At 39.8% G+C, this 72089-nt stretch overlaps 2 protein-coding genes across 2 annotated transcripts; one reads left to right on the forward strand and one right to left on the reverse strand.

Annotated features, from left to right (window-relative positions):
• Window positions 1-20041: 20041 nt before the first annotated feature.
• On the forward strand, window positions 20042-20383 carry LOC111920194 (uncharacterized). Its single transcript, XM_023915792.1, has one exon. It carries the CDS (start codon window positions 20042-20044, stop codon window positions 20381-20383), a length of 342 nt encoding a protein of 113 aa, XP_023771560.1.
• A 44323-nt stretch (window positions 20384-64706) lies between these two features.
• Window positions 64707-66733, reverse strand: LOC111920180 (bidirectional sugar transporter SWEET14). The gene is made up of 6 exons (XM_023915779.3): window positions 66556-66733; window positions 66248-66284; window positions 65932-66142; window positions 65498-65659; window positions 65269-65388; window positions 64707-65183 (listed from the first exon to the last, which is right to left on the reverse strand). The coding sequence occupies exons 1-6, from the start codon at window positions 66605-66607 to the stop codon at window positions 64914-64916; spliced, it is 852 nt and encodes a 283-aa protein (XP_023771547.1). The 5' UTR covers window positions 66608-66733; the 3' UTR covers window positions 64707-64913.
• Window positions 66734-72089: the final 5356 nt, after the last annotated feature.

The following is a 72089-nucleotide window of genomic DNA, read 5'->3' on the forward strand; positions in this document are numbered from 1 at the left end:
CAGGGACGGAAGTCCCCTGAGACACATGGACCGGAAGGTCAAGGCCTGGAAAGGCGTATGTGCGTAAGTTGTATATTGGGGAACTCACTAAGCATTTATGCTTACAGTTGTTATATATGTGTTTCAGGTACTAGCGAGGACCGTGGGAAGGCGCCGGCGTGATCGATACACACTGAAGGATGTTTTTATGATCTTGGGATTTAGACAATTTGTATTTGACATGATACTTAAATTATTTATGCCTTGTTTTGAATGGAAATACTTTATTTTTAAAATGAAAAATTTATTTGAAAATTTGCGTTGTTACAAGGTTTATCAAATCATTTCTGAAGAAATGTATTTCATTTAAACCTTGGGATGTCATTTTCGATACAAATCAAAAGCATAAACAGTACAATATAAGCCTTACAACATTTATTGATATCTACATGACTATAATCTGTAATCCCTCATCCAAACATCACATCTATGCTCGAGTGCCACTACCTGTAATACAAGAAACTGAGTGGGTCAGGCTTGGGAGCTTGGTGAGCACATAGGGTTTTCAACCCACAATAAATAATTTTATTAATTTCATCACCCAATAATAACTTGATTACCCGTTCCCGTTATCCTCACTTTACGTCCCTAAAACACCTATGATAAGGGACTTAGCCTAAGGATCATCATCGGGATGTACACTACTGCTAAGGGGTTCCTCAACAATAACTGTCCTTAAGGCAACCATGAGGGGGATGGAGTACACCAGTGAACACATCGTTCACAAACACCTAAAGGTTGCGAGTCTGCTAGCGTTCCACTGGACTGTCTAGAAAAGTCCGTGGTCGTCATCTATACTCCGCTAGATGACTGGAAACATCGTCAACATCGAGGCCTCTCATCAGTTTATCGCACATCGTCTATTTCATCTACCCATGTTTTACCCGAATATTTTTGTAGATATAAAATACATATACAGTTTAAATCATTTAAAACTTGTAAAATAAAAAATGTTCATCCAGCATAGATATCAAATAAACAAAAGATATGCACATATAGCACGTAATTAGTATAAAATACTTCATATCTATGTGTAAGATGAAAGTGACTATGCACTCATTTGTTAAAGTGACGACTCAAAATTTGAGCAGCGCTTCGCTTCTTAACAATATGATTTCCTTCGACGAAACCTAGTACTATTACCACTAGATTTTAGTCTAATATTTATTGCGACTAATTATTAGTCTAGATTCGTCATTAACTCGGAGTCTACTTCATGATCTATCAAGTAAGGTTCAGCCACGCAAGATGGTTTGGAGGCAGGACCATTTTGGCATATAGCTTTTCTGAAATCCAACAACCAAACCCAACATGACCATTCTAGACACCTCTCCCGTAAGTAGTTCAATCAGTATAATGACTTTGAATCAATGATAAATCTTATTTATAGGTTTATAATAACGATATTATATTTATATATAAGCTATATTTAAAGTATGGTAGGCATATCTCACTTTAGCGAGTTTTTATTAAAAAAACCGGGCTTCACTGGAGTAGCGTTTCCGAGCCAAAAAGCTCTTTTTCTCGGAGCCTTCGGGAGCTCCGAGGCTTCCTTCGGGTGCTAGGGGGTACCCTATGCTTTGGGGGGTTTCAGGGTAGGCTAGAGAGATGTTAGAGAAAGAAAGAGATTGGTTTTGGTGTGGTTTAGTCGGTTGCCCTCACACCTCTATTTATAAGTGCGAGGCTGTTGAGTACGTTGTGCGCTCATCGGATCTACGCAACGTGTTCGGTCTACGCATGGCGCACTCCTCGCACGCGATGCGTTCATATTGCCACACGTCCGATGTATGTTGGGGCTACGTGGTTACCTCCAGAGCCAAGTCCTCGCAAACGCGGGGCATTCGTCCTTCTTGCGTGGGGCGCTCCTCGGACAACACTCGCATTTTCCTTTCCCGACTTCTAAAATTCATAACTTTCACATACGAGCTCCGTTTTCGATGTTCTTAATATCCACGTATAGGCGGACCGTACTCTATAACTTTCGTTTAGACTTCGTTGGCTAATTTTGACTTTTATTTTTAAAGTTATATTTTTAACAGGCTAGGACAGGAATAGTCCGTTAAAAATTCATAACTTCTTCGTCTGACGTCCGTTTTCATCCGTCTTTTTACCGTTACGCTAATATTAACGAGATCTTCGATTCTTGTTTAAGTTATGTTGACTAAAAATTGAACGACCTAATATTTGAACTTCGGGTTGTGTACTACTGATCCGGAACTTAGAAAAATCATAACTTAGTTATACGAAGTCAAATTTGGGCGTTCTTTTTATGCACGCTATCGGTTTAACGTATACTATGACTTTCGTTTACATCGGTAAGGCCAAAATCACTCTATCAAAAATTCACTATTTATGTCGCGTAGTGTCGTGCCGGTTTTGTCGTGAAACTTCGCCAGGCCATAACTTCTTCGTTATAACTCGGATTTCGGCATTCATTATAGATCTGGAATCCTTGTCACAATCACTACAACTTCCTTTATCAATATCGGGTTTATATCACACTTTATTTTTGACACTTATTTTTATCCTTTATTTATTATATCATAATAAATAAGTACAAAGCACATAAATTCACATAATATTCAAGTAATTCATTTGTATTACTTCAAAATATGTTACAATAGTTGACCTTGACTATTACATCATTATACTAATGCGTAGCCCAGACACACGAGCGTTACAATTCTCCCCCCCTTAGGATGATTCCGTCCCGGAATCATGCATTAGCAAACAGATGTGCGTAGCGACTCATCATGTCACTTTCTGTTTCCTAGGTGAGATTTGGCCCATTCGTATGTTTCCAACGGAGAAGAACTAAGTCGACCATCTTGTGTTGTAACTTCTTAGTCTTACAGTCATCGATTACCTCAGGCTCTTAGATTAGCCTCTTATTCTCATCCATTCTTAACTCTGAGATTGGAATTATGTCAGGAACTTTTCCCGTGATCTTCCTCAATAACACACATGGAAGGTTTTGTGAATACCATCTAGTTCTTCGGGTAATTCGAGCTTGTACGCTTGATTCCCAATCTTTAGAAGAACATTGAACGGTCCTATAAACCTTAGACTCAACTTTCCTCATTTCCCAAATCTAATAAGTCCCTTCCACGGTGAGACTTTAAGCAAAACTGAATCTCCAACTTCAAATGTCATAGGTCGTCTTTTCTTGTCAGCATAGCTCTTTTGGCGATCCCGATCTGCTAACATTCTTTCCTTGATCACCTTCAACTTTTCAGCAATCTGATGGACCATTCCGGGTCCCATAAACTGCTTTTCTCCAGCTTCAATCCAACAAGACAGCGTACGACACTTCTATCCGTACAAAGCTTGATAAGGTGACATCTTGATGCTCGAGTAGAAACTGTTATTGTAGGAAAACTCTACCAGAGGTAAGTGCTCATCCTAGTTACTTTGGAATTCCAGGGTACATGCTCTTAGCATATCTTCAAGTGTTTGAATCATTTTTCACTCTGACCAATAGTCTGCAGATGGTAAGCCATACTTAAACACAATTTCATACCCAATTCCTCTTGTAGACTTCTCCAAAACCTTGACGTGAAACGACTATCACAATCTGATACGATCGTTAAAGGAACACTGTGAAGTGTGCACTCTTAGTGAAATGACCCACGACCACCCAAATCATGTCCTGACTGTTCTTCGTATTGGGAATTTTAGTCACAAAATCTATAGTGATGTCTTCCCATTTACCCATGGGTACAGGTAAAGGTTCTAAATCCCATATCGTTTCTGATGTTATGCCTTAACCCTTGCACAAGTTACACACTCGGCCACATACTTTGCAACATCAAGCTTCATCGTCCGCCACCAGTAGTAGGGTTTTAGATTCTTATACATTTTAGTGCTACCAGGATGAATCGAGTACATGGTCTTGTGGGATTCTTTCATCAGAAGATCTCTTACCCTCCTGTCTCAGGTAGCCAAATCCTATCTTGGAATACCTTCAATCCTTGACTATTTGTACCGAACATTAATTTTTTCCCTAAACGTTCTTCCTTCTGGTCATTTTTCTCTAAAGCTTTTTCCTGAGCTTTCTTGGTACTTTCCACAATAGTCGAGACAACTTCTATTCTCAACGCTCTTGGCCTTTTTCTTTCAAGGTTGACTTTTCGGCTTAGAGCATCTGCAACAACATTTTCTTTACAAGGGTAGTAAAGTGTCTTACAGTCATAGTCTTTGAGTAACTCTAGCCAACGTTGTTGTCTCATATTCAATTCCTTCTGATTAAAGAGATACTGAAGACTCTTATGATCAGTGAAAAGTTTTCACTTTGAGCCATAGAGATAATGCCTCCATATCCTTAGGGAAAATACTACCGTTGCAAACTCCAAAACATGAGTGGGGTAGTTCATTTCATGTTCTTTCAATTGTCGAGATACATATGCTATCACCTTTTCTCTTTGAGTTAGACCACATCCGAACCCGACACCCGACGCATCGCTATACACTACGAAGTCTTCAACTCCATCGGGTAGAGAAAGAATTTGTGCTTCACATAATTTATTCTTTAGCTTCTCGAATGCTTCTTCATGCTTCTCGCTCCAAGTATATGAAGCTCCTTTGTGGGTCAAAGCTGTCAATGGAGCAGCTATCAAAGAAAATCCTTGGATAAACCTTCGATAATATCCAGCTAATCCCCGAATGCTTCGAATCTCTGTGGGACTTTTCGGTTGTTCCCACTTCATCACAGCTTTGATCTTTGCTAGGTCAACCATTATCCCTTCTTGGTTAACCACATGACCCAAGAATTGGACTTTTCGGATCCAAAAATTGCATTTGTAGAACTTTGCATAGTGCTTTTCCCTCTTCAACACCTCCAACACTTTAATTTGACTTTATTTCTAAAGTTATATTTTTAACAGGCCCGGACAGCAGTAGTCCGTTAAAAATTCATAACTTCTTTGTCTGACATCCATTTTTGTCTGTCTTTTTACCGTTACGCTACTATTAACTATATCTTCGATTCTAGCATAGGTTGTGTCGGCCAAAAGTCGACCGATCTAATATTCGAACTTCGGGTTGTGTACTGATGATCCGAAACTTAGAAAAATCATTACTTCCTCATACGAAGTCAGATTTGGGCATTCTTTTTATACACGCTCTCAATTTAACATATACTATCAGTTTCGTTTAGATCGCTAAGGCCAAAAATCACTCGATCATAAATTCACTATTTACGTCACGCAGTGTCGTGCGGGTTTTGTCGCGAAACTTCGACAGGCCATAACTTCTTCGTTATAACTCGGATTTTTCCGTTCTTTATATATCCAAAATCCTTATCACGACCACTACAACTTCCTTTATCGATATCGGGTTTATCTCACACTTTATTTTTTACGCTTATTTTTATCCTTTATTTATTATATCATTATAAACAAGTATAAAGCACATAAATTCACATAATTCACATAATATTCATGTAATTCATCTTTATTACTTCAAAATAGGTTACAATGGTTGAACTTGACTATTATATCATTATACTAATGCGTAGCCCAGAAACGCGGGCATCACATATATAGATGCGAGTTTCCAGACTGCAAGGGACAATTCATGTTCACAGTCAGGATGGGTATTCTTACTTAATGGATGAGCGTTCTCTTGGAAAAGTTCCAAGCAGCCGACAGTGGCATACTCTACGTGCAAGTCCGAGTATATAGCGGCTAGCGAAGCTGTTAAAGAAGCTACATGGTTGAAGAATTTCATTGATGATCTTGGTGTCGTTCCGAGCATCAAGGATCCCTTGGAAATATGACAACAAGGGTCCAACCACATTGACTAAAGAACCTAAGGACCATGGTAATTAAAGAAACATACTTAGGAAATTCCACTATGTGAGACATCGAGTAAAGGATGGAGATATTGCCGTGAGCAGAGTATCGTGGGAAGAGAATCTATCTGATTCGTTCACTAATCTATTATCAAGGATCAAGCATGATAGTCATACTTGATCTGTAGGCATTAGATTTGCAAATGATATGGTGTAATTGTTTGGTTGTTTTGTTTGATAATCTTTGAAACATTTAGCAGTATGAATCTGTAACTGAATTGATGTTTATTTTGTGGAGAGTTAATAAAGTGCTAGTGATGCTATCATTTCTGTTAATTTATTATTGTGTTTCACTTTCGCATCTTAAGAACCCACTTCCCGAGTATTAGTTTACTCAAACTTCCACAGTCGGTCATACTCTTGGAAGTAAATAGTGATTCAAGACTGTCATGAGTATTGGTGGATTGTCCATTCTGCTTGGGCATAGCAGATTGATTGCGCTAATGCTCGTTAAAGCATGATGGTGATTTAAGTATTGGAACAACCCGCACTTAGGGATTACTTCATGAATATAGTCACGAGTAATTCTAAGATGATAATATCTTTTGTACTTCAAACTCAGATACATGAGAAGTTTTTCTCTATGATTCTGGTGTGCATTGGTGTACTCCAACGCTATTCGTAACTGGTAGCTATGACAGGTATATTCATGTATGACATGATGAAATAGACAAAAAAACTATGTAGTTAAAGTTTATTCATTCCTTATGCCTTAATAAGAGAAGCGATGTGTTCAATTTAGTAGTCAACTGCAGTCGTCACAAGTCTTTATCGGGAAACATAATATTGAATTCTGAGATTGACCATTATCCATGTCTCGAATTCATACAGGTATCATGAGGATGAAGGAATAACCGATCACTTATCTTAGAGTTGAAACTGATTAGATCAGAGTTTGGTAGATGTATTGGATGGCATTCTCTCTGTTGATTATTAGAGAAATATAGGACCATATATAGTTGATGACTTGTCTAAGTGGGGGACTGTTGGAAGTGTGACCAAGTTCATTAACTATTTGTGATATTTATAATAATAGCAGGGTCCTCTTGGGTTGCCCTCAAGACTCAAATCAAGTAGAACAAATATAGGAGGAATTAGTCTATTAATTATTATGGTTTAATAATTAATTAGAAACTAATTGGAAAACATTTCGGAATTAATTAACAGTTTAATTAGTAGAAGGGTTGAATATCAATTAATCAACAGTTGGTTAATCATGAATATTCCAGGACCCTAGGAAGAAGGGTGGCAGACGAAAATTCCCTTTGGATAAGGGAAATTTTGTTCATAGGGTTATCCCATTCCACATGGGCTTGAGGATAAAACTCTAGGAGGTATCCAAGACAATAAATATGGCCTTAGGGATTCATTCCTCCTTGATCATTCTTGGCTTGAATTTTCTCCACCTTCTTTCTCCCTCCTTGTGGAAGAACTCTCCTTATAGTTCATCCGCTCTTAGTTAGTTTTTGATTCTACTCTTTTGAGTTCATTAGGTGTGAACGAAGAGAGGGATTCTGGTTTGGATCCTTATCATCCAAACAAGGTGGCACACATGAGGAGTAAAGCGCGAAGATCTTTGGTTGCACAAGAGGTATGTGTTCTTCCTTTGTATTGTCTAGTTCATATGGTAGAAGTAATAGAATGAAACCCTAGATCCATAGGTTGCATGTAGACTTAGGTATATCATTGTTGTTTCGATTTTACCGCTACCTTGTCTAAGTGTATTTGACGCTTGTATAACCTAACAGTGGTGTCAGAGCCATTGGTTCATAATTACATTCACCCAAATCCATGTTTTCTGAAAATGATTTTTTGAAATTGAATGATAGAAGAATAATTGAAAAATTCGTAATTGTTAAAACACTTGTCGCAGCTCACGATGTGAGAGCTAGGAGCTCACAATGTGAGCTCGACAGAATTAGGGTTTCAAATTTTCTTCCATTTTTCAAATATAAAGGTTTATTAAATATGGATAAATACCAAATTTAAAATGTTTTAAATCTAGAAAAAATATAAATATTATTTAAATGTGTTTATTTGAATTTGAATATTTTTATTTATTATTTAATTAGTGAATTTAAATATTTAATATTATAAATTGTTATATTACATCATTGTGATTAATTGGAATTAATAAATAGACAACTAATTTAAAGAGTTTTAAATTTAACCCTTGTATATATGTAAGATCCATATCTATTGTATGTATAAGAAAATTACAATATGCGTCCTCGCATATTTTAAATATTGACATTGTCAGTCTTACTGCGACTAGGCTCGTCCGTTCTAATGTAGGGGTTTAGGGAGGTCTCTATGATTCATAATGAGGTCAATTTATAATATGCTTCGTGCTTACCACCCTCACCGCCCTATTTCATTTTGAGAATGGAGTTACCGAAAGGGTTTGATAGTGATAATGGTCAATAAAAAAGTATTCTTAATACAAGTATAAAACAAAATCCTGTTTTATTTATTTGAAAGTGAATCTTATGTTGTCCATAAAAATTTCACATTCTCTTTATAACTTATCAATGGAGCTCGTGTGGTTAACCGGCACGTTAATTTGATAGTATAGGTAGATAATGATGTGCGACTTGAGAATCTCAAGGATAACTTGAGTCGGGGACCACACAATTTTGTATGAGTGATTCAACATCTATTCGATGATCCGCGACATCCCCGTCATTGAATTTGAGATGAACATAATCTGAGATTAATATGCTATTGATAGTCAATGAATCTCAAAGATCTAGGAATTTCATAGTGATTGAAATTTACAAAGAGTTTTGTCTATCTAAAATAAATTTTTGGTGTGTTTACGAAATCCCTTTACACATCATGGAGCCAAATATGGATCCTAGCCTTAATATAATAATTTTTTTAGGGTGATTAACTAATTAAGGATTTATATCAAAGTAATTGAAATCTTATCTTTTGTAGATGTCAATCCCAGTCAATAACAACAACAACAATCCTCCTCCTCTAATTCCAAACTCAAGCTTCTCTCTAATGTTAGTTCTAAACAGGGAAAGGTTCAATGATGATGGATACAACTATCTGATTGGGCATAGCATAGTGATTGCGCCAACACTCGTGAATGCTTAATGGTGATTTAAGTATTGGAACAACACACACTTGGAGATTACTTCATGAATATAGTCACAAGTAATTCTAAGATGATAATATCTTCTATTCTTCAAACTCAACTACAAGAGGAGTTTTGCTCTATGATTATGTTGTGCATTGGTGTACTCCAACGTTATCCGTAACTTGTTGGTATAATGGGTATATTCATGTATGACATAATGAAATAAACAAAAAAAACTATGTAGTTAAAGTTTACTCATCCCTTTTTCCTTAATAGGAGAAGCGATATCTATGGGCCCCTCGATGATTTGGTGCTGACATTTGGTGCTGACATCTGAAATACGTTATCCATAACTTGTAGGTATAATGGGTATATTCATGTATGACATGATGAAATAAACAAAAAAACTATGTAGTTAAAGTTTACTCATCCCTTTTTCCTTAATAGGAGAAGTGATATCTATGGGCCCCTCGATGATTTAGTGCTGACATCTGAAATACTTGGCCGGGTCCTGACCGAAATTGATGTGTTCAATTTAGTAGTCAGATGCAGTCATCACAAGTCTATATCGTGAAACATAATCTTGAATTATGATATTCACAATTATCCATGTCTTGAATTCATATAGATATCATGAGGATGGAGGAATAATTGATCACTTATCTGAAGGCTAAAACAGATAAGATCAGATTTCGGGAGATGCACTGGATGACATTCTCTTTGTTGATTATTAGAGAAATATAGGACCATATATAGTTGACGACTTGTTTAAGTGAGGGACTGTTGGAAGTGCGTGCAAGGTCATTAACTATTGGTGGTATTTCTAATAATAGCAGGGTCCCCTTGGGTTGTCCTCAAGATTGTAACACCTTGTTCCGGTGTTGGTTGGAAAGTTGCCAACTTGCGGAGGTTTTATGCATGGATTCGGCGAGTTGCGGGATCAACTCGTCGAGTAGAGTCGAGACATTTTGGACGCGGGTCGGAACTGACTCGGCGAGTCGGAAGGCCCGACTCGGCAAGTCAGAGCTGTTTAGAGAAAACCCTAGTTTTGGGGTTTTCCCCCTATATAAACATCATTATAGGCATTTGTAGCCTTCCTTAACGTCATAAAAGAGCGTTTATGGCCGCAAACCCGCAAGGGTGTGAAGTAAGAACATTTGGGAGCTTATCTTTGGGATTGTGGAAGGGATTCCAAGCTTGAAGAAGAGGTATCAAGGGGAGGACGCTAGATTGTGACAACCCGGAATTTTCATTCGGTCAAACCCTAGAAGTAAATCATTTCTTATTATAAGTTAATGTCATCATTTCTTATTTTAACAAATTTAGAGTTCGTTTGATTATTTTAATATTATTCTTTAAATGAAGGGATGTGAGAAAGTGTCGTCTCGGGTTTTGAATTTTAAAAACCGCAAACACCTCGCGTCTTAGAAGTTCCTGGCCAAACTATTTCGTTTGGGTCGAAAAATCATACCAAGATCCGTAAACTCATGCTTATCCATGAGTTTACTCCCTAAGTCTAGTCAATATGAGTTTACTCCCCATTTATCCAAAAGAGTAAACTCCCAAAAGAATAAACTCAAGAAACACTCTCAAGTAGCAAACTAGAAACAATTCAAGATCTTCTAAGTTGTAAGTGTTCTATCCATTTCAATTTGATTAAACACTTAATCTAGTGTTTGTGCATCTATTCATCCATTCACTTTTGTGTTTTTGATTAGATTTCCAAAAACACCAAGAACACCAAGAACACACACTAAGTGTTCTTGGACTTTTAGCATACTTCAAGCTTCCTTATAGTAAGTACTTCACTCCTTGAGTCTTATTGAGTTAGTATTACAAGTTAGCATCAAGAAAATATGCCAAGAACACATGGAACAAGGTGTTCACGGTCCCAGAAGGTTCTTGGGCCATAAACACCATATAAGGCACCAAAGTGTGCCTAAGTCACAAATCTAAGCCCTAGTTGGATGTTTAAGCCTTCCTTAACATGTTTGAACCTTCCCTTGATGAGTTAGGGACTTGAAAAAAATAACAATACCAGTTTCCATATGGGTTTAAGGTAGTAAACCCAAAGAGAAATGACCATAAGGCCGTAAACACCTAACAAGGGGTGTTTTGTTACCCTAGTCCTTTCCAAAGTCCAAACCACCAAGTAGAAATGCCTTTAAGGACTTGCAAATCCTCAAAACAACATATGGTAAAAAGAAGAGGAGTTTCCGACCGTAAACTCTGAGTTTACGACCATAAACTCATTAGGTCAAGGTCATGAAAACCGTAAACTCCAAGGGAGTTTACCCTTGAACCCCAAACACATTAGCAAGGTCCTTTAGCACTTAGATGCAATCCTTATGGCTTGTATCACTTATATAAGGTGTTTTACATGCCTCAGGATGTCTTAACTTTGTCAATTAGTGGTTTAAAGTCTAATTGGATACATATATGTGTGATTATATGTTAACTAGGATCATTGAGTGTGAACAAGTCTTCACTTGTCACCTAGCTATCCTACACCGTTTAGTACATCCAAACCACCATCTACAGGTGAGTTCATACCCCTTAATCAATGTTTAAATGATTTTAAATGCTTTAAGAGGGGGAATACAAGTAGAAAACAACATGTTATCAAATCTTTCATATGTATTTATAACTGTGTTTTCATCCAGCAGATTTCACATACTACAAAATGTGATGCATGAAATGGTTTTCTATCTTAGAAATACTTTGTTATCAAATGTATTACGTTTGAAATGTTTATTAAAACGACATCAAGTCATTGTTACTTATTGTTCAAAACTATTAGATGTTTTACAAAACCATTTTTAACCTACTTGAAGAAACAATTACCTTCCAGTTAACTATTATAGGGATAGTTAGAAGATACAAAACATTATTCCTATTACAAGGAATTACATCAGAGTCAGTTCATTAATGAGTCTATGCTATACATTACATGAGTACCTTACATGAACACATTACATGAATACATTACATGAGTACCTTACATGAATACATTACATGAGTACCTTACCTAAATACATTACATGAGTACCTTACATGAATACATTACATGAGTACCTTACATGAATACATTACATGAGTACCTTTACGTAGATACATTTTCCTGTATACATTTACATGGATACTTGTACCTCGATTCATTAGGATGATTTATTAGTACCTTCTGTGTAAATTGTCCTGCCTATCCCAGTTCAACGGGATATCTAGATGGGACTAACCATTCCGAATCCCAGCTGTTAGCACCAGTGGTTGATGAACATCTACGGATGCATACGGTTATTACTTATACTAGGAGTACCTCTACAGGACTAACCATTCCTCGGGCCTACTGTTCGCTACAGAGGTCGATGAACATCTACGGATGCCTACGGTTAATACTTATACTAGGAGTACCTTTACAGAACTAACCCTTTCTCCGCCCTGCTGCTGCTACAGAGGACAATTGAACAATCTTCGGATGTTCATTAGGTTATACATTTCGCTTTCTGCGATGTCGTGTTAATCCTAATACAAAAGGATAACAATTACATGATAACATTATTCCTATTACTTTATTTTGTGATACATTCACATAAACGATGAGTTAGACTAAGTACTGTTTGTAATAGTCAAAAAGAAGGAAAAACTATCATTTTCATAGCAAAACATTCGGGTCTTGGTAGAAGACTACATTTCATACTAGTAGGAAATACGGTATTTTCTAGGGTTTTCATACTTATATCAGTTGTTTCATGTAAATATTTACAAGGAATTCATAACAGTTTTCCAAATCAAGACAATGACACTTAAATAATTATGAATTCACCAGCTTTAGGCTGATACTTGCTTTCAAAATAACTTGTATTCTCAGGTCACTAGTAGACAGGTACGATGGCCAGGTTTTGAGAAGACGGAGCACAAAAAAGACTCGTCTTTTATTTTGATTGTATTTTTGGTGTCTTATTACATTGAAAGAACACACATGTATTAAAACTTTACTTTTAATGCAATGGATGATGTTGTTTCTTGTTTACTACTTTACATTGTTTATAATACTGTACATGACATCCTCCACCTCAGAACGTTTCCACCGTTCTTGGTTTTGGGGTGTGACATAGATCTAGCATCTATTTCGTCTTGGGCATCGAATTAAGGTATGAATCTGTTATCTTAAGCCTAGATTCTATTTGAGAGTTTAGGGCCAACTTTGAGGAAATGGAAGCAAGCACAGATCTAGACCTATCACAAGGATATGGTTCCAGATCTGGACCTCCTTAGGTCTCAAATATAAAAAAGTTGCATCTTTTATTAAGCTCATTCCCTCTCCATGCATGAAAACCTTGGTTGAAGGTTAGTTTTGGTGTTATGGTCATGTGAGGCCTTGCATGCACATAAAGTTTGAAACTTTACGTGTAATCCACACTAGTAGAGTATATATCTAAAGTTTGGGGCCTTGAGTCCCACTAGAAAGGGCCGTAAACATAAGGGACTAAGGGACTCAGCGAGTCGTGCAAGTGACTCGGCGAGTCGAGAGGGTTTTCTCATTCACGTTCAAGGGTTCACGATCAAGGGTTCATGGCCAAGGGTCACGGCCAAGGGTTTATGGTCAAAGGTTCACGACCAAGGGTTCACATTTGGTGGTTTACGACCATAAACATCAGGGAACTCGACGAGTCTCTCGAGTGACTCGGAGAGTCGAAGAGTTAAGAAGGGAACCCAACGAGTGGCTAACTATACTTGACGAGTCAAGGTCAATATGGACTGTTGACCTTGACTATAGACTTCGACTTTGCCCAGTGTTGACCGTGCAGGTATTTTTGGGATTATGCTGAGTTATTTACTCATTGATTATAGGCAGTTTGGGAGGAGCATCGTGGGATATATCTGACTTCAGTTTGCCAATTCAGCCTTTGAGAAGTGAGTCTTCTCACCATATCAATGGGTCTAAGGCACCAAGGCCGACCAATTCTATGTGATGCAGATTATTGATTGGAAATGCGATATGATAGTATGACAATTGCATGAAAGACCACGTGGGGGTTCCCATGGCAATTGGTACAAGACCCTGGAGGGTTTCCATCGCATCCTGTTATATCTACTTCTATAGTTTGCATTATGTCTTGTTCGGTTGGAAGACCTTGTGGGGGTTCCCAAGGCAGGAAGACCCTGTGGGGGTTCACAAGGAAGGAAGACCATGTGGGGGGTTCTGGCAGATAAGACCATGTGGGGGTTCTCGTGGCATTAGGTGTAAGACCCGGGAAGGTTTCCAGAGCTTCTTTATATGTTGTATGCATGGCTTATGTGATATATGTAGCTTATGGATAATTAGATATGGATTATGTGGTTTGTGTGTAGGATATGCTCTAAGGGGCTCACTAAAAATTAGCTTACAGTTTGTGGATTTGTTTCAGGTTCATCTGAGTCTAAGGCCAAGGGCAAAGCTTGAAGACGCGACATGCACTCTCTCTCAGACGATTTCATGGGACACTCTGTTATTTGAAAATAAAGTTGTAATGAACAAGGATTTGAAAAAAATGGTTTTGGATTTTCATGATTTATGGGAATGTGTTTGATTAATTAAAAAAGAAAATTTTCTTTGAAAAATTGGGTCATTACAAGTTGGTATCAGAGCCTTGGTTTGGGGGATTTGGGCACACCTTCGGGTGTGTCAGGACTTAAACTAAGAAAATGATGAAATTTTTCCAAAAATAACATAAAAAGGGGTTTTAAAAGAAATGATAGGATGAAAGTGCAACGCCCGTGATCAGCCGAGCCAAGTAAGTAGTACCCCAATAGGTTAGCCATGTTATACTGATATTTGAGCCTTGTTGTACTTGCTATGTGTATGCTTTTAAAATTACATATGGTTAGGAGCTTATAGCCTCAAAAAAATCGATTTGGCCTTATTTCCCGTTCCTTGTTTGGTTTTGGTCCTAGGGTAGCATCTTTTATTCAAATGTCTATTTGATCCTTTTCCGTGTATAATTTGCATGCATAAAGGCAACCTGTTAAGAGTGGTTCGACTTATATGAGCAGAGTAAATCTTAGGACAACCTAAGATTGATGTACGCGGTGGTGGTGGGATATGGTTTGGTTGTGGGACGAATTGGAGTTATCAGGTAGAGCAATGGGGATGGTACAGGTAGGTGTGGAAGGTAGTATTGGGCCCGTACTACTGGAAGCACAAGACCTGTACCCGAACCAATGTTAGATCTGACAGCTTCAAGGAGGAATCCTGATCATTATGATTTATGACTTTTCAGTTCAACATGGTGGTTACACGATTTGGAGCGGGGGGAGCTGGATCCAAGGCAGGATCAGGTGACACTACTGATGTAATTGATGAGAGGCTGCACGAGCTCATTGCAGCCGAAGTTACCAGGGGCATCCTTGACGCCACGCTAGTAATTTTTGGGACGGTCAAGGAAGGTATGATGGAGATCATGGAGGAGAGACTTAGGGAATTCAGGGTCGAGATTGCAGCGGGTCAGATTGGGGCCCGAACTCCCTCATTCTGGGAGTTCAAGGCGTGTGAGGTGCCATATTTTTTCGGGGATAGGGACCCCATTGTTAGCCGACGTTGGGTGGCGGATATCGAGAACGCACAGCGCACGAGTTCTTGCCTAGATGCGGAAAATGTGGGATTTGCTTCTTGTATGCTGAGAGACAGGGCCCGGGATTGGTAGGGCGAGGTTATGAGTCAGGTGGGTGCAGCCGATGTGGCTGAGATGACCTGGGCCGAGTTTGTTCGGCGATTTGATTTGGTGTTTGCACCATCCATTGAGGTGCAACATCTTGTGAGTGAGTTGCATGATCTCCAGTACGCTACCGACGAGGACATGGTATTATTACATGTTAAGGGATGATAAGCGGGAGTTTGTGAGTTTCACAGGGTGCAAAACCCTGAATGAGATGATAGAAAAGGCACGAGAGAGGGAGATGGAGTTGGACTTCCGCACCAAGCGGAAGCCTGAGTAGGCACAGGCAGCAGTAGGACAGGCTAAGAAGCCTAAGACCTCAGATGCACCTAGTAAGGGCCAGTAGGGCCGTGGCCGGTGTGCCAAGTGTGGGAGATCTCATGGGGGAGCTTGCCGGGGGTCGAACCCATTTTAGAAACATTAAAGTGACCCTCTTAAACATAAAAGAAATCCGAAGTTACTTTAGGAACCGCAGTCAATCTCTCCCCGCAGTTAAGATCAGCAACCGCAGTTCAGATTAGCAACCGTAGTCATCGTCATCAGTTCTTAGATTCAGTCTTTTATCTGTTCCTTGTATAAGTACTTTCTTTTATCCATAGTGCCCTGCATGGAAATTCTTAAACAGATTACACTATATGTAATGTTCGAGACTCTATAAATAGTGTTCTCCATTTCTCAATGAATACATCTCTCTTACGCATCTTGAATCTTATCACTCTTCTTTCTCCCTACTATCTTATCACTTAAATATAATCGTAACTCCTTGTAATATCTCTTCAAGAGCAAGTCTTTTCTAGACTTAATCACTAAGTTTGATCTCACTCACTAACTTGGTCTGATTGTATTCCTTGTTATGAATCAACTTAAGTGTATACTTGATATAATACTTGATGTCTTTTATATTTCCTTATCTTTCCGTAACTAATCATCTAACTATCTAACTCTGACTTATATTATTGTTGAGCTTTATGATCCTTTAAGATTAACTTTAATTTCCGCCATATAAACTTGTTCAAATGTTTGCTCAAGTGTGTTTCTCAAGTTTTTCTCTCAACACCCGGTGTGGTATACGTGTGGTCAGCCGGGCCACGTGAGCAGGGATTGCCCCAAAAAGGACTTGGTATGTTTCCACTGTAACCAGACTGGCCACAAAAGGCCGATTGTTCGAGGTTGAAGGGAGGAGGAGGAGCAGTGGTGGCGCCTGCGCCCACCACGATGAGGATTACCGATGGCCGCCCTGTTAAGGCAGAAGCTCCAACAGTAAAGAGCCGTGCATTTCAGCTAACTACTGATGAGGCATGGGCAGCGCCAGATGTGGTGGCTGGTACGTAATTATTCTTCTCTACTATATGTATCTTCTTCGCTTATGTCTACTATATGTTTGTATAGGGACCTTTTTGGTTAATGGTTTGTCTGCTCATGTATTGTTTGATTCGGGTGCTACCCGATCGTTCTTATCTCTTGCGCTTGGCAAGAAGCTCCGGGACCAGCCGGGAATTTTGGATTCCCCGCTCAAGGTGTAGATTGCAGATGACCGCACTGTTAGTGCTGCGAGGGTGTATCGAGAATGTGTACTGAATGTACTTGGTGAGAGATTTCCTGTCGACCTAGTCCCGATACCGTTGCCAGGGCTGAAAGTTATTATCAGAATGGATTGGTTGGGGGCCAAGGGGCCATGATTGACTGTGAGCAGCAGTTGGTGAGGGTTCGAACCCCAAGTGGGGGAGAAATGGTGATACATGGTGATAGGTCATCACTGGGGCCAACCCTCTATTCGGCTACGAGCTCTAGGAGTTTCCTGCGGCAGGGTTGTTTAGGATTTCTGGCTTATATATCAGATACGAGAGTAGAGACCGCAAAGGATGTAGGCAGTGTGCCAGTTGTTCAGGACTTTCAGGATGTTTTCCCCGAAGAGTTACCAGGAGTGCCTCCGGAGAAGCAGGTGGAGTTTTGCATTGATTTGGTGTCGGGTGCCGCTCTGATAGCAAAGGCACCATATTGATTGGCACCACCGGAGATGCAGTAGTTATGTACATAACTTCAGGAGCTGTTAGACCGAGGGTTCATTTGCACGAGCAGTTCCCCGTAGGGAGCACCGATCCTTTTCGTGAAAAAGAAGGATGGATCTCATAGGATGTGTATCAATTATAGGGAACTAAACAAGCTAACAGTGAAGAACCGTTATCCATTGCCAAGGATCGATGATTTGTTCGATGAGCTGCAGGGTGAGTCTTGGTTTTCCAAGATTGATCTTTGGTCGGAATACCATCAGCTGAGGATTCGGGATGAGGATATACCGAAGACGGCTTTCAAGACTCGATATGGGCATTGTGAGTTTGTAGTGATGCCGTTTGGGCTTACCAATGCCCCAACAACGTTCATGGATCTTATGAACAGGATGTGTAGACCGATGCTAGATCAGTCGGTGATCGTTTTCATGGATGATATCTTGGTCTATTCTATGACCAGGGAGCAGCATGAACACCACTTAAGGGAGGTGTTGGAGATTCTAAGGGCGGAGAATCTGTATGCCAAGTTCTCCAAGTGTGATTTATGGCTGCGAGAGGTAAAATTCTTGGAGCATATCATCAACCAGGAGGGTATTTCGGTTGATCCAGCCAAGGTTGAGGCTGTGATGCAGTGGGAAGCACCGAAGAATGCATCAGAACTTCGCAGCTTCTTGGGTTTAGCGGGTTATTACTGAAGATTTATCCAGGATTTCTCCAAGATTGCTGTGTCATTGACCCTTCTAACCAAGAAGAATGTGACGTTTCGGTGGGGTACCGATCAGCAGTTGGCCTTCAAGACCTTGAGGCGGAGATTGTGCGAGGCTCCGATCCTTGTGCTACCGGAGGGATTAGATGATCTGGTGGTGTACTTCGACGCTGCGATTTCAGGGTTAGGTGCGGTGCTGATGCAGAGAGGGCACGTGATAGCATATGCCTAGCGACAATTGAAGCCGTATGAGACAAATTACCCTACTCACGATCTGGAACTGGAGGCAATGGTGTTTGCCCTCAAGAGTTAGAGGCGTTACTTGTATGGAGTGTAGATTACAATTTACACCGACCACAAGAGTCTGAAGTATTTGATGGACCAGCAGAACCTCAACATGCGACATAAAAGGTGGTTGGACGTGCTAAAAGACTATGATTGCGAGATTCTATACCACCCAATGTAGTGGCCGACGCGTTGAGGCGTAAGACGGCAAGTTCCCTAATTGGGAATGTGCGTTTGAGGATGACTGTAATCTCGCCATTGATGGAGATGATCAAAGTGGCTTGGGTTGAAGGAGTGAAGAAAGAGAATTGGAAGGTAGAGAGGATCCGAGGACAATACCCTTTGTTTGTTAAGGATAGTCGAGGCCTATTGATGTAATGTGGTCGGGTGTGGGTACCGATGACTGGGGGAGTGAGACAAAAGATATTGGAAGAAGCGCATAAGTCCAGGTTCTCTATACATCTAGGAGCTATGAAAATGTATAGGGACTTGAGGCTAAATTATTGGTGGCCCTGCATGAAGCGGGAAATTGCTTGGTTTTTAGAGCGGTGCTTGACCTGCAGGAAGGTCAAGGCCGAGCATCAGCGGCCTCATGGTAAGGTCCAGCCGCTACCAATTCCTATGTGGAAGTGGGAGGAGATCACAATGGAATTCATTACGAAGTTGCCAAGGACGGCGAGGGGTGTGGATGCCATATGGGTGATTGTGGATAGAATAAAGAAGAGTACCCATTTCATTCCAATATCCGAAAGTATATCCACAGAGAAGTTGGTGGATATTTACGTGTGTGAGGTCGTGGCTAGACACAGGGTGCCTGTGTTGGTAGTCTCTGATCGTGATGTTCGGTTCACATCCATGTTCTGGAAGAAATTCCACGAGGAGCTCGACACTCAGCTACTTTTTAGCACGACGTACCACCCCCAGACTGACGGTAAGAGTGAGAGAACGATTCAGACACTGGAGGATATGCTTCGGGCATGTGTGTTGGATATTGGAGGGAGTTGGGATATGTATCTTCCACTGACAGAGTTTTCGTACAATAAAAGTTATCATGCCAGTATCGATCGAGCTCCGTTCGAGATGTTATATGGTTGGAGGTGCAGGACCCCGGTTTGTTGGGACGAGGTTGGACATCGGGTCATGGGAAGCACTGAGGTAGTGCTCCAAACTACCAGGTTGATTCAGCAGGTATGCGACAGGTTACGAGTAGCGCAGAGCTGTCAGAAAATATATGTTGACCGAAGGCGATCAGATTTAGAGTTCAAGGTGGGGGATTTAATGCTATTGAAGGTGTCACCCTGGAAGGGGATCATCAGGTTTCGGAAGAGGGGCAAGCTAAGGCCCTGATATATAGGACCGTTCCAGATTATGGACAGGGTAGATAAGGTAGCCTACCGCTTGGATTTACCAACAGAGCATAGTCAGATTCACAACACATTCCATGTGTCGCAGCTTCGGAAGTGTATCACTGACGAGGCCGTGATTGTCTCACTGGGTGATATCCAGGTGGACGAGAGCTTGAACTACATTGAGAAGCCCGTTGCCACAATGGATAGGAACACGAAGGTTCTTCGGAATAAGGAAGTAAGAATGGTGAAAGTGCAATGGCAGCATCGGAAGGGTTCCGAATGGGCTTGGGAACCAGAAGAAGAGATGCAAGAGCATTACCCCGATTTGTTTGGGTCAGCAGACTTCAAGGACGAAGTTTAGTTCAAGTGGAGGAGACTTGTAACACCTGGTTCCGGAGTTGGTTGGAAAGTTGCCAACTTGGGGATGTTTTATGCATGGACTCGGCGAGTTGGGGGATCAACTCGTCGAGTAGACTCGAGACTTTTTGGACGCGGGTCGGAGTCGGAAGCCCGACTCAGTGAGTCAGATCTGTTTAGAGAAAACCCTAGTTTCGGGGTTTTCCCCCTATATAAACATCATTATATGCCTTTGTAGCCTTCCATAACGTCAGAAGAGAGCGTTTACGTCCGCAAACCTACCAGTGTGTGAATTAAGAACATTTGGGAGATTATGTTTGGGATTGTGGAAGGGATTCCAAGCTTGAAGAAGAGGTATCAAGGGGAAGACGCTAGATCTAGCATCTATTTCGTCTTGGGCATCAAATTAAGGTATGAATCTGTTATCTTAAGCCTAGATTCTATTAGAGAATTTAGGGCCAACTTTGAGGAAATGGAAGCAAGCATAGATCTGGACCTACCACAAGGATATGGTTCAATATCTGGACCACCTTAGGTCCTAAATATCATAAAGTTGCATCTTTCATTAAGCTCATTCCCTCTCCAAGAATGAAAACCTTGGTTGAAGGTTAGTTTTGGTGTTATGTCCATGTGAGGCCTTGCATGCTTGTAAAGTTTTCAACTTTATGTGTAATCCACACTAGTAGAGTATAGATATGAAGTTTGGGGCCTTGAGTCCCACTGGAAAGGGCCGTAAAAATAAGGGACTAAGGGACTCGGCAAGTCGTGCAAGTGACTCAGCGATTCGAGAGGGTTTTCTTGTTCACGGTTAAGGGTTCACGGTCAAGGGTTCACGGCCAAGGGTTCACGACTAAGGGTTCACAATCAAGGGTTCATGGCCAAGGGTTCATGGTTGGTGGTTTACGGTCGTAAACATCATGGAACTCGATGAGTCTCTCGAGTGAATCGGCAAGTCAAAGAGTTAAGCAGGGAACCTGACGAGTGAGCGATTGTACTCGATGAGTTAAGGTCAATATGGATTGTTGACCTTGACTATAGACTTCGACTTTGCCCAGTGTTGACCATGCAGGTATTTTTGGGATTATGCTAAGTTATTTACTCATTGATTATAGGTAGTTTGGGAGGAGCAGCGTGGAATATATCTGACTTCAGTTTGCCAGTTCAGCCTTTGAGAGGTTAGTCTTCTCACCATATCAATGGGTCTAAGGCATCAAGGCCGGCCCATTATAGGATATGTAGATTATTGATTGAATATGTGATATGATAGTATGACAGTTGCATGAAAGACCGCGTGGGGGTTCTCGTGGCAATTGGTATAAGACCCTGGAGGTTTTCCATGGAATCCTAGTATATCTACTCGTATAGTTTGCATTATGTCTTATTTGGTATGAAGACCTTGTGGGGGTTCCCAAGGCAGGAAGACCTTGTGGGGGTTCCCAAGGCAGGAAGACCATGTAGGGGTTCCCATGGCATATAAGACCACGTGGGGGTTCCCGTGGCATTAGGTGTAAGACCCAGGAGGGTTTCCAGGGCTTCTGTATATGTTGGATGCATGGCTTATGTGATATATGTAGCTTATGCCTAATTCGATATGTGTTATGTGGTTTGTCTGTGGGATATGCTCTGGGGGACTTACTAAGCATTACCTTACTATTTGTGGATTTGTTTCAGGTTCATCCAAGTCCAAGGGCAAGGGCAAAACTTGATGATGTGGCATGCACTCTCTCTCTCTCTCTTAAGCGATTTCATGGGACACTCTGTTATTTGAAAATAAAGTTGTAATGAACAAGGATTTGAAAACAATTGTTTTGGAATTTCATGATTTATAGGAATGTGTTTGATTAATTAAAAACGAAAAAGTTCTTTGAAAAATTGGGTCGTTACAAAGACTCAAATCAAGTAGAACAAATATAAGAGGAATTAGTTTATTAATTATTATGGTTCAATAATTAATTCGAAACTAATTGGAAAAAAATTTCGAAATTGATTAACAGTTTAATTTGTAGAAGGGTTGAATATCAATTAATAAATAGTTGGTTAATTAGGAATATTCCAGAACCTTGGGAAGATGGGTGGTGGATGAAAATTCCCTTTTGATAAGGGAAATTTCGTTCATAGGGTTATCCCGTACCACATGGGCTTGAGGATAAAACCCTAGGAGGTACCCAAGGCTATAACTAGGGCCTTATGGATTCATTCCTCCTTGCTCGTTCTTGGCTTGAATTTTTGCCACCTTCTTTCTCTCTCCTTGTAGAAGAACTCTCCTTATAGTTCATCGCCTCCTAGTTATTTTTTGATTCTACTCTGTTGATTTCATTGGGTCTCAACCAAGAGAGGGATTCTGGTTTGGATCCTTATCATCCAAACAAGGTGGCACGCACGAGGAGTCAAGCGCCAAAATCTTTAGCTGCACAAGAGGTATGTGTTCTTCCTTTGTATTGTGTATTTCATAGGGTAGAAGTAATAGTATGAAACCATAGATCCATAGGTTGCATGTACACTTAGGTATATCGTTGTTGTTTTGATTTTTCGGCTACCTTGTTTGAGTGTATTTGATGCTTATATAACCTAACAGTGGTATCAGAGCCATTGGTTCGTAATTACATTCACTCTAAATCCATGTTTTATAAAAATACTTCTTTGAAATTGAATGATAGAAGAATAATTGAAAATTTCGTAATTGTTAAAACCCTAGTCACAGCTCACGACGTGAGAGCTAGGAGCTTACAACGTGAGCTCGACGGAATTAGGGTTTCAAATTTTCTTCCATTTTTTAAATAGGAAGGTTTATTAAATATGGATAAATACCAAATTTAAAATGTTTTAAATCTACTGTTTTTAAAAACTTTTGCTCCTTTGTGCAAAATAAATTTAAAATTGATATTTAGTTTTTTTAGTTAGATATTCTTAAATAACTCAACAAACAGACTCTCTTAGGCACTGTTTGTTTTTTGAAGAAAAAGTTCATGAAGTCTATGGACCACCTCTGCAACCCTCTGCAGTAGAAGAGGTGGACCAAACAGAAGCAGACTGTAATACGAAGTGTGTTTATTTTTTAACATCTGTATGTTGCTGTAGATATTAAAAAAATTAAAATAAACTGATTTTATAAACCATAATAGTTTTTTAATACCAAAAATTTAATAATGTATGATATTTCAACAAGAATTTATCATATTTCAGCAAAAAATAATGACATTTCAACAAAACATAATGATATTTTAGCAAAAAATAATGATATTTCATCAATAAATTATCATTATTCAATATAAAAAAATGAAAAAAAAAAAAGAATTCAACAAGAGTAAAATTGAAAAAAAAGTAAAACAAGATTTCAGCAAGAAAAAAGAAGAAGAAGATGTTGGAAGAGGCAATACAAGCGTTGCGCTAAACAGAATACGCACAAAGGTTTTTTACTTCTAAGACTTCTAAAAAAACAACTGCGAGATTAAAATTTCTACGCGTGTGCTGCGTCGCACAACAATTAGAGGTATGAAGAGGTTTTTACAACAAACAAACACCTTATACTCTTTTACTACTCATGGGATTAAGATTCATTTCTCCTACCCTTACACGTCTCAATTGAACAGCGAAGTTGAACTCATAGTTCGAACTATAAACAACATTCTTAGAACCTCACTCATTCAAGCGTCCCTCCCTTTAAGTTTTGGGTCGAGGTGCTTCTCTCCGCTGCTCATACAATATTCTTCGCACCACCACTCTTCAATACAAAATCCTCTTTGCGATTATGTTCAGGTTTGCACCTTCCTACACTCATATCTAGGTGTTTGGATGCCTTTTCTACCCACCTACAACATATGATTATTTTGATACGCATGACACTAATAGGCATGCGTGTCCATTTCCTTCTCCTCCTTCCATTATCACCTCTGTTGAAACTGTGGATGCTTCCCATTCTCACTCTCGTCTTTTTGGTCACCCTCTATCCGATAACTCTTCTGACTCCTCCTCTAGAACCTCAGACTCTCATTTTCCTCCCCCACCACCTCTAATCACCATGGTCACTTTCTCTTGCACTTGATATTTTCGACCAAAACAAATTTTTAACCTCTCTACTAGTTCTGACATCTCTCCCATTCCTCGTTCTACTGCTCATGCCATGTATGACCCCAATTGGTGTGCTGCCATGAACTACAAAATGCAAGCTCTTCGTTCTAACGATACTTGAGATCTTATTCCTCAACTAGTTAATGCTAACATTGTTGGTTTTTGTTGGCTGTGCCGCCACAAGTTTGACAGTCAAGGCCATCTCGATCGCTACAAGGGCCACCTTGTAGCTCATGATTTTTCTCAACAACCTAGTCTTGATTTTGATGATACTTTTAGTAGTTTTGTCAAACCCTCCACCATTCAAACTATTCCCACTATCTCAATCTCTCGTAACTGGCCCATTCGCCAGCTTGATGTCAAAAATGCTTTCATACATGATGGCCTTGTAGAAACTATCTACATGCATCAACCTCCTGAATATGTTAGTAATTAATTTCCTTATCACGTCTGCCGTCTTCGCGAGGATTTCTATGGTCCCAAACATGCTCCCCGATCCTAGTATCAACGTTTTTCCATATTTATTTCCTCCTTTGGTTTTCATAGTAGTAAATGTAACTCCTCGCTCTTTACGTTTCATTGTAGTTGTGACACCATCTATCTTCTTCTTTATGTAGATGATATCATTCTCACTGGATCATATCCTTCTCTCATCTCTAAAGTCATTTCTCAACTTTTCTCTCAGTTCCCGGTGTATGAATTTGGATCTTTGTCTTTTTTTTTTCTTGGCATATCTGCCGCTCATGATGCATTGGGACTCTTCCTATCCCAACTTACATTTTCTCGATATGTTCTTTCATGTGCCGATATGGTTGAGTGTAATCCTTGTAGCACCCTGGCTGACACTAAAAGAAAACTTCTTGTTGGGGTCGATCCATTCGATGACCCCACTCTTTATGGAAGTCTTGTTGGAGCTCTATAATATCTTACCTTTACGCATCATGACATTTCCTATGTTGTGTAACATGTCTATCTTTTCATGCATGATCCCCGTGCACCTTGCTTTCATGATCTTAAGCACATCCTTCGTTACCTCAATGGTACTCTGATGCATGGTTGGGTTGGGTGTCCTACTATTCGCCGGTCTACGTCTGTCAACCATTGATTGCTTGGTTGCTTACTCTAATGATGTTTGGGTTGGGTGTCCTACTACTTGCCGGTCTACGTCTGGGTTCTGTGTTTATCTTGTGAATAATCTAATTTCTTGGTCCTCCAAATGACAACGTGTTTCCCGTTATAGTTTCGAAGATGAGTATCGGGGGATAGCTAATGTGGTTGCTAAAACTGCTTGACTTCAGAATCTCCTTCTCGAGTTACCATGTCCGCTTTCTCAGGAAACTATTGTCTTTTGTGACAATATTAGATCCATGTATCTAGCGTCCAACCCCGTTCAAGACCAAAGAACGAAGCATGTGGAAATAGACTTACATTTTGTTAGGGAGCGTGTTGCTATTAGTCATATTCATGTTTTGCATGTTCCATCTTCATAATTGCATGCATATATTTTTACAAATGGCCTACCTACGCAACTGGTTTTAGATTTCAAAAATGGTTTGAAAATTAGGGTTCCCCCAGATCAAGCTATGGGGGTGTGTTAAACATTTTGTACAGTTTTCTTTATTATAATATTTTTGTATAGTATATGGGCCTCTTAGTAACTTGTATCCATATATAATAAATGCAATATACACAACCCTAATTAACAGGTTTTAGACATCAGTACCATAAACTATGAGAATTAGCTATGTAATTGGATGGTGGTTTAAACCCAATGTTGGACTCTTTCTCACTATAAATTTTTAACACTTATATATTTGTTTACTTTACAAGCTAATTTTACATGGCTACAATAGAAGTCAAACAAATAAACCCCCATTTTTACTTTAAATTTGGTTTTCATGAATAAATTGCATAAAATTGACTGATTCGATCTCTATGGATGCAATCCAACTTATTATTACTTGGGTTATTTATTTTATCTATTTGGAATATTTATTTGTTGGCCTTGATAACCAAGTTGACATTGTTGTCGATGACTAGTTATTTTTTATCAATCTTCTTTCTATGCCCAAATCTATTCATACAGTGAGTTGGAACTAGATCTCGAGATTAAGGAAACAAAAAAACGCATAAGAATGGATGCAAGGTTACATGCCTAAACTTTCGGATAATATAGGAAACCTAATTTGATTCGTTAAATGACACCAATATAGAGCCATACCAAATCTCAAACTATAAAAATACATCCTACTCATAGAGTCACTAATTCTTCTAACTCAAATACATATGGCAAATCCTGAGAGAACATTGAAGAAAATACAGAGATCTATGTGTAACATCTGTAAATTCGGGTTGGATATTTAAGATATGATAAGTAATAAATAATATAAATAAAATCATCAAATAGGATAATTATTCGTACGCTTTACGAGTAATAAATATATATTTTTGGACAGAAGATTATTGTAACACCCCAAAATCATGATAAAATTTTCAGTTTCAAAACTATTTAATAACCAATAAGTCTTACAAAACATTGTTTCCAAAAATCCATAATCGTAAATCAAAGTATCCCAAAATAATCTATCAATAAAATACGCAAGGATGATGTGCATATTTCCCCCAAACTGTAAGCCAAAAATCCTTGCGTCTATCATCTGATGTACCTGAAACCATGAAATCAAACTGTAAGCCAAAGCTTAGTGAGTTTCCCCCAAAATACCTCACACACAAAACACATAAAAGCATCCATATTGGGTCCATAGTCATCAGACTAAATTACCCATGAGCCCTCAGCATAAGTCTGGGTTTCCCTCCCAGCCTACAACTAATGTATGGATTGCTCCCAAGCCAACATCATATGTCTGGACTGCCCCCAGCCATCAGTTTATGTCTGGATTGCTCCTGAGTTTATTGGCTTTCGAACAAAGCAATATTGCCTCAACCCTAACGCACTATGTCGACATATGCAACAGATAACTATATAACCAACAAGTATAGGTACTCATACAGATCTAGAAATCTAATAGATCATTACCACATATAAACATCCTAAATATCATGATAAATATCACAACCTAATGGTCCAACATTGGTGCCTTCGAACCGCGAGTATAGTGAAGAGAACTCATCTCAAAGTCTAGAAGATAGATGAACTGATCACTGCTCTAAATACCGGCTCTACATGTCACCTAAACAACAAATAGGGATCAAGCCTCAATCTACTAATCAAATTACCCAATTTGACCTAAAGTCAAACTTGGTCAAATTCAACGGTCAAAAGTCAAAGGTCAACGTCATCCAGATTACGCCTTGCGTACATGATGCTCTACGCCCTTCATAGAGTGCCAAATGGATTTTACAGGACAAAACAAGGCTACATGTTGTGTAGCCTAAATTACACCATGCGTACTATGCTGATGAGCACCTTTTCTCATTAAGCTCTTAATATAGAAGGTTACACTACCAAAGTTCTAGATCTAAGCTAGATGGACGTCTTAATGGATAAATTCTCTGGCTTTATCCATTTGGATGAATACATGGAGCATAAAATCATAATCTAGGTCCAAAAAGTCACTAAATGTTCAAGAACACTTGCATGGATATATGAGAGTGACCAAACTCTCATCTTTATAACCCTAAAATGTCTAAAAGGACACATAAATGGCCAGGAATAACTCATACTCATAAGAACCAAGGTTATGTGGGCAAAATAATGGACTTCTTTAGCATAAATCAGATCTATCATAAACAGCTTCAAGATGGAAAGTTTGTTCCTTATGGGGAATAATTATGAGATGCAAATTGCATATCCACAAAGCTTGAAGCTTCCCAAGTGTTCCTCAATGGAGTTCCACCTTCACAAAAGCACACTAAACACTCAAAGATTGCAAGAACTCACACAAGGAGATCAAGGTTTCGATGTGGAGTTTGATAATAAAAGGACTCATGTGAGTTAGAGCCCTTAAATAGGGCTCAAACCCATGAAATTAGTGTTTAGGCTCTGAACAAGTACGCCCTACATACTCAGATATATGCCCATCGTAAATCATTTAAACCCCGCTCCAAGTTATCCTCTATGCAGTGCATTGAAGGCTATCTACGGCCTGCGTAGATCAAAATCCAACATTAAAACTTAAGAAAAAAGGGAAGGTATTTACATGCAAGGATCGGGTGCTACAATTACCCCCCCCCCCCCCACGTGAATCAGACTCCGTCCTCGAAGTACGATGCTGCGAATAAATCTGGGTAATGCTCGAGCATCTCCGCCTCAGGTTCCTACGTCCAATCGAAACCCTTCTGATGCTGCCACTGGACCTTGACCAAATGTACCACCTTGTTGTGCAAGGCCTTTGTCATCTTGTCTAGAATCGCTACTGGTGTCTCCATATAATTTAGGAGCTCATTCACCTAAATGTCATCTAAAGTAACTACCACTGAGTCGCCAACCACACACTTATGAAGCTGAGAAACATGCAAGATTCTATGACTCTGTCTAAGATCCTCAACCAGATCTAATCGATAGGCCACCTTGACTACTATAGCCACTACTCATAACGGTCCGATAAATAGGGGACCCAAATTTACCCTCTTCCTGAAGGGTATAACACCCTTCTAGGGTGATACCTTAAGCAAAAGCATATCTCCCACCTGAAACTCTAACTCACATCATCGTTTGTCAGTATAACTCTTTTGTCAGCTCTGGTTCATTTGTAATCTCTGCATGATTTGTTGAATGAGCTCCTTCATCTGGAGGAGTACTTCATTCTTGCCCATGTACCCTGTGACTGACCTCTCCTAGCATACTGGTGTACGAAACTTCCTCCTATAGAGAAGCACCAATGGTGGTGCAACAATACTAGAATGATAGTTGTTGTTGTAAGAAAAATAAGATAGGGAAGGTAGGAGTCTCGACTCCCAAAAAAATCGATGAAACAAGCCCTCAACATATCCCCGAGAATCTGAATGGTCCGCTCACTCTGTACATCATTCTGAGGGTGATAAGCAGTGTTGAACTGTTGTCTTGTATCCAAATCCTCATGAAATGTCTGCCAAAGCCTAAAAGTAAACCGTACATCACAGTCAAATACTATAGAAACCGAAACATCGTGGCGAGCTACAATATCGTGCATGTACACATCGACTATATGCCGGACCCCTCCAGAAAATGGAACCCAAACCCGAACGCACCGGGTCAGAAATCCACGACTACTGGTAGAAAATCTGTCAATCTCACCTCTGATCCTCTCCTTCTTCTAATTTTCCCTCTTGACTCCCTCGGACTGAGCCTCCCTGATCAAATCTAGAAGTGGGGAGTCGATAATCATCCTCAAACAATGTTCTCAAATAAGAGTAGTAGCCGTCTTGCGGCTCAAAGCATCAGCGACCACGTTGGCCTTCCCCAGATGATAATTAATCTCACAATCATAATCATTGACCACATCAAGCCATATGTGATGCCTCATGTTCAGATTAGGCTGATCCATAAGATATCTCAAGCTCTTGTGATCCGTGTAGATGGTAAATCGGTCCCTATAGAGATAATGTCGCTAAATCCTGGGGGCGAAAACCACAACTCCAAACTTCAAATCATGTGTTGGATACCTAGCCTCATGAGCCTTCAACTGCCTAGATGCATATGCTATGACTCTACCCCGCTACATGAGTACCTCCCCTAAACCCGTGATTGACACATCACAAAATACTACAAAATCCTCAACACCCTTGGGAAGGGTCAATACCGGGGCCTCACTGAAACATCCCATAAATCAAGGTAAAATTTTCGTTTTTGTAACCAATCCAAAACCATAAGTGTTTACAAAGCATAGTTTCCAAAAGTCATAAACATGAATCAGAGTATCCTAAAATCAGAATCTCATAAAAATCCATGATGATGTGCACGATCAAGCCTTTGCCTTGCCCATATCCTTTGAAATACCTGAAACCATAACAATTGAATTGTAAGCCAAATCTTAGTGAGTTAAAAATACCCCACACAACAGAACATATAAAATCATGCATGTTTGGTCCAATCAGTCATCAGATTGGAATATCCTTGAGTCCACAGCCATTAGGCTGGATTACCCCTGACCCAATCAATCATCACACTAAAATACCTCGACCCAATCAGGCATCATACTAGAATGCCAATATGCAATGGGTCCAATCATTCATCATACTAGAATACCCTAGCCCAATTAGTCATCAGACTGGAATGCCCTGGTTTGTTGGCTTACGTACATAGATAAACATAAACATATAACTAGAAAGTACATTTAATGATACAAATCTACCAAGCTAAATAATTGCTACAACATAGCAACAACCTACACACAAGGATACATAACACAATCTAGTAGGCCGACATCGGCGCATTCGACCCATGAGTACAATGAGGAAACCTCACCTCACGGTCTCAAAAATAGTTGCACAGATCACTTCTCCAAAAGTTATCTCTACCGGTCACCTATACAATTAACATGGACCTAAATCTTAAACTACAATTCAAATTACCCTAAATGCAATTAGCTCAAACTTGGTTAAATTCTTGGACAAAAATCAAAGTAAAAAAGTCAAAGGGTCATGTTGGGTCGTATTTTGTGTTGCGTCTATTGGGATCGTTAGCTAGTCCAATATATATCTCCGGTATGGGCCTGTCCATCCGTGAGTTTTGTAGGGTTTAGTATATATAGATGCTTGCATGCATCCTAGAAAGGGAGGACGATTAGAAACAATTAGAGTATTATTATTCAGCAGATTTATCGTTCTTGTTTTTGTAACCCTAGAATCCTCTACAGTGGAAGTTCTTAGCCGAGCTCTGCTGAGGATCGAGTAATCTAATCATTCGACACATCTTGATTCATACTTGTGATTTGTTCATTGTTTTTACGTTAATCGCATACCTGTTACAAAGATCTAATCGATCAAAGAGTTAATTAATAACTCATCATTTGGTATCAGAGCAGGAGGCTGTGTAATTCATACACATCTTTTCTGTGAAAGAGTTTGCGATTAGGGTTATTCCGCATTAACTAATATTTATTGAGCCGTCACTCCATCATTGACGTAACTCAGCATTTATTTGTTTGCCTTAATATTAAATATTATAAGTCTGATCTTTCAAACAGGTTAAAAACGATCAAACATGGACGAGTCACAATCTAATCCCATCAACATCTCTAACAACATTGGATCGACGATGAAGATTCCTATCCTTTACACCCAGGATTACGAAGTCTAGGCACATCACTTTGAAGATTATATCATCGGATCGGAAGACAATGGATACCTTATTTGGGAAGCAATCGTTTCTGGACCATTTGCTCACTCTGGAACGACAAAAATCATTAAAACTCATAAGGAGTACAATGATCTGTTAAAGGACGTAAAGGATATTGCTCAAGACGAAAAGGAAAAGTTTCAATGCAACATTAAAGCATTGAGACTGATTCGATTCGCTCTGCAATCAGATACATTCAGGCTAGTGAGTTCATGCAGCACTGCTAAAGAAATATGGGATAGGCTGTGAGAGCTATATTCTACAAATGAAGATTTGGAGCATTCTATTCAGACCTTGCTTTTGTCTGAGTTTGGTGAATTTAAGCAGAATTCAGATGAAACTGTTACTCAGACGTTCGATCGCTTCAATCATCTTCTTAGCAAGATGATCAAACACGATATAGAAAGGAAGCGGATTGAGCAAAAAGTAACCTTTTTGAATGGCCTTAGATCCGAGTGGAGAGCGGTTGTGTCCACTGTTAAAGCTCATGAGCAATTTAAATCCTATTCGTTGGCAAAGCTGGTGGGGATTTTGAAATCCCAAGAAAAGATTGTTTTACAAGAGAAAAATGTTGTCTCCACTTTAGGGTCCTTGGCTCTCTTGTCCAAAAGCAAAAGTGTGGTAGAAGATGAAGATCTCAATTTAGAAGACTATGATCTTACTTCTAAAGACTATGAAATGATGGTATCGAATCCAAAGAGGTTCATCAAGAAAAGGTTCCCTACCAATAAGAACCGAAATTGGCAGGGAAGCTACAGTTCTGAAAAGGTCAGGGAGGAACCGAAGACAGACGAACCAAAGAAAGAGGCGAAAGTTGAAGGAGATTCAGGTGTGAACTGCTACTACTGTGGAGGAAAGAACCACTATGCCAAAGACTGCGTTCTAAAGAAAATGGCAGAGAAGGATGAGGAAAAAGATGAAGAGGCCTTGTTGATGAAAAAGCTGGAAGAGATCAAGAGAAAGAAAGCTACTGCTAACCCTTCAATGAATGCTTTAATTGTGCAGGGTTCGACAGCGGATGATGAGTTCGGTGGCGTGCAGGTCTGGTCAACCGACTCAGAGGATGATGAGGTCAGGAAGCCATCTCATGGAAAGGCATACGTTGCAAGAGATGAAGAAAGCGGCGGGAAGTGCTTGATGGTGACAGATGTATCTCAAATGAGGGGATACAATACGGATGGTGGGAATGAGGACACAAAGGAGCGAGAGGACTTATGCTTCACAGTAAAACCTCTCAGCGTGCAGTTCAATGAGCTTGATGAATTAATCAAGAAGGTACAATCTGTTTTTGTTTCATTTAAAGTCCCACAAAATTTGTATGAGAAAGAATTAAAAAACTTAAATTCAAGAATCTCAAATCTAGATAGCAGTTTAACTCAAACACGGGTCACCAATTCTAACCTAACTGACCAAATAAGCAGGGTGTCTTCCAAGAGTGAGGAACGGAGGATGTGGATAGAGCTGAAGGAGTCAGAGCTGATTAAAACCAAAGATGAAAACATTTATTTGCAAAGAGACAATTTAAAACTTTTGAAACAAAGAAATGTCTTTTGTTTAATTGCTAAACGTCTTTATGCTAACATCACATAACTTCACTTGAACTGTGAAATAGGGCAGAAAATTCATCGCATGATTTTACCCTTCCTTGAATTTAAGGAAGATGAAATCGACGCTGAAGCATATAATTGTGAAAGTGTAGTTTCGTCTGATAATGTGAATCCAACGTATATGTATGGTCTGGACAAAATCGAATCCTTTATAAAGTCCAAGGACCATAAGGACATGTTGAAAAACCTTTTGGATGAAAACGATAAACTGAAACTAAAGACCGAAACCATAAAAAAGTTTGACTCATTGAATGCCAACTTAAGCTTAGAAAATAAAATTGATGTTGAAAACGCATCTGAGCTCAATGAGGATGATGATATGAGTGAAATTTCTGTAGAGGATGAAGTCGACTGTTCTGAGTTTGTCAAGAGCAAACCCGAAAACCACAAAAATCTTATTTCTGAAAATTTTGTGGAGTTTGCTCGTTTGTCCCAAAATAAGTCCCCGATTCTAGAAGAAAAGGCAGTTGTGTACCAAAAGGTGAGAACAACACCAAATCAGGTGTATAAGGTCACAGGAGTAACCGAACATCAGACAGCCGAACTCACCGCCATTGTAAACGAAGATAATGAAGATGGCTGTGATGAATTTTTCTGGTCTGCTCCTATAGATAATGCTGACGAAACTGTTGGTCTGTCAGAGCGAACGTCCTGGAAAACCAAAGGCAGATATGTGCCAGAGCCACTAAACAAGCCTGACAACTTCGATGTGCCAAGTACCAGTGGTACAAAAGAAGTTCCTATAGAAGAAGTCACTCCTTCAAGCGAAACATCATCAGTTCAAAGTGAATCGGCTGACAGGAAGCAAAAGCAAAAAGCCAACATCCACAGACAGCCGAAGCAAGTGAAGGATCAAAAGAAGCAAAGGAATCTGAGATACAAAAAGAATCTCTCAGAGCGGAAACAGTTCTAGCGATCTCAAAACGCCCATTTTTCTGATCATGACAAAAATTTAGAGAAAAGAGAAGACAAACCGCAAGAAAGGAATAACAACCGAAGGGAAAGGTTTGGTTCAGAGAACACTAGCTACCGAAAGCATAGGTTTGGTTCCGAGAGCAAAAGCTGCCAAGGTTCAAGGTTCGGTCCCACTAATGACCAAAAACAAAAGGGCCACCTAGAACGTCAAGTCAAGAAAACTTCTCAGTCTAAATTCTCTCATTCTAATTCTTCTCAACCCCATTCTAAATCTAATTTTGTTCAAACTCAAAATGCAAAATCTTCAACAGATTTGAAAGGAAAATTGAAGGTTTCCTCAGTCAAGAATGATCAAAAGCATTCCAAGGCCCAAACGCCTGAACCTGAATCCAAACCGACTGTAACAAATCCCAACAAAATTAAAGTTTTCACTATTAAGAAGAAAGATGAAACAACTTTAATAAAAAGAACATATCTAATTGACATTTCTCTTACTATTCCTGTTCCTGCAAAAGGCTCACGTGGACCCAAGAAACTTTGGGTTCCTAAATCTGCTTGATTTTTGTAGGTAATAAGTGACGAGCAGTTCGACGAAGAATGGTATATTGACAGTGGCTGCTCACTCACATGATCGGAAGGAAGGAAGAGCTGAGGGAATTCCGATCTCTTCCAAACGGCGGGAATGTCAAGTTCGGGAACAACTCATACGGCACGATAAAAGGTTATGGGATGATAACAAATGGAGACGTCATGATTAGAAAAGTTGCATACGTTGAAGGACTACAGCATAACCTCATCAGTTTATCACAGCTTGTTGGAGGTACTGGTCTTAAAGTTTCATTTGATGATGAGGGTTCGGAAATAATAGAGAAGAAAACAAAAAGAGTGATTCTCAAATCAGAGCGCAAAGGCGAAATGTTTCCTCTCAATCTCAAACCTATCAAAGGAAATCCAGCTATCTGTCTATTATCCAAAGCACATTCTGACGAAAGCTGGTTGTGGCACCGAAGGCTCTCCCATCTCAATTTCAAGGATATCAACAAACTTGTCACGGGAGGTCATGTTCGGGGTCTTCCATTGCTCAAGTTCGATCAAGAACATTTGTGTGCTGCATGTGAAATGGGGAAGCAGAGTCGTCAAAGTCACCCATCCATAATCAACACTAAAGTCGTTGAACCACTTGAGTTAATTTACATTGACTTATGTGGACCATCTTCTATCGAAAGCATTGGCGGTAGCAAGTATAGTCTTGTTATTGTTGATGACTTTTCACGCTTTACATGGGTGTTCTTTCTGAAGCACAAATCTGAGGCAACTCTCAAGCTAAAGATGTTTATGAAGCAGATTGAAGTGCAGCTGAGGAAAGTCGTTCGCAACATCAGAAGCGACAATGGGCTGGAGTTCAAGAATAAAGAATTTGAAGACTTTTTAGCAGAAAAAGGAACCAGTCACAACTTCTCAGCTCCCTACACTCCTCAACAAAACGGAATTGTCGAAAGACGAAACTGATCTTTGTGTGAGGCGGCCCGAACCATGCTAAGTTTTGCTTCTCTACCTCTATATTTCTGGGCTGATGCTATTGCTGCATCATGTTTTACGCAGAACATGTCCTATCTCAATAAGCGTTTCACTCTTACTCCTTATGAGATCATCAACAACAGAAAGCCAAATGTCAAATTCTTCCACGTATTCGGCTCTCGATGCTTTATCTTCAATTCTAAAGATCATCATAACAAGTTCGACGTTAAAGCCGATGAAAGAATTTTTCTGGGATACTCTCTTACTTCGAAAGCATACAGAGTTTTAAACAAGCGTTCGAGGAAGATTGAAGAAACGTACTATGTGACTTTCGATGACAGCTATGTCAAGAAGCTGAAGGCCACGGAAGAATCAGTTGGAGAAATCTTTTCTCAAACAACCCAAGTCACAACCTTGATTGCAAATTTGTTTGAGCAATTTGTGGAGTTATTCGATGAACCGGAGAAGGCTACTCTCTTAGAAGCCAATGCAACAGATAACAAAGTTGACCATCTGAAGCAAATCGTCGATGACGCTGCCAAACGACTGGGTGAAGGAGAATCAGTTCTAAATGAATCTTCTCAGCACGGTGCTTCAGTTGAGGGGGAGAATCCATCTTCATCAAAAGTGCCAAGTTCATAGGTTGAGGGGGAGAACTCTTCTCCAGCTGCACCTGAAAGTACTGTAGCTCCCGAAAGCTCAAATGCACCCGAAAGCTCTACTGCACCCGAAGGTACTGTTGCTACCGAAAGCCCAAATGCTCCCGGAACTCCTGTAGCACCAGAAAGTCAAGATACCCCTAAAAGCTCATCAGTCGAGGGGGAGAATGCCGATATGTTTTATGATGATGACAGTCAATCTGAATTAGAAGAAATGGTAAATGCTGAATTGGATCCATCCTATGATCCGAATTACCCTCCTCTTGTCAAATAGACCAGAGATCATCCTGTTTCATTGGTAGTGGGAAATGTCTCTGAAAAGGTCCTGACCCGATCTCAACTAAAGGCAAAGCAAGCATCTCTGTTCTCAAAAGTAGAGTTCTGCATGTTTAACTCTTTCGTCTCAAAAGTTGAACCGAAGACAGTAAATACTGCTCTTGATCACTCCTATTGGGTTCAAGCTATGCAAGACGAACTTAATGAGTTCGAAAGAAATAAAGTTTGGCGCCTCATTCCAACTCCTCAAGATGCCTCGGTTGTTGGTCTCAAATGGGTATTTAGGATTAAAATGGACAAGGAAGGCAATATAATAAGAAACAAAGCTCGTCTGGTTGTGAAAGGATACTGCCAGGAGGAAGGAATCGATTATGAGGAAACTTTTGCTCCTGTAGCTAGGCTGGAATCTGTTCGAATGTTTCTTGCCTATGCTGCACACAAGAACTTTGAGGTCTACCAAATGGACGTGAAGTGCGCATTTCTAAATGGAGAACTTGAAGAAACGGTGTACGTGGAGCAACCTCTGGGATTCTTGAATGAAAAGTACCCCAATCACTGCTATATTCTGGACAAAGCGGTATATGGACTGAAACAAGCACCTAGAGCCTGGTATGAAACGCTAACCAAGTTTTTAAAGATGTCCAAATTCAAACAAGGTTCGGTTGACCTAACCTTCTTTCATAAGAAGGAAGGTAACCACCTTATGATTGTTCAAATTTATGTCGATGATATCATCTTCGGCTCAACGAATCCTAGCTTAACGGCTGAATTCAGAAAGCTGATGGAGACTAAATTTGAAATGAGTTCAATGGGTCCTATTAACTTTTTCCTTGGCTTAAATATTAGACAGGGACCCGAAGGCATCTTTATTAACCAAGAAGCTTACACCAAGACTCTCCTTGCTAAATTCGGCATGATGGGAGACTCAAAGGTTAAAGTTCCAATGGCGTTCGGCACCAAGCTCACTCCATCCCTGGGCAGGCCAACAGTCGATATTACACTATATCGCCAGATGATTGGTTCTCTAATGTACCTTACTGCTAGCAGGCCTGATATAATGTTTTCTGTTTGCTACTATGCTAGATTTCAGGCGAATCCTCGTGAACCTCATATGCTTGCAGTGAAGAACATTCTCCGGTATCTGAAACGAACTACCTCTCTCGGCTTATGGTATCCATCAAACTCAGGTTTCTTTGTTCAAGCCTACTCAGATGCAGACCTTGGAGGTTGTGGACTAGACAGGAAAAGCACCACTGGAGGCTGCCAATTCCTTGATGGGAAGTTGGTTAGCTGGCAATCAAAGAAACAGACTTGTGTATCTCTGTCTACAGCTGAAGCAGAATACATCGCAGCTGCCTCTTGTACATCTCATGTGATTTGGATCCAAAGCCAACTCCGGGACTATGGAATCAATATGAAAAAGATCCCACTATATTGCAACTCTGAAAGTGCAATTAGGATCTGTCATAACCCAGTGCAACACTCCAAGACTAAGCACATAGCACTGAGGTATCACTTTATTAAGGATCATGTGGAAGATGGGAACGTCGAAATTCATTTTGTTCGAACCACTGATCAACTGGCTGACATCTTCACCAAGGCTCTTCCTGAAGCTTCTTTCAACAAAATTCTACAAGGGCTTGGAATGATGGAATCGGAGTCAGTACCAAAAATTACCTCTCAAGATCAAACGTAAGAAGCGAAATAGACCGAACGTTCGGGTTCGGGTCTTGATCTGGTGTGCCGAAATAGACCGAACGCTCGGGTTTGGTTGTATCATCTGATTTTTGCCTATCACTCAAAGGTAGTTTCTATGGTTGTAAATCTTTTGTATCATTTATCTTAATTCATTTATCTTATTGTCAAAGTTCTTCTCTTTTTCAATCTTATTTTTCTTTGGCAACCGAAATAGACCGAACGCTCAGGTTCGGTTACAAAATTTTTCTCACCCGAAATAGACCGAACGCTCGGGTTCGGTTCCAAAGTTTTCTCAACCGAAATAAACCGAACGCTCGGGTTCGGTTCCAACATTTTTTTGTTTTGTATAATTTTTTTTTGTCTTATTTATTTCGATCAAAAATTCCAAATTTTTTTTTTCGTAAATTCAAAAACTCCAAAAATATTTTATTTTGGCTTTTATATTTTTATATTTTTATTATTTTATTTTATTTCATTGTGTCTAACTTATTTCACTAGCTAAGTGTCCCTAGAAGCATGCTGCTGTATGTGACCAAAGCCTCATTTGATTCTGAATAAAAGCCTTACTGACTTGGTACAAACAAACCCTGTCTTCCCAATTAGTCTCTCATATTTATTCTAATCATGAGCTACCTAACTCTCTTCTCACATGAGATAAGAGTTTTCTGCTAAGTCCTATTTTTCATAGTAGAGGTACTTTGGGTTTCTTTACACCATCTACATCATTTTTCTCCATCTCACTCGTTTCAAAAACGTAACCCTTGAGACTCTCAGACATTACCACTGAGGTTTATGGTTGCACAATTTCTATGTTCATGATCTTAGCTTCGTGTCACTATGTGCTAAGTGAAACCCACAATTCAATACCTACTATGCATTGATGGTGAACAATTAAATTGCTCTAGCTTTCACTAATGAATTGACGAACTTATCCATGGGAGTACAACATGAAATCGCTATTTTTCTTTTGAGTGATTCCTATGAAATTGTTAAATCCAATAACATTTCTTCCCTTGGGATCCAGTTTTAATTTTTTTTTTTGAGATTTCACATACACTAGTTTACCTTGCCACTTAAATTATCTCCAACCTACTTGTTCAAACAGACTACATTGGTCTCACAAGTACTTCGTTCGATTTCTATCTTACATCAAGATCAGGAATTATGAATCGAAGCGAAAGCCACCTCATAAGCCTAATTAAAAGAAGCCTTTCAACACTTCTTAATAAGTGTCTGATCGTTATTCAATGGGAAACCACACAAACACTTTAAAGTCTCTCTTGACTTTGAAGGAAGAGATTCGTGCCCGGGATCCACTGTTTCGTGTCTTTATTGACATCACATAATCCCTCAAAAGTGTTGCTTTATTTCTTTTTCTTTTACACACTCAGCACGAAAATCTTTTTGATTTTCCAAAATTCTGGTTTCATTAATTCTAAGGAATTTTAATTGGGTTGGCTGTTATCAAAAGTTGTGGTTAATATTGATCCACGTGGCGATTTTATTTTAAAGATGTTGTTTCACTCTAAATGGATAAGATGACGAAATGTTGAGTCAGGCAGGAGTCCAATCGATTTAATTTCAAACGGCGCAACAGGGAAAAGCGTGTGAATAGGAACTGTTTCATCTCCAAACGGCGCCTGATGGGAAGGCGTGTAATTAGGGACTGACACTCTCTCTCCTGCGTGATCATCGTCAAACCCAACTGTCACGCGTCAATCACCTCCGAAAAACCCTTCATTTTTCAATTGAAGATTTGGGAAAGATCTTTCTCTCTCCTTTACCCACAGTATAAAAGGTAATGTGATCCACCGTTTACCTCTTTACTGCACCTGAATTCTCAGAAAGCAAGAAATTCCTCTAAAACCTCTATTGTTCATCATCTCTCCCACTTTCATCTCAACAATGGCGGATTCTTCATCTGTTCATGAGACCTCTCACATCTTGCCTATTCGTCCCCAGCAGAGTTTGATCATTGATATCACTCCTCAGGCGTACGACGCTTTCATGTTTCCCATCATCGAATGCCTGAAGTTCTCGCCAATCGCTCCTGCTCTTACCAGGGCTGAAGTTGTTCCAATGGAGTTCCTGTCACAAATCTTTGCCACGGCTCACTACGACAAGGTCGTCGATAGGATTTTCTTCGATGTCTTTGAGCACAAGGCGTCGATCTCCAAACAGAGGTTCTGTACGCTGTTAGGGTTTTCCCCTGATTCTTCGAGGGTTAATCCGGAAACCATTCCAATGGGTCATCTGTTTAACATGTTCTACAACATGGGGTACACTGAGGTGCTCACTACTGTCACGAAATTCAAGAAGACGTGCCTGCCCCCTCAGTGGAATGGAATGTTCACTGTTCTTTTCAAGGGTTTATCTGAACGAAGTGCTGGATCCGATGGGGCAAGTCGTTTATTTCTCTCCATCATGTACGGGATCTACAATGGCATCAACATGGACTACGGGTCGGTCCTATGGCAACAACTCATTCAGAGTCTCTCTTCGACTTCTCAACACTCAGAGATTTCTTATGCCCGATTATGGACTATTGTCACGAAATGGGTGATGGACAAGTACCACGTCCCCATTGTCGCTGGTGCTCTAATGTCTTCGATTGGTACTTTCCATACCACGAAGATCATTGTGTCGGATGCTTCGAAATTTCCCTTTAACGGGTCTATCCCGGAAACGATGTATGGTGACGTTCCTACTGACAGTCGGATCATTCAGACGTATAAGGAGTTCAGACGTTCTGGTCCAAGGGATCTTACTCCAGAGATGTTGAAATCAATTCATGACGATGACAAGCCTACTCCTAGAGGCAAGAAAGCTGATAAGGGAAAACAGGTGGCAAAGGGAGCAAAAGGCCCATCTCCCAAGAAAAGGAAACCCACTAAGGCTGCTCAGTCTCCACCGTAGAAGAGGAGAAAAACCCAACCGCGATGAAAGTTGATTATCGCTTCATCCTCAAGCAAATTTGAGGACGAGGGTTCTGATTCGGATGGATCTCAACGTGGCAACACTCCACCACGTTCGCCTACCCCAGAGATACATATTTCTACTTCTCCTATCTCTTCTCCACCCATTACAATTCCTATTTCTATTCCCCCCATAACCTCCACCACTCAAATACCACCTACTTCCATCCCAATACCACCACCAATCTTTACCGAAGCAACAACCACCACCACTGCAGATGTTAGAACCAACGTATCTGATACGGGGGTTCATACTCACGCACCAAGATCCACCTCAGCACCCGGACCCACACCAACAACCGAACACACCACCCAACCCGAAACTACTACTACTACCGAGCCTACAGTTTCTCCACCACCATCTTCTCCTGCTCATGCTTCAGAGGAAGAAGAACCACTCCTTAGCGGGGAGAATATGACTTTTGATTCGGTCTACTATAGTCCGTTTCAAGTTCAAAGTGACGATGATGACGATGCTCCTGTCACAAAGAGACATCTCAAGGAGCTACATAACAAAATTGATTCGCTCATCGCTTCGTCTTCCTCATCTCAGTCCTCCATATCTAAAGCTGCAATTCAGAAAATTGTTGAGGCTTTTTCCAAAGCTCATCAAGTTTCCCTTGATTCCGCCACTGCAGCCATAGATGCCTCAACCAAAGCTTGTGAGGCAGCGACCGAAAAAGTCGATAAGCTATTCACTGATGCTTCTTTCTTGTTGAAATCTTTACAGGAAAGTGCTGAAGCCACCAAGACTACGCTGGAACTTATTATCAACCAGTTGGCTACATCAGTCGCTTCTGAGCTGAAGTCGTTCGCTTCGCTTCATCAAACCATCTCTGACGACAACTCAGCTTTCAGACCCACCATTGAGGAGCGTCTCTCCAAGCTTCAAGAAGACTTAGCTGCCGAGAACTCTCTCATGGATGCTCTCGCAAGGAAGACTACCGCTCTGAAGGTCAAGAGTACTCAACTCTCCAACTGTCAACAGGAGATTGACTCTCTTCGATCTGAAAGAGAGGTGGTTAAATCATGTGTTTCGGATGTCCACTCTGTTATCTCCAACATCCTTGAAGCACATGACCCCATCATCAATTATTCAGTACGTCGTACCCTTGCAGAGAAGCTCGCTCCCGCCCTTTCTCTACTCAGCAAAATTGAGGGGCTCCTTGATTTCGTGTCCATTCCGAAACAAGGGGGTGAAAAAGAACAAGTGTCTCAACCACCTCCTACTTCAGCAACTCACACAACCGAACCTCCTCCAGTAGGTCAAGCCTCCGGTTCTGGTGTGAAAGACAAAGGCAAAAATATTCCTGAGGAGAGTGATGATGATGATAAAGAGACAATTGCTGACCTTCTAAAGCGTCAAGGTCGAGATAAAGAGGCTGACATCAATCCTCGTGTGGCTAGAGAGGCTGAAGAAGCCGAAAGAAGACAGAAAGAAGCCCACGACCTTCTTGAGAGCAGGAAAACTCTTTTTCCTCCGTGGACTCTTGAGAGGCTGATTAAAGAAGCCATTGACACACCAAGTATCTTGTGGCTAGAACCTGTGATCTCTTTAGATCGTTCTAACACTGTCGACTCACAGTTCGACATGCCACTGACCCGAAAGGCGTTTGTTTTTCATGTCTTTGACAACATTGCAGAGTTCCCTCATCCTCATCCACAGGTTGATTGGGACTTAATCGAATTTTATCTGAAGGCCGCTCAACCCCAATACCAGACTTGGAGCGCTCAGAAAATTGTCAATGTTCGGGTCCTGAAACCGTACAGGGAAGGCAACTTCACCAACGTTCGGTTCAAGGTACTAAGGGGATCTGCCAAAGCCGAACATGCCATCTCACTTGCAGATCTTCCCAACCTTAATCCCCATGATTGGATTATCTTGCACAACACCCTTCTTACAAACGAAGCTGAATATGGTCCGATCATTGACCATTTTAAAAGGATGCTTGTATGCTATATTATGGAAGTTGCTTTGATGGATCAGAAGATTGCGAGCGTATTTAAGAAGAAGCCTACCATATCTCCTGTTGGCTCTACCAGTGATCTCAACATGATGCAGATGGGGAAGATTGAGCCAAAGAGAAACCCCGTCATGTTTACCAGGAACGAAGGACAAAAATGCCTTTTCACCTTGGCAGACAAACATCTCTACAACACTGCATGTTTAGAACACGTTTTGGGGATCATCCATCGATGCAAGCAGAACACAGCGGATGATATCAAGTATTTTGATGATATGATTCAATGGTACATTCGGTTCAGACAAACTATCCTTGCTCTTATCACACGTCTGTTCGATACCGTAAAGAAGGCTCCCGCTGCTGGCCCAAGCAAGAAGAAGAAGTAGTCTCGCTCCAATTTGACGCAAAGGGGGAGATTGTTGGGTCATATTTTGTGTTGCGTCTATTGGGCTCGTTAGCTAGTCCAATATATATCTCCGGTATGGGCCTGTCCATCCGTGAGTTTTGTAGGGTTTAGTATATATAGATGCTTGCATGCATCCTAGAAAGGGAGGACGATTAGAAACAATTAGAGTATTATTGTTCAGCAGATTTATCGTTCTTGTTTTTGTAACCCTAGAATCCTCTACAGTTGAAGTTCTTAGTCGAGCTCTGCAGAGGATCGAGTAATCTAATCATTCGACGCATCTTGATTCATACTTGTGATTTGTTCATTGTTTTTACGTTCATCGCATACCTGTTACAAAGATCTAAGCGATCAAAGAGTTAATTAATAACTCACCAGGTCAACACAAACTGAGTATGGCTATCATCCTCAGTCACTACACTTAGCGTAGTAGATCCATGGCCAGATTGGGGGGCCTTTTCTTAGTATGCTCAGTGTACCACTAGGTATGCCTAGCATACTTGACCTGATTAAACTTTTTTTTTCATAAAGCGCTTATTTCATTAAGATATTACTTCCAAAGATCAGATCTAGTCCCAAATATCAATCTAAGTCATAAAGCTTCTAACTTTGTGACTTTCTATGGATAGAAGGAGTCCAAACACCTAAACCCTAACTTAATACACAAACAAAGCATCATAACTCTTACATATAAGGAAGAAAGGGACCAAGATCACATTTTTAAGACTCAAAGCACCCAAAAACGTCTGAAAGGACAACTCATTTGGATTAGAGTAAGCCATACTCATATGAATACCAAGACTATGGGACAAAAATGCATAAAACTTAAGATCTTAGCAAGATCTAAGGAAACATTCATTAACTTTCTAACTTTATACCCTTTGGATTTGAGAAAAGCAATGTAGGTTCTGGATGCACAAGCTTGATCTTCAAAAATCAACAAGCTTTGACTTCTTTTTCTTTCAAAATGCACCCAAAACACATAAAAAGGATCAAGATTTGCTCTTGGGGGCTAGGGTTTTGAGTTGGAGGCTTAAGAGGGTGGTGGTTGATGTTAGGAAGGAGCCCGAGGGGTTAGAACCCTTAAATAGGGCTCAAAACCATGAAATTTGGGTTTTAACACTACGTCGGTATGCTTAGTGTACCATAACTTACCCTTAGTGGAACACCCTAAAACACGTGCCCTTCAGTCTAGTATGCCCAACGTACTAGCTAGTGTACGCCTATCGTACTGCCAGACTCCCTTTTCTAGCTTAACTTTAAACAACCATAACTTCTTTGTTTCTACTCCATTTTTGTTGATCCTTATATCCACATAAATTTATCTACGAGCTCTACAGTTCTATCTAGATACTTATGACTAAAATCATCTCGAACTAAAATCCTTAATTTAAGCTAAAAGCCCGAAACATGGCCTTTCCCATTTTAACCCTCAGCTTCCATCGAACAATCCAACGTTTAAATCACTTATCCAACACGTCCAATAGAGTCTAAACTCCATTCCATTGAAGCACAAGGTTTCCATTTCATCCATTTATTGTCTACACTCCTGAAATAAGAACTTCTCGAAATACGATGATACAATTCACCCCCACTTAAACTAGATTTTGTCCTCGAAATCATTATTGGTTAAGGTCTCTGAAGCAACGTCAACACTTTTCCGTAAGCTCTCTATAACCATCTTGAAACCAAGGCATATTATAAAGAAACTTAGAGAAAACTCGGGAACCTACAACCCTCAACCAACAACCAAATAACTTGAAAATGCTCAACCACAAAATTTTCGTTCTCTCCCTAACTACATGACCCCACTTCTAGGGAAAACCACTCCAACTAGGAACTCTCATAACTACAACTACAAACCAAATCTGATAATATACTCCCTGAGATAGGAACACGTCAATATAAACTTCAGAAACGATAACCTAGGGCTGATGATCCTCCAACAAAAGAATACTCAAAACATCCTTATCGTGAATCTCCTAAAATTCCAAATTTCGGAAATCATGTCTGAAACCCTTGCATACACACTTGACTTCCCGAAAAGTCATCACCGCCCCGTTACTCCCACGAGTAAAATGATGGTCAGTCCAAGAATTCTCACATTGTGTCTAAATCTCTAATTAGCTTTGGTGTATCCCTACCTGGAAAAACACTTGAGACATTTGCGACAAACTTCATAAATCGAGATTTCAGAACTGATACCCGACATTGGTAACCCAACCCCTAAAAAATCACCCCTTAGAAAACATGGTCCACAATTGCAAACATTCATCAAGTGACTTCTGGTGCACAACTAATATCCATCAAGACAAACTTCTACTATCCTTAAGATCCAACCCAGCTAATCATGGAGTCTCCTGACTCCCAACAATGCACTAACACCCAAACATGACAATAAGACTAATGATCTTGAGACCTAAAAGTCTCATCAAATGACTACCGGGTCTCGCCCATATGAAACATAAAACCACTAGTTCATGATACATCATGAAACCTTTTAACCACTAAAATGATAAGCTCACGGTATCATGCCGATCTTGTCGTCATTCTATCACTAGCGTGAAAAATCATTACCAACACCATAGAGGCCTAAAGATACTCAATGTCAATCCATCATCCTGCAGGAAACCAATAAACATCCCTGTCAAAGCTAACCAAACACAAAACGACTATACCCCTTTACCACGTAAAATTCCTTTCACAGCACAAGCTGCTACCAATGCAAAATCTGACAAAAACGTGGTCGCACACGACCAGAGAATGGGATAGGCAATCACACTCTTATTCCAATTCAAAGGCTATAACCTAAATAAGAACCATGCATATAATTCCAACCAAGTGCTCCATTTCTATCTTGTCCAACCCACATACACCCCTTACAAAAATATCTAATAAACTTACCACAATACACAACCTTAAGGGAACCGATAAGAAACCCTGGATCTAGTCCGTTCGTTTTTCCTCAAAACCTAACCCAAAGGGTAAAGTATCCGTATATCTAACAAAATGATGAACCAAAATCATTAAGAAAAAACATCCTCATGAACAACTGAAACAAGATCCCATACCTTGATTGAGACTGAACGGACCCCATCAATACGTAACTTGCTCGATAAAACTTTTAAAGCTATCCAAAAATGTTTCGAAAACCCTGGTCGAATCCATCCAAATACCAACTCTTCCGGCTTGACATGCCAAAAAAACTTTTAAAGCTATCCAGAAATGTTCCCTAACTTAATACACAAACCAAAGCATCATAACTCTTGCATGGAAGGAAGAAAGGGAACAAAATCACATTTTTTATGACTTGAACCACCCAAAAACATCTGAAAGGACAATTCATTTAGATTAGAGTAATCTATACTTATGAATACGAAGATTATAGGACCATAATGCATAAAACTTAAGAGCTTAGCAAGATCTAAGGAAACATTCATCAAGTTTCTAACTTTATACCTTATGGAGTTGAGAAAAGCAATGTAGGCTCTAGATCTACAAGCTTCAGCTCCAACAATCAACAAGCTTGGACTTCTCTTCTTTTTTTAAATTCACCTAACACACATAAAACGACTCAAAATACGCTCTAGGGGGCTAGAGTTTCAAGTTGGAGGCTCAAGAAGGTGGTGGTTAATGTTAGGAAGGACCCCGCGGGGTTAGAGTCCTTAAATAGGGCACAAAACCACGAAGTTAGGGTTTTAACACTATGGTGGTACGCTTAGAGTAACACCCTAAAACGCGTCCCGTTCAGCCTAGTATGCGTAATGTACTACCTAGTGTACGCCCAACATACTGCTAGGGTACGTTTTCCAACTTAACTTCAAACAACCATAACTTCTTCGTTTCTACTCCGTTTTCGATGATCCTTATATCCACAGAAAGGTATGGACGAGCTCTACAATTCAATCTTGATACGTATGAATAAAAACATCTTGAACTAAAATCTTTAATTTATGCAAGAAGCCCGAAACATAACATTTCCTATTTTACCCTTCAACTTCCATCGAACAATCCAACATTTAAACCACTTATTCAACATCTTACATATCAAATAGAGTCTAAACTCCATTACATTGAAGTCCAACACTTCCATTTGATCCATTTATTATCCATAATCTTGAAATAATAACTTGTTGAAATAAAATGTTACACTCACATAACTTCTTCATTAGAGTCTGAAATGCAGCCTGCTGCTCAGCCCCCCCCCCCCCCCCCCCCCAATGTAAATCAAATCTCTTCTCCATCAGGATGGTTAGAGGAACAATAATCTTGGAGAAATCCTTAATGAATCTCTGATAATAACTAGTCAACCCCAGAAAACTCCTAATCTCAGATGGTGACTTCGGAAACTCCCACTACATCACTGCCTCAATCTTGGTCGAATCGACAAGAATCCCGTTCTGATATATGAGGTGTCCAAGAAACTAGACCTCTCATGAACAGAACTCATACTTGGAGAACTTGGTATAATGCCTCTCCTGTCTTAGTACTCCATGTAGCTCTCTAAGGGGCTCCTTATGTTTCTCCTTGGTCTTTGAGTAGACCAGAATGTCATCAATGAAAACTATAATCGAAAGTTCAAGCATCGACCTGCATACCCGTTTCATCAAATCCATGAATGCTATAGGTGCATTGGTGAGCCCAAATGACATCACCATGAACTCGTAGTCACCATAACGATTATGGAACATTGTCTTCTTGACATCCTCCTCCCTGAATCTCATCGGGTGGTAACCCAACCTCAGATCAATCTTGATTAACCAAGATGCACCCTGTAACTGATCGAAGAGATTATCAATCCTGGGAGTGGGTAACGATTCTTCACTGTCAACTTCTTCAACTCTCGGTATTCTATGCATATACGATGAGACCCATCCTTCTTCTTAACAAACAAAAACGGTGCTTCCCAAGGTGAACTGCTCAGCTTATAAATTGCTTGCCTAACAGCTCTTGAAACTGAGAGGACAACTCTTGCATCTTTGGTGGTGCAATGAGATATGGTGCCTTATTAATTAAGGCTGCACCAGGGATCATATCGATCCTTAACTCCACCTGCCTCATGGGAGGCACACCGGGTAAATCCTCTAGAAATACTTTTGGGATTAGAAGAATTAACTAAAAGTATATGGACTAAAGTGTAATTTTTTAATAGTTGAGATAGAGGTGATCTAGAACCATCCATAAGGGTTGGACATCTTCTTGAAGCCTAAGGGCTTCTAGAATTGTCCTAGGTGGACAAACAGGAAGATGGATAATTACACGGTTTAAGTTGATCTTGAATTTGGGCTTATCTAGGGCAGGTTTAGATAAGATGTATATCGACCTCAAAAGGTTATATTGGTGGCCTAACATGAAAGCATAAATTGCTACCTTCGTGAGCAAGTGGCTTACTTGCGCCAAGGTTAAGGTCGAATACCAGAAACCCTCAGGTTTTCTACAACAACCGGAGATACCGGAATGTAAGTGGGAGCGGATCACAATGGACTTCATAACCAAGTTGCCCAAGACAACAGGTGGTCTCGATACCATATGGGTGATCGTAGACAAGTTAACCATGTCCGCACACTTCCTGCCTATCAAAGAAACTGACAAGATGGAGAAACTAATGAGAACCTACATTCGGGATATCGTACGACTGTATGGTGTTCCCTTATCCATTATCTCTGATAAAGATAGTAGATTCACTTCAAGGTTCTGGTAGTCGCTACAAGGTTCCCTAGGAACTAGGCTAGACATGAGTACAACCTATCATCCGCAAACCGACAAACAAAGTGAGAGGACTATTCAAACTTTGGAAGATATGTTGCGAGCCTGTGTGATAGACTTTGGAAAGGCATGGGATATTCATCTACCACTTTTCGAGTTCTCCTACAATAACAGTTATCACACGACCATAAAGGCTGCTCTATTTGAAGTCCTCTATGGCCGGAAGTGCAGATCCCCTTTGTGCTGGGCTGAAGTGGGTGACATGTTGTTAGCTAAAGGACGAGTTCCTGACAACACTCTCATAGGTCCGAAAATCATTCGGGAAACGACAGAGAAGATTGCTCAGATTCGTAAACGATTGAAAGCCTTTAAAGACCGACAAAAAAGCTACGCTAACAAAAGAAGGAAACCTTTGGAATTCTAGGTTGGTGACCATGTTCTATTGAAGGTCTCACCCTGGAAGGGCTTGATACAATTCAGAAATCATGGAAAGCTAAATCCAAGATACGTAGGGCCTTTTGAGATTCTCGCTAGAATCAGCCCTGTAACTTACAAACTCAAACTACCTCACAAACTTAATAATGTACACCCTACTTTCCATATTTCGAACTTGAAAAAGTGTCTATCCGATGAGACTCTTGTAATCCCACTCGAAGAGATCAAGATCAACGAGAGCCTCAACTTCGTGGAAGAACTAGTAGAGATCATGGACCAAGAGGTCAAGAAACAAAGCAAAGCCGTATCCCAATAGTGAAGGTTCGCTGGAATGCCAAGCGGTGACCTGAGTGCACTTGGGAGAGCGAGGATCAAATGAAACTGAAATATCCTCATCTTTTTACTTAGTTATTTATACTTGCTTAAACTCTAACTTCGGGAAGAAATTCTCTCGAACTGGGGGATGATGTGACAACCCAAAATTTCTATCTTGTAAAGCCAATCAATTCAATCAAAAGTCAAACTTGTTTATGTTATCTTTTAGTATTGGTAAGGGTCTGTTTGAGTGTTCTAAGCCTAGTACATTAAAGGATTGTGTCTAGGGATGTGTTAACATAAGTTCATTGTGTTGTAATCCAGCCGAAAACTCCATCAGAAGGAGTTCACGGCCGCAAACTAGAGTTTACGGCCGTAAACTCCATGTTGGTCTTGAACCCTTCCCTTAAGTATCATTTTCCTTCATTTCTTCAACACTTCTCACATCTTCAAGTCAAGAACACTCATTTCTCTCTCAGTTATCATAAAAAACACTTCCATTTCTCTTCAAAGTTGTAAGTGATTCTTTAACTATTAGTTGATATCCTTCTTGATCTAGTAAAACCCTTTGAATTCATCCATGAGTTCATCACTTTTGGTTTAGATCTGCAAGATCTTCATCTTTCACCAAGAACACCAAGAACACACACTTATTCTTGGTGGCCGTGAACCCCCCAAGAGCATCCAAATCGTAAGTATCATTTCCATATTCTTGTTACCCATTAGAAACTCTTGAAGCCTCATGAAACAAACACCCTTTTAGCATGAATCAAGAGCCAAAATGCTTGATCTTCAAGAGTTTACAGCCATAAACTCTTCCTTTGGCCGTAAATCCTTCATAAGATCATGGTTTGGCCGTGAACCTTCTTAAGACCATGATTAGGACCACAAACACTTCATAGAATTCAGTTGGGTCGTGAACACATCATGCGTTCTTGGCCGTGAACTCTACTTTGGCCGTAAACACACTTAGTGTGGCTGTGAACTCCCTTAAATCAATAATGTGTGATTTATACACTCCATTGTGAGTGATTCCTAGTCCCTAGGGATGTTTCCACTACATGATTAGTTGTTATATACACTAATTATATACATATAGGTGTCATTATATGCTTAATAGGATCTGTTTGTGCTTAAGACATCACTTGACACTTAGCATCCTATATCGATCTTACCTTCGAATCACTCATTACGGGTGAGTTCATACCCCTAAACTTATCTTCTAAATGATTTTAAATGCTATTATGGGGGAATACAAGTAGGAAACATTATAGTTATAGTATCAATCACATGTGATTTATAACTATCAAAAAAGAGGATTTCTTATGCTTCAAAATTGTGTTATCAAACAAACTTTTTCAAATCATTTTATAAACTAGCCTAAAGTCATCAAAAACCATTCAAATGGTTAAAACTCTTATATATAAAATCTTTATTGTTTTACAAAACTCTTTTAAACTTATATATTGTCAAAATCATGTCTATATAGATATAGTTATATAAATAAGGTTGAAAGGGCTTAGGATTGATAACTCGCTTTATTTCATGTTCCTTTTTTGGTTGTGGACTTAGGGTATCGGTTGTTTGTCCGAGTGTCGTTTGAATCTTAGTTATATATTATGTATATATATATATATATATATATGTAGATATAAAATTTCTTCCAATCAGTTCAATACCTCTGGGTAGCAAAGGTGTACAAACATGACCAGTCATTCAAACAACAGTACTAGTAAACTATAATAGGTATAGTTTAGAGGATTACTACTCACTATTTCTAGAACAATGAAGCTTACAAGAGTCAGTTCATACATGAGTTAGTTCAAACATGTTATAAGAAGAACAGAAAGAACATACTATACACTAAAACAGAAAGAACATACCATACACTAGAACATAAGGAACATACTATACCTAGAACAGAAGGAACATACTATACAATAGAACGGAAGGAACATACTACACTAATACAAGAACAATATAGCATTAATGTGAGCACTACTTCATGGCATGGCAATAGATTAATGTGTCACGTTTTGTAACAAGAGTCTCCTGGAGGGAAAGCGTGAGTTTATATATAGATCTATACGGGATTGACCATCCTACACCTTGCTGCTAGCTATAGTGGGACTTGCAGGTCTACGGGTGAAAAATGTCATACCATTTCGACGTTTTGATCGTCGTGTTTTACTAGTCAATCAAGTATGGTTATAATCTCATCACATTTTACCTTAATTAAACAATTGGTTTAAGGTAGTTAGTACATCGGTAGTTACTATATACTATACTACAGTACATATTCATTTTCCCATTACATTCATATAGTGATCTTCTCACATAAACATAAATGTAAACTATTTTATGGTAATGATAGTCATACTTGGGAAAAACACTCACTTTTACAAAAGAACAAACATACAGAATAGTCGGGTCTTGGTAGAAGACTACATTTCATTATAAGTAGAAAATATAGGATTTTCTAGGAGATACAAACATTTACATCAAACTCTTACAAACATTTACATCAAACACTTACAAACACTTTCATCAAACTTATACAAACATTGGCAGTAAAATACTTATGAATTCACCAGCTTAAATGTTGATCTACTCTTTCAAAATAACTTGTATTCTCAGGTCACCAGTAGACAGGTACACTGGAACAGGTTTTGAGAAGACGGAGCACATTCGAGACTCATCTTTCATTTTGATTCATATTTTGGTGTCTTTCAAACTATACACAAAACACACTTGTATTAAATTATATTATTAATGCAATGGATGATGTTGTTGCTTGTTTACTATTGTGCATTGTTATGATATTGTACATGACGTCCTCTGCCCCCGAACGTTTTCGCCTTTCTGGCTTGGGGGTGTGACACCACTCACTTTAGAAACTTCTTAAAACACGGTTGTTTAATCCTAAGGCCATCGGGTGGGTGGGGGGATCGCGTGTAAGGATCTAGGTGGAGGGGTTGTTCATGTGTGAACACCACCCCTAGTATGAGTAAGTGGATATGGATTGATGTTGGTTACGGACATTCACTAACGATTTCAATGGTTAATTCGAATTTTAACTGTTTGGCATTCAGTTTGGGACCATTTAAAATGAAAACTAGAACTTCAAATATATATACAAATACATAATACACATTAAATATCTCACAATAAATACAATCAACAATATGAATAATATTTTGGGTGCCATTTCTTCTTCTTCATCCGATGAAGATGATTCTGATGATGATGAGTTTATTATGCACACGTTGTTATCCGCGACACACGAAGTCGTGCGTCAGAGAGGTGAAAGTTTAAATGTCGAGAAGAAACGTAGAAAGTCGATCAACCGTGATCGTATCATGGAAAACAAACTTTTGGTATGTGACTACTTTACCACTGATAGTTTATACAATCTATCAAAATTCAAATATCGTTTTCATATTTGTATAAATTTATTCGTACGTATAGCTAGAGATTTGGAAAACAATTATGAGTTTTTTCAGTTGAGATGGGATGCTAGAGGTAAATGTGGTTTTACTATATTTCAAAAATACACATCAGCTATTAGACAGTTGGCATATGTCATAGCCGTAGTGTAACACCAAGAATTTAGAAATAATTTTTCGCAATTAATAAAGATAACTTCATTTAATATTCATAAAAACATCATTGTTTGTAATTCATTTCATAATATATCTAAAATCCCCAAGATCACATAATATAAAAATCCCGCGTGTGTGCACTGATCAGGCCGACGCCTTCCCGCGATCCTCACTAGTACCTGAAACAATTAACACCAACACTATAAGCATAAAGCTTAGTGAGTTCCCCAAAATACCATATAACACATATTAACCACTCGAGGCTATAACTCTGTGGGTCCGTGCACCCATACTCTGTGAACCCTCAGGTTCTAACTCTGTACACAAGCATAGCATAAATCACATAGAAGAATGCAGTGCAACACATAACATACATAGCATACAAATACTCTATCATATAAATCTGGTTACCTACTCAAGGTAAAGTATAGTGAGAAGACTCACCTCGCGTGTCTCGATATCTCACAACCTGGGAATCCCTCGTGCCCGATTCTCCGAGCTCTAATCCTCCTATAACATCATAATGTCCCTAGTTAACACTTTATATCTCTAATGTTGACTATCCCTAAGAAGTCAACACAGGTCCACTCTGGTCAACGGTCAACAGTCAACGGTCAACTTTTACCGGACTCGGCGAGTGCTAGGGCGACTCGGCGAGTCTAGACGTCCTCACCAATTCTATAAGATTCCCTTTCTACTCGTCGAGTATCTCCCCTGACTCGACGAGTTCCTCCTGGAAGAATCGCGGGGCCACCCCGACTCAACTCGCCGAGTCTGAAGAACAACTCGACGAGTCCCAGTTAATCTTCAAGCTACTCGCCGAGTCTGTTCATCGGACTCGGCGAGTCCATGCCATCCAACCGCTCAAACTGCTTTCTAAGGTGAGAACTGCTCCGACCATTCATAGGTCTGGCCTTCCTAGACTGATTCATCACGTAAGGTCCTCATTTCGGTGCTCATAATACACCCCATGACTCATAATTTACATTTTGACCTAAGGCATAAGGATTCCAATCCAAAACCTCCATTGATTTCCGAAATGCTCAGGCATGGGACATTCTGGACTTCCAAAGATCCCAATACAGGGTTCCAATCGTTTGGGGGACTAAGGTAACATTCAATCTAGCCACAAAAGGGTTCAATAAACCCTAAATCCATATACACATCAACATAGAAGAATGCAACTCGAAATATTACCTGAATAACGTGCTCTCTGTGTCCCCAATCCTCAGAACGTGGCTTCTCTTGTTGTTCCCTTAACCAAGCCTCCTCTTCCTTGCAAGACAATACTTCCAAAATCAACAATGGTCTTCTACCTTGCTCCAGATGCTCACAATCGAATTAGGGTTTCTCTTAGAGGGCTAGGGTGAACAATGACGGCCATAAGGTCCCTCATATACGTCCCAAACCTTAACGGTTAGGGTTTTCGCTAAACAGCGCAGACTCGCCGAGTCCATATCCGGACTCGTCGAGTCCAGTCGCGAACCCGCGACCAGATCCGCGATCCTACTCGGCGAGTCTAGGCTCCAACTCGCCGAGTCCCCTCTTAAAACACCCAAAATCATAAATATAACAATACCTGAAATTCCGGGCTGTTACAACTCTCCCCCACTAGGACTAGACTTCGCCCTCGAAGTCTCACTCTGAAAATAGCTCCGGATGCTGCTCCCGCATCTCACGCTCCGGCTCCCAAGTCATTTCCGATCCCTTCCGGTGTTGCCACTGAACCAACACCAGAGGTACCTCCTTGTTCCTTATAACCTTGATCTTCCGATCCTTGATGGCCACTAGTCTCTCGGCATAATTCAGGCTCGCATCCACCTGAATATCCTCTAATGGAACCACTGCCGACTCGTCGGCTATACACTTCCTCAATTGCGACACATGAAAAGTGTCGTGGATCTGCCCCAACTCTGCTGGCAACTCCAAACGATAGGCTACCCGACCTATCCTCGCAATCACACGAAATGGCCCAATATACCGGGGTCCCAACTTGCCCCTCTTCCTGAATCGAATCACCCCTTTCCAAGGAGAGACCTTCAGGAGAACGAAGTCGCCGACTTGAAACTCAAGCTCGGATCGGCGTCTGTCTGCATAACTCTTCTGTCGGCTCTGGGCGGTCAATAACCTCTGTCTAACCTGCTGAATCTGCTCTGTCGTCTGAAGCACGATCTCTGTACTGCCCATCACTCTCTGCCCCACCTCTCCCCAGCAAATGGGAGTCCGACACCTCCTTCCATACAACAGCTCAAAGGGTGGCATACCAATGTTCGAATGATGGCTGTTGTTGTAGGAAAACTCTGCCAAGGGTAAATACGCATCCCAGCTACCCCCGAAATCTAACACACACGCTCGAAGCATGTCCTCCAGCGTCTGAATCGTTCGCTCGCTCTGACCGTCTGTCTGGGGATGGTATGCGGTACTAAAATGCAATTTAGTACCCAGCTCCTCATGGAATTTTTTCCAGAATCTGGAAGTGAAGCGCACATCACGGTCTGAAACAATCGAGATCGGCACCCCATGCCAAGATACCACTTCTCTCACATATATCTCCGCCAACTTCTCCGCTGAAGAACTCTCACTGATGGCAAGGAAGTGAGCTCTCTTCGTCAACCTATCCACAAACACCCAAATTGCATCGACTCCTCTGACAGTCCTCGGCAATTTGGTGATGAAATCCATGGTGATCTGTTCCCACTTCCACTCGGGAACCTCCAATGGCTGCAACTTGCCATGAGGTCTCTGGTGCTCGGCCTTAACCCTACGGCAGGTCAAGCACCTCTCAACGAACCACGCGACGTCCCTCTTCATGCAGGGCCACCAATATTCTCTCCTCAAATCCAAATACATCTTTGTAGCCCCGGGATGGATCGAGAATTTCGATCGATGTGCCTCCTCCATCAAAGTAGTACGCGTACCGCCCACAAACGGTACCCAAATCCGACCCTGAAAGGTCATCAACCCTCGATCATCAGTAACGAACTTTGAAACCAAACCAACGACCCGTTCCCTCTTCTGCATCTCCGGTTGCATAGCCTCAGACTGTGCCCCACGAATGGCATCCAGTACTGGAGCTATCACGGTCAACCTCAAACATACATTTCGCAGTGGAGTGCTCCCCCCTTACGGCTCAACGCATCTGCTACCACATTAGCTTTGCCCGGGTGGTACAGGATCTCGCAATCATAATCCTTGACCACATCCAACCACCTCCTCTGACGCATGTTTAGGTTGGGCTGGTCCATCAAGTACTTCAAACTCTTATGGTCAGTGTATATCGTGCAACGAACTCCATACAAGTAATGACGCCAAATCTTGAGGGCGAACACTACTGCCCCCAACTCTAGATCATGCGTGGGATATCTCGTCTCGTGAGGCTTCAGCTGCCTCGATGCATATGCTATTACATGTCCTCTTTGCATCAGAACTGCACCCAACCCCGAAATAGATGCATCACAATAAACTACAAAATCCTCCATCCCTTCTGGGAGAGCTAACACCGGGGCTTCGCACAATCTCTGGCGAAGTGTCTCAAAAGAGGTCTGCTGCTCGGGTCCCCATGAGAATGCAACCCCCTTTCGGGTCAATCTAGTGAGTGGCACCGCAACTTTGGAGAAGTCCTTAATGAATCTCCGATAATAACCTACCAATCCAAGGAAACTCCTGATCTCAGAAGGTGACTTCGGCACCTCCCAACTCATCACCGCCTCAACCTTGGCCGGATCGACCAATATCCCTTCCTGATTAACAACATGTCCTAGGAATTGGACCTCCCACAACCAGAAGTCACACTTGGAGAACTTTGCATAAAGCTTCTCCGATCTCAAAACCCCAAGGACCTCCCTCAAATGTTCTTCATGCTGCTCTCTAGATCTCGAATACACTAGAATATCATCGATAAATACAATCACTGACCGATCCAACATCGGCCTGCATACCCTGTTCATGAGATCCATGAACACAGCCGGTGCATTGGTGAGCCCGAAAGGCATCACCACAAACTCATAATGCCCATATCGCGTCCTAAACGCTGTCTTCGGGACGTCCTCATCCCGCACTCTCACCTGGTGGTACCCCGACCTCAGATCGATCTTGGAAAACCAAGATGCTCCCTGCAACTGATCGAATAAATCATCGATCCTCGGTAATGGGTAACGGTTCTTGACCGTCAACTTGTTCAACTCCCGGTAATCAATGCACATCCGGTGTGAACCATCCTTTTTCTTGACGAACAGAATAGGTGCTCCCCACGGCGAGCTGCTCGACCGAATGAATCCCTTTCCCAGCAACTCCTGAAGTTGCAAGGATAACTCTTGCATCTCTGGAGGTGCAAGACGATAAGGCACCTTAGCGATAGGCGCGGCTCCCGGAATCAAATCAATACCAAACTCCACTTGCCTCACGGGAGGTACTCCCGGCAGCTCCTCGGGAAAAACATCTGGAAACTCACACACCACCGGTACCTCCTCAACTGAACTCGGTCGCTAGGAAGTAGCTCGCGTATCCATCACATACGCCACAAAACCCTTACAGCCCTATTGTAGACACTACCTCGCCCTAGCGGCCGAACAAAAAGCTGATCCCGAGTGGGTACCCTCGCCGTACACCGAAATAACTCCCCCACTAGGGTCTCGTATAGTCACCAGCTGATGCTCACAGTCAATGACTGCGCTGAATCGGCTCAACCAGTCCATGCCCACAATGACGCAGACATCACCCATCGCGATAGGAATTAGGTCAATCGGGAACTCAACCCCAAAAATCTCTAACACACATCCCCGGAAAACCGCCGTGGCACATATCACTCTATCATCAGCTATGGAAACTCTCAGAGGCCGACTCAATGCCTCACGACTAGCACTGATATGCTGACTAAAGGCCAGAGATACAAAAGACCGACTCGCACCCGAGTCAAATAACACTAAAGCAGGCACATAATTCACAAGGAAGGTACCTACGCATAACCTAATATAAGCATAATATTTCAACATCAATATAAATACATGAAAAGGAAACGTACCAGCCACCACATCGGGCGCAGCGCTGACTTCCTCTGCAGTCAGCTGGAAGGCTCTCCCTCGAGCTCTCGGTGCCTCGATCTTCATAGGCCGACTCTCTGAAGCTCTAACGGCGGCAGGAGCAGATCCCTGAGGTGCTCCACGCAGCTGCGGACACTCAGCCTTCCGGTGTCCAGTCTGGTTGCAGTGAAAGCACACTGCAAACCCCTTGGGGCAGTCCTTGGCCATGTGCCCCTCCTTGCCACATTTGAAGCAAGACCCCGCTCGACAAACTCCGTCATGCCCCTTGCCGCACTTTCCGCAAGTGCGGCCCTTCTGGCTCCCCGGTCTGGGATCAGCAGGCTTGGCCCGCTTGGCGGCCGGCTGCGACTGTGCCGGTCGTCGATCCCTCCCCTGAGACTCCGCCTCCTCCCTAGCCTGAGTCTCAAGCTCGATCTCCCTCCTCCGGGCATTTTCCTGAAGTTCAGCAAATGTCCGGTACGAGGAGTTTGCAGCAAACTCCCGAATATCCCGCCTCAAGACACTCAAGTAGCGGCTCATACGTGCCTGCTCAGTGGGCACGTGCTCAGGGCAGAACATCGCCCTCTCGTGGAACATCCTCGTGATTGCTGTAACAGACTCAGTACCCTGCTTGAGGGTCAGAAACTCCTGTGCTAAACGCTCCCTCTCCACCTGGGGAACGTACTCATCTCGAAACATGGTGGTAAACCTCTCCCAGGTCACCGTAGCAAGCTCGGCAGGCGTATAATGCGCCGTTGCAAACTTCCACCAGTCCTTCGCTCCCAAGCGAAGCTGGTTCAGCGCAAATCGGACCTTCAAATGCTCAGGAGACGAGCAAGTGAAGAAGCACCCCTCAATATCAGATATCCACCTCATTGCTGCCACCGGACCCGAGGTCCCATCGAACTCTGGTGGTTTTGTGTTGCTGAATTCCCGGAATAATAATGCGTCCCCACCCTGCGGCCTTGCAGCAGTCACCGTTGCGGTAGCCGCTGCAGCAGCAGCCTCAGTAAGAGCAACATAACGCTCGTCGAATGTCTCGATCAGTGTGGTCTTTATGGACCCAAACATCTCCGGAATCTCGGCCCTGATGGCCGCAGCTACCTCCTCCTGGATGATCCGGCGGATATCCTCCTCATTGGTACCACTGCTCTCAGACGTGAAACGTGTCCTCACCATGATCTACCGCTGAAATACGACATACAATAAATTTAGAATCCCCACGAACACACTCACACTCATCAACTCTTTCCTCCTTGATTCTTGGCATTCCAAAGATTCTTACTTGAGCTGTACCCCGCTCCGGTGCTTCCAGTAGTACGGGCCCAATACTACTGTCCACACCGCACCAGAATACACTCCAAGTCCTCCTCTTCGGATTCCAGGTCTCAAGTACTCTATCATGCGTAAATTACTCTCTAATAGATCTCTCATAAGTCCCTCGCTGCTACCTACTCACTCTTAAGTATCTCATAGCAGCTCACCTCTCCCTAGGCTAAGGCAACACAATCAGGCCAATCTAGTTCTAATAGCAATGCCTAGCCTACTCTAGCATGCAGATACATCATAGCAATATTAACATCACATAATGTAAGGGTATTTTGGGAAATCACCGTTCTGGCGCGGACTGATCGTACACACATCTCTTGCTCTGTGTCTTTTCAAAAATCTTTTAATCTTTTGAAAACTACATCTCAAATCCTCAGTTTGAGTTCAAATACGCCCGAAGGTGTACTCGAATCCCTCAAACCAAGGCTCTGATACCAAATTGTAACACCAAGAATTTAGAAATAATTTTTCGCAATTAATAAAGATAACTTCATTTAATATTCATAAAAACATCATTGTTTGTAATTCATTTCATAATATATCTAAAATCTCCAAGATCACATAATATAAAAATCCCGCGTGTGTGCACTGATCAGGCCGGCGCCTTCCCGCGATCCTCACTAGTACCTGAAACAATTAACACCAACACTGTAAGCATAAAGCTTAGTGAGTTCCCCAAAATACCATATAACACATATTAGCCACTCGAGGCTATAACTCTGTGGGTCTGTACACCCATACTCTGTGAACCCTCAAGTTCTAACTCTGTACACAAGCATAGCATAAATCACATAGAAGAATGCAGTGCAACACATAACATACATAGCATACAAATACTCTATCATATAACTTTGGTTACCTACTCAAGGTAAAGTATAGTGAGAAGACTCACCTCGCGTGTCTCGATATCTCACAACCTAGGAATCCCTCGTGCCCGATTCTTCGAGCTCTAATCCTCCTATAACATCATAATGTCCCTAGTTAACACTTTATATCTCTAATGTTGACTATCCCTAAGAAGTCAACACAGGTCCACTCTGGTCAACGGTCAACTTTTACCGGACTCGGCGAGTGCTAGGGCGACTCGGCGAGTCTAGACGTCCTCACCAATTCTTTAAGATTCCTTTTCTACTCGTCGAGTATCTCCCTTGACTCGACGAGTTCCTCCTGGAAGAATCGCGGGGCCACCCCGACTCAACTCGCCGAGTCTGAAGAACAACTCGACGAGTCCCAGTTAATCTTCAAGCTACTCGCCGAGTCTGTTCATCGGACTCGGCGAGTCCATGCCATGCAACTGCTCAAACTGCTTTCTAAGGTCAGAACTGCTCCGACCATTCATAGGTCTGGCCTTCCTACACTGATTCATCACGTAAGGTCCTCATTTCGATGCTCATAATACACCCCATGACTCATAATTTACATTTTGACCTAAGGCATAAGGATTCCAATCCAAAACCTCCATTGATTTCCGAAATGCTCAGGCATGGGACATTCTGGACTTCCAAAGATCCCAATACAGGGTTCCAATCGTTTGGGGGACTAAGGTAACATTCAATCTAGCCACAAAAGGGTTCAATAAACCCTAAATCCATATACACATCAACATAGAAGAATGCAACTCGAAATATTACCTGAATAACGTGCTCTCTGTGTCCCCAATCCTCAGAACGTGGCTTCTCTTGTTGTTCCCTTAACCAAGCCTCCTCTTCCTTGCAAGACAATACTTCCAAAATCAACAATGGTCTTCTACCTTGCTCCAGATGCTCACAATCGAATTAGGGTTTCTCTCAGAGGGCTAGGGTGAACAATGACGGCCATAAGGTCCCTCATATACGTCTCAAACCTTAACGGTTAGGGTTTTCGCTAAACAGCGCAGACTCGCCGAGTCCATATCCGAACTCGTCGAGTCCAGTCGCGAACCCGCGACCAGATCCGCGATCCTACTCGGCGAGTCTAGGCTCCAACTCGCCGAGTCCCCTCTTGAAACACCCAAAATCATAAATATAACAATACCTGAAATTTCGGGCTGTTACACGTAGGCGCTGCAGGTGAATATTTGAAAATGTCTGCGAGGACTGGTCGAGAATGCACGTATCGTTTTTGTAAGTATGTTATATACCTTTATAGTGACATATACTTGTGAAATCTTACTAGAAGTGATGTTGAACTGTTGTATGCCGCATATCAAGCTAAACATGGATTTCCAAGAATGCTTGGTAGCCTTGATTGTACACAATGGGTCTGGAAAAATGTCCCAATGCATGGCGAGGGCAATTCACGCGAGGTGATCATGGCGTGTCGACTGTTATACTAGAAGCAGTTGCTTCACATGACATATGGTTTTGGCATGCATATTTTTGGTATGACGGGGTCAAACAACAACCTGAATATGCTTGGAGCATCTCCATTATTTAACGACATTTTGCAGGGTAAAGCACCAAACATTTCATACGTTGTAAATGGACATGAATATAATTATGGATATTACCTTGTCGATTTGATATATCCATAGTACGTTACATTTCTCAAGTCATACTCATATCCGACAGATGAAAAACAAAAATTATTCAAGTTAGCATAGGAATCTGTAAGGAAGGATGTGGAGTGGGCGTTTGAAGTCCTCAAACAGAAGTGACACATAATCAAACATCCAACACAAACATGGGATAGGGAAAAATTGATGAAGGTGATGAAAACATGTGTTATTTTACATAACATGATAACAAAAGAAGATGGTATGACTATTTGTACATATACTCCGAACGATATACTCAATCCACATGCAACAATACAAGCCGACAACTTAGCATATTTTACAAGGTTTTTGGAAATACAAAACAGTGAAATAGATTTGACTGGGCACATATGGCAACAACAATTCGAAGAACACAATGATAATGACAATGAGGATGATGAGGACGCCGACGATGAGAACGAGGTCGATGGTGAGGACAACGGTGATTTTTTTTTTTTTTTTAGTTTCAATGTTTTATTAATGTTACTTTTTTTATTAGTAAAATATATGTTGAATATTAAAAATATTATTTATATTTAAGTTAATTTTTTATTTATAAAATATTTATTTATGTTTAATAGTTGTGTTTTTTATTTAATAAAATTTCAAAAAAATTTAAAAAAAAAAAAGATAAATAATATGAAATGATAACCATTTTCAAGGGCTATTGAAACATGTAAGAGAGATGATGTGATACATGGATGACATTATTTTTCTATTGAACATCTTGTGACAATATCTATAACCTAATCACCTATTAGTTTAAAAAAATAATAATAAAAATAAAAATGAGTGTTATCATTTTTTTTTTGAAAGTTTATTAGAAAAATGAAGCAGATTTCGACACTTGACGTAGGTGGGACGCGTCATCTCACGTCGACCTCTTTTGATTTTTTTTGTTTTTATGGTTACTTTTTTGATGAAGCCTTTTTATCTCTACAAGAATTATTTTCGAGTGGGCGTATGAAATTATGAATAATGTCGTTATCCCCAGTCATCATGTCATTACCCACGTGTAAAAAATAAAAATTATTTGCATGTAAAAGGATTAAAGTCGATCTTTTCCAAAAAAAAAGTATTTTTAAAATTAAACCTTTAAACTATACTATAATAATTTTAAATGTTCATTTAAAGATCTCTTTTATATATATGATTGAACGTTTGTTTTTAGTGATTATTGTTACTTTTAGTTTATTTTTTAACAACTAAAATACTTTTCTAGATACCCACTGTTATGCTTGATTTCGTTTAATATAAATATAGAATAGGGTTTGGCGAACGTGAACATTGCCATAATATAAAAATTAGTAATATAGTTTTGAAATATTATAAAATTCCAAACTCCCTTTTATATTATACAAAACTACATAAAATTTATATACGTACACTTAATAACAGTAAAATCAATTTAAATATGTAATTATCAAACATATAGTTCTAATTTACACTTTATAACTGACAGATGTGTCATCTACTTATAAATATAAACCGAACATCTATAGAATATGTTGATAGTTATTTTCACCAAAGAGTGAAAAAGACAAGTTATTAACCTATTCATGCTATCATCTTTTGAGGTGGCTTCGTATCAATTACACATAATTTTTTTATTCACTTTTCCACATGAGGACAAACTCGTACTCCATCTATGTTGGTGGTGTTTGTGATTTAACCGTAGTGGTAAACAAAATATTATAGATAACACATTAAATTTCGGGATAGCACACCAAAAAATCTCAAATTTTTTTCACTATATCTGAAAATTTGAGGGGTACTATAAGCTATCCTGGGTGCCTACATAAATCCTCCCCAGATTTAACGAGACTGGTATAAACTAGCAGACTTATTTTGATAACGTATATTAATTAAAACTCTCATATATTTTTTTCAAATATACCCACCAAATTAAATGCACAAGAAATTACCAAATTAGTCTCAGAATATTTTTTTCATTTATTACACAATCCGCTTCACCGACCATATTTCCACATCTAAGTAGATATCTATCAGAGTTATGGCAATAATTAAAAATGAACACGATATAAACTAAACAATTACATATATGATTATATATCGAAAATCAAATTCATTTATATTGAGAATACTGAAACAATACAAGGGTTACGTTAGCTAAGGAGGACATGATTACACCAAATTACAGGTGAAAACTTGTAATGAACAAGTGTACAATTATTTATAGAGATCCGAAGGCACACTTGACATCAAACCAAAATCAATTAGGATCGATCTCAAGCTGCGACTTCAATGGTGTGATTAGCCATAATTGGACTACGCACCGCGTGTGGATTTTGAGTGTATTCAGGTCGTAGAGTTGCATTTAGCTTCACCATATCGATGGTATTATGATCCTTGATTTCTGGGATTCTTGGTTCATCCATTTCACTCATTTTCTCTTTGAATTCAGAGATTTTATCGTTGATGACTGGCTTCCTATTCTTGAATACAAAGTAAAGTATAATTTGGATGATACCGAAGGTGAATCCAAGCGTATTTGGTATCTGTAAACAAGAAATTAATCGTTAGAAAAATTAATTAAGATGAATTTGAAGTTATTGTGTAAGTACTTTGTTTATTTGTTTTTACCGCGATGTTAAAATCCCCAAGAAGTAGACCATAAAAGAACCACATAACGGCACTCAGTGTGAGGGCTAGGGACAGAAGAATTGGCATGTACTCAACACTCTTGGTTTTGATCACTTGTCGCTACAAAAAGAAATTAAAGATCATAAATTAATAAAGAGATGTTCATATTTTCTTAAAAACTTATTATTATATATAGTTCCTGTTCTTGTTATCTACTGTTTGTACTTACCAAGACACCTAAAGGTGCGACAAAAACACACAAAGAGAACACAAGACAAATCCATCCGACTATCACACCGCGCTTAGCTCCTTTTGAAAGGAACTCGGTTAGGAGAACAATCAGTCCAAATCCGACAACTATGAACAACATGATAAGCTTCACACTTTCCATCTACACATAAAATCACAATTATACAAATTATAAAATATGATTAACGCAAATCAATCGAGATATGTAAATGTCATTCTAGATAGTCATGTTAATTAACCGACGTTATGCCAATATAAGAGTTATAAATCATAATGTTTCCAGAAGTAGGATGATGCTTAGGTTTGAACCCAAGACCTCACTTATGATTCCCATCTTCTTACTTCTAGAACAATCATGGAGGACACCAAAACAATGAACAAATACAATAAAACCGAAAAGTAGCATTTGCATACCCTAGCTTTCTTCGGTGCATAAAAGAGGAAAACACATATATAAAACGTTTGTATGACTATGCCAACGGAGTTAATCGTGATCAGAAGCATGGCATTTCCCTTTAGCAACGCGTAGTAAATCCAAAGCATGGCACTAAACAATCCCACAACATAAGGTATGGACTGAAACCCTTCTGTCGATTTCTTCTTATAAACTTTGTAAAAAGTAGGCCTACATATTTAAATACAAAACATCATCAATTTGTAAAGTAAGCTAGCACAAAGATAAACTTCGAATAATCACTAGTGAAGACTGATTTAGGAACAAGAAGCTTACATTGGTGAAAGAAACACCATGAATGAGACAATATTTCCTGCAAATTCATATTGAAACAAGTGTCAGTTAGGGTTAGAGTTTGTTGCGTGCATGCATTTTTTTCCTGCATATCTCCAATATTGAAGCTAGCAAACCGATATTTAGTATTAGGGTTCGTTATATGCATGGTGCTTACGTAGCATGTATATTTTTTCATGCATGCATTGGATGTTTCAGCTTACGATTACGGTGGATGTGTGTGTGTATGTGTGTGTGTGTGTGTGTGAGAGAGAGAGAGAGAGAGAGAGAGAGAGAGAGAGAGAGAGTACCAAGAAGGCCGAAAGTAAGAGTGAGGTGAGGGTATTGTCCTGCAATCACCATATTGACAGATCTTGTTCTCGAAATGATCACTCACTCAGATGAATGAAGCAGTTGCAGAGAACGGCTGCCGGTGATTGTGTTGTGATTGTTGTCTTGGTGCTTCGGATGAATGGTGCATAAGAAATGGTGGAGCAAGTGGTTTATATAGGAAAACATTATTGGGGGTGGTGGGGTATAATATGCAAGCTTAAATTTTCATAAAGTTAATAATTAAATTTAAAAGGGACGCATATGTATCTTTGTTCTTTTTCATAATGTTTCTTTTAGATCGTAGGATGTTAATGATTAAATCTTTTTTTTTTAAATATGCTTATTAAAAAGTTGGTAACAATATTGCAATAAGTTTGAATATGAAGGTTTATAAGCAATGCATCCGCTGTGCTATTTTAAAAGGAGGTCCATGGAAATTTAGAGCGGTCCACAAATTTTTTAAGCATAGTGAGTGCTTAGGTGGCTGTTAAATAGGTCAATGTTTTTGGACATCTTCAAGTTAAACCTGATGAATTTGACAAATAGAAGATATACGACAAACTCAATTCAAACTTCTTGTGTTCATATATTACATATTAGGCTTAGGAGTGATTACATAATTATAAGAAATAGTACATAAGAATAAATAAATATTACTGATTTAAAAATAAAACAAAATGTATATCAGCTTTCCTAAATTAGAAACATTTGAAGATAAAAATAAATTAGATAACTAAGAAAAAAATAAGGTGAGTTCACTAACATTTCTTATGTTTTATATATAAATTACACCTTAGGATTAATTTTTCATTTTATACCCTATCCATTTTAATATGATAGCTTAATATATCTAACAATAAAATATATATTTATACTTAATAAATGTTAAATAAATTTCACCATTAAAAATATCATCGTTTAAATTTGGAAAAATATTGAATATTATTAAGATTGGTTTTATATTTTATTATTATAAAAAGTGATAAAAACTTTGAAACTCTTTTCTATTTCTTTAATTATGTGAAAATAATGCACGTTGTTGTTTAAGCTTTCAAATTAAAGTTGTTTTATAAATGCTACATTTTACGATTAAATTTTAATTCTTCAACCATTTTTAGTGTGATTATATTTTATTTTTATTTATAATTAAAAAAAATAGTCGTATTAATATAAATAACATATGTTAAAATATAAACATGTAGTTGATACTCATTTATAAACCTACAAAAAGTTTACCAATAGTAAGAATATGTTTATAAAATACCGATGTGACAATGTTTTGGACATCTAAAGGTCTAAAGGTATTTAGTATCAGAGACGTTTTTAGTCGCTATTAGTGTTTAATAACCTCCCTCAATTAACTAAGATGAGTAGGTATGGACAACACTTCGACGCGTTATTCCAACGTAGAACCCAAACAACGTCGTTAACATGGCTTGCCCCCCGCCCCCCCCCCCCCCCCCCCCCCCCTTTTTGTGTTTTCCAACGTTACTACGTGGTGTGTTACTGTTGAAACGGGAAGCAACGGAGGGTTTTGGTTTGAATTTGGCATTAAACGGTCATATATAGACTATTGTTAAACCGTCACAATTTAAAAAAAAAAATCATTTTAACTCTATTATAAATACATAATTTACTATTAAATTTTACCTACACAATACATCTATTTCTTTGATTTTTACATTTCTCTCAATTTCATTTTCATTTCTTCTTTATATTTCACATATAATTTCAATAACTCAAAACCAAAAAATGAATCATTTTAATCCGGATTATCCGTCCACCAATGATAACGACGAAGATGATATTTCCGTGACTATGATGTACCAGTATTATACAGACAGACTACTATAGCCAGATTCAGCTCCACTACTCACACGGTGTGCGACGTTAAATAGAGATCGTGGGGAAGAACATAAACGTCTAGTTAACGATTATTTTGCGGATAATTGTCTCTACCAGCCAAGCGAAAGTTTCGTTTGCGAAAAAATATGTTTGAAATGATAGCCAACGTCTTGGAAGAAATGTATCGTTTATTTTTAGTGTTTTAATTTATAAATGTCGCTTTTAGATATAATAAATACAACTTTTAACTATTATATATATATATATATATATATATATATATATATATAATATATATATATATATATATATATATATATATATATATATATATAGGTATGAATTTTTTTCAAATGAGATATGATGCTAGGGGTAAACGAGAATTCACAGGGTTGCATAAATGTGTTGCTGCAATTAAGCTTATGGTTATGGGGGAGTCGCCTAATTCTGTTGACGATTTTATGAGAATGTATGAGAAAACCCCACGAGAAAGTTTGTATAGATTAGCAAGAGGTGTTGTCGAAACCTTCGGTGACAAATACTTGCGCAAACCTTTGTTACATCATATGCAACAACTATATGTAGCGCATGAAAAATGATATGGTTTTTCGGATATGCTTGGAAGCATTGATGACACATAGTTGAACATGCGACACGACTTTATGAGTTAGATACTTTACAAGATATCATCTATGCATGTATCATAATGCATATAACATGGTGGTCAAAGATAAATGACACAATATTGCAGCGTATTCGCCTACGAAACTGACACACGTGCAATTTCAACTAGGGACATCGAAATATTTTAATAATAACAATTTCAGTTAATCAACTTTAACAATTATTTCAATTAATCAAGGACTAGCTGAGAGTATGCTGGGCGCACAACGTACTCCCTTTGGAATGCGCGTTTCGAGATAACCCCTACATATGTTGAGCGTACCCATGCGTACGTAAGGCGTACGCAAGCTAGAGGCAAACCCTAACTTTCAGGGTTTACAACCTATTTACGCTCATTAAGTGTAAGTCACAAATCTGCTTGAGTATCAATCAGATCCGTTTGATTGTGCGGAATCCTAATCAAACGGATGATGCAAGATCTAAATGAAGAAGAAGGAGAAGAAGAATATATGAATCTTGAATGTATTGATGATATTACTGAAGTTCCTTACACAAGATTCACTTTCTCTCTCTAGAACACCTTGAGTTTCACACACTTAAGCTCCTCTAGCCGTATACTCCTCACCCACCTAATATATATATATATATATATATATATATATATATATATATATATATATATATATATATACATTTTGCTAGAAAAGTAAACTATAAATAATATTTTTGACCGACCAATCTCCCCCTTGGTTTATAGCTTTCTTTTCTAATTGACCCAACAAACTCCCCCTAAAAATGTAGCTGACTTTTCTTTTCAATCTTCATTTGGAGTTTGGCTTCAGCTTTAATCTTCGATATCTTCAGGACTTCAAGATGAACATATGAATCTTCAATAAATGACTTCATCTCAAGAAGTTGGGCTTTTCTTCAGAATTTGACATTGAACGCACATTGAGTGAGGAGGATTCTTGTACTGATTCTTGAAAGACAGCGCATTTAGCTTGAGAATCTTCAGAGAGAATATCAGAGAGAATGAATCTTTTGGATCACTTCGGCATGTACAAAGATATCATCAAATTGATTGAGGAGGCTTCAATGCAATCTGTCACATAATCTTCAAGTGCAGCTTCACCTTGCTTCTGAGGTGGTTGAAAAATTAAATGTTGAAAGAATAATCTTCATTTCTTGCTCCTTCGAATGAAAATTCTTCGATGATCACGGATGAAGCCTTGGCTCAGAAAATGTCGATATAGTCTCCATGAGTCTCAACTACATCTGAATTCACTTTTCAAGACAAAACAAAACTAAAAGAAAACTAAAAGAAAACTTAAAACAAAATTTTTGGATTTTTCATATTTTCTGAACAATAAATAAAACAGAAATATCACTATTTTTAGATTTTTAATTTTCTGATTTTTGTTCGATTTTTAAATTTTCTGATTTTTGTTTCATTTTTTTTTAATTTTTTTAATTCTCCCCCTAAGTTTGTGCATAGAGGAAAACTATAAATAAATTTAACAAAAGAAAAAATATTCGGGATCAAAGTTGTGAGACAGTCTTAACTTTGTTTATCAGTACCTTCACCTTCATGAATAGATCTGTTCAATTTTCAGTATTGTGGTCCATTTAAACACGAAGGATATCGACAAATCTTTCAAATTTACCATTTAGCTGACGACGACCAGGGGTATTATTGTCCACTTAAATTAAGCAACGAGATTTACAGGCAACCTCTAAATGGTTCAATTTTAGTTGCACTAGAACGTGTTGCCCACTTCCCGATATACCCTGGTTATCAAGAAATTCCTATGGACTCCTTACTTTAGGTGAGTAAATAATTATTAAGCAGGAAGTCAGATTTAGTGAAGGATGCATATGTTGTGTCCCAGGTCGGATCTCTTTCAATCACACAGAGGACACAACATACGGCTAACTAGGATAGAGAGATTGAGAGGTAGAATGTTGCATTTGTTGTGTTCCAGGTTGGATCATTTCAATCACGCAGAGGAGACAACATATGGCTAATAGATAGAAAGAATTGCATAGATAAAGAGGTACATAGAAATAAAGTTGCATATGTTGCATTCCAGGCCGGACCACTTCTAATCACGCAGAAGAAGCAACATATGACTGACAGATAGAAAGAAAGAAAATAATTTCCTACATACCTACTTTATCAGAACCTCCCAGTCGCCGTATCAGAACCAGAATTAAGGACATAAGTTTGTACATCAAGGAAAAGTTGAACCACTATTCTAGATGCGTATTAATTTAGTGTATCCCATGGGTTCCCATGTTTATCTCACTGCTCAATCTACCCGAGTGTCGTATGGTCAGTCAAAACAATCCTATCTAAATCCACACTGTCAAATCCTTCGAGCCTACTAGCACATTGAACACAAAGTCTAGACAATTCAGATTCAGTACCTTACACTGGTTTAGACTTCCCGTTATCACTTTCTTGATATCACTTCCCAACAGACACCTACTAACGAGTAACTATAAGAAAACAAAAAAAATTGTCTTCAAAATGAATCAGTTTAAGATAAACTTAGGAGTATCAAGAAGAAAACTCAAACCGTATGTTACCGATTGAATTTGCATTCAGAAGGTCTGAGAACAACACACATAATCTCATAACAGATCCAAAAATTCTTCATATCATTAAGCACTAACCCCATTTGTGATCCCTTCCTTTCCTCCTTTCTTGCAAAAGGACACATACTCTCAAACAAAGGTCTTAATGTTGTACAGTTGAGAGATGTCCTCTATCATGTGCCTGGAACAGCTACTACCAACAAACTAAAGTCTGATGATATGCCTCCATAGCTGCTCTGATACAGAGCGGGATCAATTGGACTTTGGAACTCAGTCCATTATGAAACTAGGTTGATCTTTTTCATCTTTGCACAATACTCTCTCCCATGACATATCTGTTTATCACAAACAAAAGATGAAGAAATATTAGAGTCATTAGGTGATTTAGGAGATTGAACCTTTGGTACCCATTTGTATTTGGGTTTAACCCATTTCTTGTTCGATC

This window comes from Lactuca sativa, chromosome 1 (assembly GCF_002870075.4).
Source record: "Lactuca sativa cultivar Salinas chromosome 1, Lsat_Salinas_v11, whole genome shotgun sequence".
NCBI classification, from domain to species: domain Eukaryota; kingdom Viridiplantae; phylum Streptophyta; class Magnoliopsida; order Asterales; family Asteraceae; genus Lactuca; species Lactuca sativa.

Coding starts and splice junctions, on each gene's coding strand:
- LOC111920180 (XM_023915779.3), bottom strand. CDS start 66,607: ATGGTGATTGCAGGACAATACCCTCACCTCACTCTTACTTTCGGCCTT. Junction 66,285..66,555: donor TCTTACTTTCGGCCTTCTTG/GTACTCTCTCTC, acceptor ATGAATTTGCAG/GAAATATTGTCTCATTCATG. Junction 65,184..65,268: donor TTGGGGATTTTAACATCGCG/GTAAAAACAAAT, acceptor TCTTGTTTACAG/ATACCAAATACGCTTGGATT.
- LOC111920194 (XM_023915792.1), top strand. CDS start 20,042: ATGGACAGGGTAGATAAGGTAGCCTACCGCTTGGATTTACCAACAGAG.